Here is a 72,089-nt window from a genome sequence, read left to right on the forward strand (position 1 = left end):
TCAATTCAATTCCTCTTCCCTTCTCTTCTCAAGCCTATGCTAGTTGCAGCTCTTTTGTTAAGTTCTCTTTTAGTTTCTTCTCTAATTGTATTTGGTTTGACTAATATAAGGATTACAAGGTGACAAGCATGCATGAAAAAAACTTATGTGTTATCCATAGAACAAACATAGGTGGCACCATCCTTAGGTTAGCTAGTGACACATGTCCTCCATTTTTTTTAACTTAATTTGAATCTTTCATAAATCATATCTAATTTTTAAGATTTATATTTAGCTCTCTACGTTACAGACAAATCTTTATAAAATTTTTAAAAATTAAGGATGTTACATGTGGATAGCAAGAAGGGGCACCCCCTTCTTGATTGCTTAATACGTACTGTAATGAGGAGTATGCATTGATTTGAGGAGCGTATTTGTAACCTCTGTTATGTGGATTATCATTAGAAATGAGGACCGTTGACCTCTTTCATCCTCTACTATAGATCTGTAGGAATTCAAGGATATACGATCTCTCTAGGTAACACAATCTCCCTTGTACGCGTAGTTTTTTAGTTTTGTGGGTTTTAGCGCGATAATCTTTGCACGACGATGAAACCTTATTTTTTATGAGAAATTCTATGATTTTATTTTTTATTCTTCTGCTGCATATGTGATGTCACTCCAGATTTTTCAACAGTAGTATCAAAGCCAAGTTACTCGTGCAAAAGATTGGTTTTTAAACTACGTGTATTGTGTTCAATCACATAGAATTGTTTTGTGCAATTGCTACAATTTTTTTTGTCATAGTTTTCAAATCTGTGTTGCTCATTTTCTTGCTATTAAGAGATATTTTAGAGAGGACTTTTGATGTCAAATTTTTTGACACAAAAGGGAAAGAAAGGGTAGGAACTATTGCTACCCCTTTGGATTGGTCGGAGGCTACTTGCAGCCTTGGCTAAGAGCACAACTTGCTGCTCTTAGCCTAGCCAAAAGCAGCAGGGTCGAGAACAGCAATGGTGCTCTCAACTTGCTGCATGGTAGCCCTTGCAGCCAGGTTTCTTGGCTGCATGGTGCACCCCTGGCAACCAAGGTTTCCTAGCCGCAAGGGTTGCCCTAACAACCAGGACTCCTGGCCGCATGGGGCAAGCAGGCAGCCAGTTTTCTTGGCCACCCAAGGTTACCCTACGGTCAATGTTTCTTCGCTGCAAAGGACTCCTTGGTGGTTAGGGTTTCCTAGCCACACAAGGCAACCATAAGACCTAGGATTCCTAGCCATAAAGGAGTCCTTAGTGGTTAAGATTTCCCAACCGCATAAAGGACTACCTATCATATGGGGGCACCCTATGGTAGGGTTCCCAAAATACTATAGAATAATTAATTAAATCATTTAATTAATTATTATTATCTATTAGTCCTACATGGTGATACGTGATGTAGATGGATGAACATGCACCATATGATGTATGTACATGTGATGTAATTATTATTATTATTTGGGCCTAAGAGCCTCCATTTTTTTTTTCCGTTTACTGTTGGGCTTACATGCTTGTGATTAAGTTATACTTACTGCTAGTTATAGGTACCCTACAAGTCAATCACGTGAGTGATGACACATGTGACATGACATGCACTTTTTTTGTTTATTATATATTGACATTTTTGTTAGGAATGAGTCGACACTAAGGGGGGGGTGAATTAGTGCAGCGGGAAAATCACGGATTCAAATCGTTTCGTTTTGATTAAAATCGATTCCGACGAAAACCATTTCGTAAAGATCTTAACTTGAAACACGTTCGTAAATGTATTGAAAGCAATAAGCAAGTAAAGTGGTTTGCAGTTAAAGTAAATTGCTCAAGACAAAACGCAAAGCAGATTTTTATAGTGGTTCGATCGTCGTGACCTACATCAACTCCACTGATTCCTCTTCCGTCGAGGCCACTAACATCCACTATCGGTCTTCCTTCAATAAGCGAAGGCCAACCACCTTTTACAACTCGATTATCCTTTTATTGGGTTTAGGAGATAACCCTTACATCCCCACTAACTCCTCTCTCAAACTATTTTAACACTTAGAACTTTGAGAGGAGTTTCACACATAATTGCAATAGAGTTTTCTTTCTTTTTTTGCTCTCAGTTATGTGTTTTTTAACCAAGAATGAGAGAGGTATTTATAGGTTTAAGTTGATTCAAACTTGGAGCTTAAAAATATCTCATCCTGGGTCTCCTAGGTACGGGCAGTATCACCGCCTGTGTTGGGCGGTACTACTACTAGTGTCAGTCTAACACTAACACTGCACTGAGCGGTACCACCGCTTGACATTGAGCGGTATCACTGCCTGCAGCCTCTCAAAGATTATGTTTGGGTGGTACCACCGCTTGACACAGTCTCAGAGACTATGCCACGACGGTGTTACCTTTTGGGTCACTGTTTGGGCCTTTTTATTGGGCCAAACACAGTTCATACATGGGTCGAACTGGCCCCTAATTGGGTTGGCCCAATTCCAATCCCAATTATGTGCTAACTACGAATTATAAGACATTTACTAAGCTAAACAAGTTCATAGGTCTAGTTTCTTCCGGCGATCTTCCGGTAAACTTCTGACGAACTCTCGACAATATTCCAACGGACTCCCAGCAAGCTCCTGGACTTCACGACGATCTTCTTGGCGAGTTCCGATAAGCTTCTTCGGCAAACTCTTGGACTTCTCAATTGGTTCCGACAAAACATCCGACGAACGTCCGGACTTTCGACAAACTCTCGAACTTCCAACGAAATCTCATTCTCGACTTTGGGACTTCATTTTATTTATGCCTTGCTATTGTAGTTAATCCTGCATACTAAAACATACTTTGATCTAGACAATTATTACTAAGCATGAATCATGTTGTCCGACATGTCATTGGTCCATTGACGTTTCTTCCAATTCTTCGGCGCATCATCCTCTCTTGCGGCCTATTGCTCAATCAGCCAGTTGACCTCTATAACTCTAATATCCTTGGCGTAATCTCCGCTCTTCTTGGCTCGATGCTTGAACTCATGGCCCGAAGCTTTCTGTCGATACGTCGACCGATCCTTCGGCGTGACGTACAATCTTCTGACATGTTTCTCTGGCCCAACATGATTCTTCCTGCTTTAAATGTCTCTCCCTGATCGAAGCATCCTGTATTACTCAAAACACATATCAAATCATAAACACTTATCAATTGGTTTCATTATCAAAATTTCAACAATCTCTCCCTTTTTGATGATGACAACCAATTATTGACGAAGTTTAAATAAACTCCTAGAGTTTAAACAAACTCCCCCTATCAATATGTCATATGTGAGATGAACTTTTGGATTCAAAAACCCAAGCAACATATTATCATAAAACTGATGCATAACATCATCATACTTCTCCCCCTTTGTCATCAACAAAAAGGAGAAGTGCAACTATCAAGTGTTTAAGATATAATGTCAAGTTCAAATCATTGCATAAAAAATATAATATTAAGTTTTATCATCATGCAATTTATAAGTTAGAAATTTAGCAAGTTTTCCATCATGCAAGCTAGTATATTTTTCATCAATTTATAACATGCATAATCACCAAATCATCATTATTTTTAAAGATGTGCAAGATTGTAAATTATGCAAGTTTGCATTTTTACTTCTTAAGATAGGCAATCTATCAATTTTTTTTTGTGATGTTCAAGATAGCAAGCTCTTTCTTCTCCTTTGAGAAGTGTCATTTTTTTTTTCTTTGCAAAGTGCAAGCTAGTAAAATTTTATATTATTTTATATAAGCTAGCAATTTGACAAGTGTTACTTCTCTTTGAAGTATGAAGGCTAGCAAGTTTTTGAAAAATAATGCAAGATAATAAGCTAGCAAAATACAATGTTTTACATGAAGCAAGCTATATGAAGTACATTTGCATCTTCTCTTTAGAAGTGCTAGCAAGCAAGTAAGTTTTTCTCCTTACAATTTGTAAGCTAGCAAATTTTACACATATGAAAGTTGGTAAGATTTTTGCATCTTTTTTAAATGAGCAAGCTTTTTGCTTCTTCTCGAAGTATGCAAGCTAGCTATCTCCCTCTTTGTCATTGTCAAAAAGAAGGGAAGAATATAATTTTGTATCTCTTTTTCCCTTTATATCAATTTCTAAACCATGACAAAGGTAAATAATATAGATGAAAAATCAAGTCATGAATGTCAAAATAATTTTTTATCATGAATATTTTATCAATGCATGTATCATTATCATAAGTTGAAGTATTGCATGCATAATATCAAATCATCATTCATAATTACATCAATGTTTCAATCATTATTTCAATATGCTTGTGCATCATTATAGTTTTAATTTACAGTATGTACAATTTTAAAACTTTACATATCATCCTTACTCTATGCATGATACTAAAAATAAATCAATCATAATATCATACATGATACTCATAAGCTAGCAAATTTATATCATTTTAGAGCATTAAAATAATATCATGAGTATTTCATGCATTCATATCATCAATGTTTCGATCATTATTTCAATCATCAAAAATGAAAGATCAAGTCTAAAATTCAAGAAATCAAGATCATAATCCGAAAAATATATAAGAAGAATTTATGCATTTGGGGGATCTAACATGTTTAAGTTTATCATTCAAGTTAGCAAACTTGGTTCTCTTGAGATGTTAGCTATTTTCTTTCCCCCTTTTGTCATTGTAAACAAGAAAGAATAAGGAAAGAACATAATGGTGTAAAATATTTCAATCATTTTAAGGCATATAAGCCATAAATATAAAGAGATCATGTCATGAAAGATAAAACCACTTAAATACCAAAAGACATGATTCACATAGTAAATCTCTTCTTTAAATAAAATACCAAGAAAAAATCGTAGGAGTACAAAGAAGAAATATTGATTCAAAAAATCTCAAGTAATTCCAATAAACCAAGATCATGATTTTGATAAAACTTATTCAAATTCAAATCATCAAAATCTCAACATTTCTTTCAAGAGATTCAAAATAGCATAAATAATTTTATTGGTCTCTTCATGAAAAATCGATAAGATAGAGAAAAAGGAAAATTTCAAGAAAAATACTTTCCTCCTTTTATTTCATACATTCATGTTCTTTTCTTTCAAATCCATGCATCATTCATTAACACCAAAAAAGAACTTTCAAAAGATCGCTAAAATTATCATGCATAAGTTTGAAATATAAACTCGTTAAGCATGCTTTCAAATCATCATTATATTTTCATTAAGACTTCAAGCATGATTTTATAAAGTGTTTTCAATCAAAAGTAATATGAAAATCATTAAGATACACATTATCATTAAAACATCTAGCATGATTTAAGTCTAACATTTTGTTCCTTTATCATAACATATATAATTTTTATGATTATTTTCAAAATTACTAGATAAGCACGATTCCTAATTTTTTTTACATTTTTATTTATTAAACATATAATTTTTAAGAAAAATAATTATTTTAAACTAATTTAAGAATAACTCATGAAAAGCATTATGTAATTTTGAAATAAATTAAAGAGTTTTGTTTGAGTTGTTTACCTCATTGTCGAATGCCGTTAAGGCATAGTTTGCCACCTCGCCTTTGTTGATTTTTTCATCATTTTCAGAGGAGCTCGATTCATCCCAAAGTGCCTCCCTCTTCTTGCGTTCATAGCAAGTAGTTGCGTTCTTTTTGTTCTTTAATTTTTGTTTTATGAACTTTTTAAATTTCATAGTGATGAGTTCAAGTTCACCATCACTTGAGCTTATGCTCGAGTGGTCTTCGATTATTCTTAGTTTGAAATCCTTCCTATTCTTTGGAAGGTGATTCTCAAGTTCTTCACGTGCATTGCATGTCATTTTATAGGTTATTAGAGACCCGATAAGTTCTTCGATCAAAAAAGTATTCAAATTTTTTTATTCTTGAATAGCCATTATTTTTTAATCCCAATTTTTAGAAAGCGATCATAAAATCTTGTTAACGAGTTTAAAATTAGAAAAGTATTTGACAAGAGCTTTTAAACATTTACGACATCAGTAAAACGGGTGTACATGTCAACAACGGTTTCGCTTGATTTTATATGAAAACATTCAAAATCATGCATCAAAAAGTTGATTTTCAAATCTTTAACTTTGCTAGTGCCTTCCTGTGTGATTTCAAGAATATGCCAAATTTCGTGCGTAGTTTCGTAAATAGAAACACGATTAAATTTATTTTTGTTTAAGGCGCAAAACAAAGTATTCATAGCTTTCGCATTTAAAGAAAAAGTCTTCTTCTCTAAATCATTCCAATGGTTCATTGGAAGAGAAGACCTTTGAAATCCATTTTTGAGAATATTTCATAAATTTAAATCCAACAAAAGCAAGAAAACTCTTATTCGAGTTTTTCAATATGTGTAGTCTGTCCTATTGAACAAGGGAGGACGAATGAGAGAGTAACCCTCTTGAAAGCCGAAATGAGCTATTTCTCTTAGGTGTTAAACCAAATGAGAAATACGAGGCTTTGATATCAACTGTTAGGAACGAGTCGGCACTAAGAGCAGGGGTGAATTAGTGCAGTGGTAAAATCACGGATTTAAATCGTTTCATTTCGATTAAAACCGATTCCGACAAAAACTGTTTCATAAAGATCTTAACTTAAAATACATTCGTAAATGTATTGAAAGCAGTAAGCAAGTAAAACGGTTTGCAGTTAAAATAAATTGCTCAAGACAAAATGCAAACCAGATTTTTATAGTAGTTCGATCATCGTGACCTACATCCACTCTACCGATTCCTCTTCCGTCGAGGCCACCGGCATCCACTACCGGTCTTCATTTAATAAGCAAAGACCAACCACCTTTTACAACTTGATTCTCTTTTTACCGGGTTTAGGAGATAACCCTTACACCCCCACTCACTCCTCTTTTAAACTATTCTAACACTTAGAACTTTGAGAGGAGTTTTACACATAATTGCAATAGAGTTTTCTTTCTTTTTTTGCTCTCAGTTGTGTGTTTTTTAACTAGGAATGAAAGGGGTATTTATAAGCTTCAAATTGATTCAAACTTGGAGCTTAAAAACATCTCATCCCCGGTCTCCTAGGTACAGGTGGTACCATCGCTTAATCTAGCGGTACCACCACCTGACATTGGGTGGTACCATCGTCCAGACTAGCGGTACCACTACCTATAATCTCTCGGAGACTGTGTCTGAGTGATACCACCGCTTGACATAGTCTCGGAGACTGTGCCACGACGGTGTTACCTCTTGGGTCACTGTTTGGGCCTTTTCATTAGGCCCAATACAATTCATACATGGGCCTAATTGGCCCCTAATTGGGTTGGCCCAATTTCAATCCCAATTATGTGCTAACTATGAATTCTAAGACATTTACTAAGCTAAACAAGTCCGTAAGTCTAGTTTCTTCCGGCGACCTTCCGGTGATCTTCTAGTGAACTTCCAACGAACTCTCGGCAATGTTCCAGCGGACTCTCGGCAAGCTCCTGGACTTCACGACAATCTTCTTGGTGAGTTCTAATGAGCTTCTATAGCAAGCTCCTGGACTTCTTGATTAGTTTCGGCAGAACTTCCGATGAACGTCCAGACTTTTGACAAACTTTCGAACTCCCAACGAAATCTCGTTCTCGACTTCGGGACTTCATTTTACTTTATGCATTACTATTGTAGTTAATCCTGCATATGTAAAACACACTTCGATCTAGACAATTATTACTAAGTATGAATCATGTTGTCTGGCATGTCATTGGTCCATCGACGCTTTGTTTGATTCTTCGGCGCATCGTCCTCTCTTGCAGCTTATTGCCCAATTGGCTAGTTAACCTCTACAACTCCGATATCCGCTCTTCTTGGCCCGATGCTCAAACTCATAGCCCGAAGCCTTCTGTTGATACATCGACCGATCCTTCGGTGTGACATCCAATCTTCTGATATGTTTCTCTGGCTCAACATGATTCTTCCTACTTTATATATCTCTCCCTGACCGAAGCATCCTGCATCACTCAAAACTCATATCAAATCATAAACACTTATTAATTGGTTTCATCATCAAAATCGGAGATTCAATAATTTTATCACTTTATATTGCATGTTGTATGAATATATTGTGATGTCCATGGATCTATGCAATGGGAATCGGATCATGATGAGATCACGATAATGAGACCGATTCGCCTTTAAACACAGATCCTAAATAATCTCGATCTTAGGTTACTCGAGAGGAACATTGAGATAACCGGACAGACTGGTGTATTGTATACCTGTACATATGATGGAGACAACTGTGTTAGGATCAAGAACGATACGGTGGTTGCCACCTACTATTCTCCTCTCCCATTCTACTCATCGGATAGCAGGTGTGGAGATTTCGATAGCGATTCAAAGAGTGTCATCGTAACCCTATTGTGTGGATCACCGCTAGAGAGGATGCTTGGCCTCCTTCATCCTCTCCTATAGATCTGCAAGGATTAAGGGATATATAGCTGCCTCCATCATATGTACAAGTATATAATACACCAGTCTGTCCGGTTATCTCAATGTCCCTCTCGAGTAACTTATGACCGAGATTATTTAGGATTTGTGTTTAAAGGCAAATCGGTCTCATTATTATGATCTCATCATGATCCGATTCCCATTGCACAATTCCATAGACATTACAATATATTCATGCAATAGATAATATAAAGTGATAAAATATCAAATAATATAATAAGAAAAAAGAATACATATCATGTCACACGTGCTATCACTCAAATGATTGGCTTACAGGGCACATATGACCAGCACCACATCCTACTCTCCTCTTCTCCTCCTTAACCTATAGACCCTGTTGGGGGTGTGTGGACAACAAGAAGGGCCATCTATTCTTGATTGTGTGGTGCGCACGAAGAGGAGATTTGGACAATAATTTGAGGAACGCGTCTTCACAACCCTTATCATGTGGATCATCGCTAGAGAGGATGATGGTTGACCTCTTTCATAATCTCTTTCAAATATGTAGGAATTCAAGGATATACGATCTTCCTAGGTAACATAATATATCTTATACGTGTAGTTTTTTTTTTGTTTCGTGGGTTTTTGCGCATCAATTTTTGCATGACGTTGAAACCTTATTTTCTATGAGAAATTCTAAGATTTTTTTTTTTCTGTTTTTCCGCTATGCATGTGATATCGCCCCAGATTTTCCAACAGTATGAATATAAACTACATAGGTTTTCTACATGTGAATAATGTTTGAATGTTTTTTAGTGTTCTCAAATATTATTTTAGATCTCGGGTTTAGATTATGGATGGATTATAATATTATTGAATTAAGATAGGTTTGCACCTATTGAATGTGTAAATTTAAGAGTGTGACAGAGATAGCATTAGTGCATGATTTGAGAATCACTAAGATATTAGATATGCTAGATATGCAACAAATATTAAGGTTTAGTAACTTTTATAGAGTGATTAATGAATCAAGAAAGGCGAAGAGATTTGGAAGGGGACTAAAGCAAGCAATAAGAAGTTGGATATCAGCTTTAAAGCTCCAAGCATATGCTGATGTGCTAGAAAGAGTTCTAAAAATCGAAAAAGATATAAAGGAGATGCTAGTTACAATTGTATTGTAAGCCAATCACGTGAGTAATGACATATGTGATATATTATATAATCTTTTTAATTATTATTATTGTAGTATTTTCTCACTTTATATTATGTGATTAATATATATTGTAATGTCTTTGGATTAGTGCAATGAGAATTAGATCATGAAGAGATCATCATAGTTGTTAGGATCATAAAGGCACTAAGAGGGGGGGAGGGGGGTGGGTGAATTAGTACTTTTAGAATAAAGTTTTGATTTGAAAATTTTCAATCAAAAAGTATGTATCAAAAATGGGTTTAACTTAAAATGTGAGTAAGGGTAGTAAGCAACTAAATCAGTTAGTAATTGTAAGGAAAAACACAAAGAGAAATACAAATAAGATTTATAGTGATTCGGTCGTCCTAACCTATGTTCACTCCCGATTCCTCTTCCCTCGAGGCTATCGACTTTCACTACAAATCTTTTTTTCAATAAGCGAAGATCAACCACCTTTGTTACAACTCTATTTTTTTCATAGGCTTAGGATGAAACATTCACACATCTCGTTTATAAGAAAACCTTACGCCTCCCTTAGAATGACCTATAAACTTGAGGAGGAAGAGACTGTATACTTTTTAAGAGAGTTTACACACTTCAAATATCAAGTTATCATGCTTTTACCAAGCAAGCATGAGTGAGGTATTTATAGACCCAAGATGACTTAACAAATTAGGCCAAAAATTAATTCCCTGGGTTTTTGGGGTACTTACAATACTACCACCTACGCTAGGCGGTACTACTGCAATATAGAGCTTGGGAAAATAGGCTCTGATGGTTCCATTGCTTGCTTGGGTGATACTACCGCTTGACAGCCTAGGAACCTAAGCTCTAGTGATACCACCACCTGCTTGGGCAATACTACCGCTTGATAGCTTGGGAACCCGGGCTCTGGTAGTACCACCGCCCAGCACAACCCTAGGTCATTAAATTTTTCAATAGGTCAAATTCAGCTTTGGTTCAGGCCCAATAGACTCATAATCAAGTTGGCATGGTTACGCCTCAAAACAAACTCAATTATACTATAAATGATTTTTATCAAGACTTAACAACTCTAATTCAATTATGAAGCCTTCAACATGTTGTCTGGCTTCTCATTTATTTATCTGACACTTCGTTAGAACCTTCGACGCATCGTCCTTTCTTTCGACGTATTGCTTGATTCATTGGCATGTTAACCTCCTATAACATCTGATCTTGATATAATGCCCAATCCTTCTGGTCTGATATATGATCTCTGACTTTGGCCTAACGTATGATTCTCTTACTTTAATCAATTTATTTTTTCATAATCGAAGTTAATCCTCCATCACTTTTCTCAAACGTTGATTAAACTATAAACCCATCAATTGATTTTATTATCAAAATTTAAAATTCAACACAATAAAATCTCTCTTATGTTTAAGTTAGTTAGCAAATGAATTAGAAGAACGGTGTCGAAACTATTAAAAATCAATTGTAATTATAGACTAGTATACCTAGGATTATTATAGTAGATCATGAGAAATAAATATATAGTCAAATATTATAGATAACTGAGTATCCTAAATTCGAAAATCATAAGATTATGATTTGTCCAACCATGTTACCTCCATTGCGGACCAGTGGGCTCCTGATGTAACCCAACCTATCACTTGCAGGTGTCATCTTCTCGTTTCACGTGGGAATCCTTAAAAATTATTCATTGCAATGTCAAAAATATTTAGTAGGAACAATGTTAACAGCAAGGGTGATTTTGATAGTTGTGTGTCCGTGAAAGGGCAACTACGTTATTTCAGAAAGTTATAAAGATAAATATGAAAATAAGGGATAACTGTTTATATATTAGACACTATCGTCCCGCTGCCTCGTCGGCCGTCTTGATTCCAAACCCTAGTCAACCGAATACGCTTCGACGCCATGGGCGTCTCCGATCCCGGCTTCCTCAAGTCCGTCGAGCTCCGCCTCATCCGCTGCACTCTATACCGGGAACTCCCTTTCTTCCCTCCTGCTTCCCCGACTCCTCCTTCATCCTCCCTTTCCTCACGTCAATCATTCCGCCCCCTCGTCGAGGCCGTCGTCGACTCTATTGAGAGGGGGCGCTACATGGATGCACTCTCCTCCGACGCCTCCCGCCTTGTCTTCGGCTTCTCAGAGTCATGGGAGTTTCAAGATTCCGCCGCCTGCGCCGCCCGGTTCTACGAAGAGGTCGAGCTGAGCGTGGAGGCCTTCCTGCGGGACGTTGGCTCGGCGGCCTGGCTCCAAGTTCTTGATGCAGATTCTGACCCGGATGTGGATGTGGAGGGCAGGTGCGCCTTGCTGATGTGCCTCGGCGTCGCGGCGCTTCTTGCCTTCACGCAGCAGAACGTGACTGGGTGATCTCCCTTCGCTTTTTTAATCCCAAGTTTTATGCATTCAAGAAGCTGAAACCAAGTCCTAAGACTTATCCGTGGCTTCGTAAATTTTGTAGGCCTATTGGGAATTTCTCTCCTTTCCCTCTGGCATTTCCACTTCTGAAGGAGGGGATTAGTGATTGCGGAGGTGAGTGGGACGTGTGGGCACGTAATCAAGTGGCTTCAGTTGGATCAGATGTGCATGGGAAATTTGCGCTCTTGCAGGTATCGAACTTTGTGTTTTCTCAATGTACTGACGAAGTATAGCCTTTTCCCCGACAGAGTCTCTCCTCTTTTGTCCTCATTTCATTTAACGAATCTCCATCAGAGGGTCTCTGTTTTCTCAAACTATTGGCTTTGATGATTCTATAATATGAATACAACCTACTGATTCTTATGTGATATGATGGATTCAGATCACCAGATGCTAAAATTGTCATAAACTTTTAGGAGAGGTTCTAAACACTTTAACAGATTAACAAATTTGTATATATGAGATTTATCTGTAATTTGTAGATGTTAAATCAATTGCCCACAACAAAGTAAGGATGCTTTTTTTGTATTATTGTCTTCCTTGCATGTCTTCATTATGTTTTGATGGTATAAATTATCTCTACTGCAAAATTGTGAGACCTGGATGGGTCATTCACCTAATAAAGTCTTGGATCGCCGGTTGGACCATTGGGTCAACTGGTTGTGAAATGCCTCTTTGTTATCAAATGAATTCATAAAGTTTGATGATCAAAAGATAAACGTCCAAATTTCAGTGAGTTGGATGGCAGGAAAATAGGTCAACAGGTGACAAGAGAAGGATAAGAAAAATAACAACCGTGAAAGAGAATTACTACAAAAAGGAAGGGACAAAAAGAAAAGGAAAGAGGCAAATGAAGGATGAAGTGATTGAATAAGAGAGGGAGACAACAAAAGAGCGAGAAAGGACATTAGTGAAAGAATATAGAGAGGCTAGGGGAGGCTGATAAGAGGGGCTTTTTAGAGAGTCTTCAAAGTGCATACTGAAGCATCTGATATTTTCCTTTTCAAGAAAGACTACAATATTCTCAAAATTTAAATAAAAATTAACTATATTCAAGGGTATTTGGGTCAATATGAAAAAATAATTCAATTAAGGAACCGGACTGGCCAAGGATTAGGTTCCCAATTTCTTCGGTTGGACTGCCAGTTTGTTATGGGTTTAATAACTACGCTGTGATGTATTATGAACTATGCTGGTAGATCATGATATAATACACATTTTTATATACTTCTTGTTGGTGTCATGAATGTGTGCAGCTCTAGGTTGCAGTGGTCAAGAGTAAAAAGTTCTGAATCTTGATTTAAACATGCAATAATCATGTGAGAGTTGCAGTCTTGAGCTTGGCCTATTTAATCTGTGTGCGCCTGCACAACCATTATCACTTGTATACTAGACATGCAGTTTCTGTTTATTCAATTATGACACTGTTATTTTATGATTTGACCCTCTATATTATTGATTCTGACACCATGAATGCCACCAGCCAATTAATCTCATGATGTATCGGTTCCATTGTGAACAAGCAAAATATGGCAAGGCTAATATGACAAATCAATCATGGTATGTTTTGTTCAACACAATTGTTGATTTGGTTATGTCTGGTAACATATCCGAGATCGAACTATTTAAATTGATTTATCAGGTCAATTATGCCTAGTTGTTTATGATCTGATATGACCATATTGAAACTTGCCTTCTTGTCTGAAGTTCATGCCCCACTTCTTGGTTGCTTTTTTATCGTTTCTTTTCTCTTGTTTCTAATGCTAGAATCTGGACATCTTTATTTGCTAGTAACTCAATATTTATAGGTGATGCAAGCAAACAAATCATTTGCTAGATGCTTGTAACTTCCATTTAGAATTCTTTTATATTCAGAACTTGGTTGTGCCTGTTAGATTCAATTTTTTGTCAAAACCTTGCGAGCTTGGCCTTTCAATCTTGACCTGTCAGCTTGATGCATTTTATTATTGTTTTTTAAGCCAAAAAAGATAGATCACTGTCAACTGACAGTGATATGTGCTTCCAGGGGCAAACATTTCTTTTAGATCTCAAAATCATATTCAGTGCTGTTGAGGGCGAATGCTTAGAACCAACTGCTGTCTGCAGCTGATAGTTTATCCTACATGGGAACCTAGACTAAGGTTGGCCTAAAATATGAGATCAGAGCCATGGTATGTACTTTTGAGCAATGCTGGCTTTTGGAAAGGCATAGCTTGTGCTTCTATCAACCTGAAATTAGTTGATCTTGTCGGGCCTTTCTTTAGATCAAGAAAAAGTTATATGACAGAAATATGAAATTTCTTCTGATGAAAATATACATTCTTTGTGTATATTTTTAGGTGATAATTGGAACTCAAGTGTCTTCCTTAGTGATTCTCTTTGTGTGTCTTTTTGCTTTAAGTATGATAATGCTTCTAAGCATTTTGTTAATGTACAAACTGCAAAGTGTGTCTTTGCATTTGATAAAATTTTTGTGTTCTAGCTTTGGTACAAATTCTAATGTTATTTTCATTGTTGTTGGATGCGATATAGTCTGTTGTAGCATGTTCAGATTTATTCGTACTATATAAAGCTTGTAACGAGCTTTTGTTGAACCTACTTAATAATGCAACATACTTTTTGTTTCAGTACATTGTATACTCAAAGATTTTGTTGAGCAAGATAAAGGAGTTGGTCCTTGAGGTGGAAACATCTTATATAAATGGTTGCAGAAGTCTATATTGGTGGTTATGTAGGCTTTTCTGTCTCCAACAAAGGATTACAGAGGAGCTGTCATCTTCTCTATATGATCTACTGCAGTTATTCAAGACTAGCACTTTACATCAGTTTGGAGATTTTGAACATGTTGCTGGTTACTGGGGTACTATGTTAAATGAAGGGGAAGCTTTAGCAATTGTGTCATTGGCTCATTTAGAGGCAGGAATCATTGAACATAAATATGGCCAAATTGATTCCTTCAGGTAAGTACCTGGATGCTATTGGATGTATGTGGTACTTCTTTTAGATATATACACAAGCATCTTGTTGACCATCATACACTGCATGATCCTTGCACACTGGATGTACCATGATATGCCACATATTTTGCTGCTTTATCAATGATTTAAGGATAAATTGTTTTGACTTGCTTTGATTCAGGCATATGAGCAATTGCATCTTACATTGTGCAGTATTATAATTTATATCTGAGAATGGGTGTACAGACTTTTGTTGCATATTTCCTTTAGTTCCATTTTCTTTGGAATTACTTCTTTTTCAAGTGTGTTTCAGTTGTCAGAAAATCCTAGATACTGAGGTACTTATTGGTTTTTGCTATCTTGAGCAGAAATATTTAGTGTTTTGGTGAAGGTTTTTAATCTTGGATACTGTACCCATATCAGTCTTAGCCTGGACTGGTATAGGCCGGAATCATACTGGCATATTGTGTGTCGGTGTATGCCGGTACATATCAATATTTGAAAAATCCTGAAAAAAGGAAAAAATAATAGAAAAAGTTACTGTATCAGATGGTACAAGCCTTGTATCAAGTGGTACAAGTCTTATACTTGGTGTACTGCCCCGTTTACCCTGGTCCACTTGTCCGTAGTGTCACGGACAAACTTCGAAACAGGATGTTTGATGTAATGCTTATGTATGTCCGTGTCTTTCGGCATGTTCATGCCTTGTACAGCATGTAGAGGGGCAACCGAAGACTTAATAGTCCCATTTTAGTTGGGTTGGTGGCCTCTTTAGGCTTGTAAATAAAGGTTGTGTCATGTGGACACGTGTGAGAGATTTTCGGTCTGTAATGGACCATTTTACCCTTTGTTGTGCCACTGTTCAGAGCTTGTAAAGTCTGTTTGTAATTTGCATTGTCTATGAAGTGTTTTCGGAGATGTTTGCTTGTGGATCCCGATTGAGGCGTTCTCTCTAGCCCGTTCTCTCTTTTGTTGGTCCTAAGGGATAATGGGAGGCTTCGGGGAGGCTGACCTTTGCGGACGGATGCGCAAGGGTGCCGCACGACTTAGGCAAAACCAGCTAAGTCCGTGACAGATGGTATCAGAGCAGGACAAGCACTCATAGAAACACTTAGCATGCAAACGTGGGGGACATAGCGGGGCTGCGTTGAGGGTAGTCAGCACACGCACGACCGTTTGGGGGAAAACGGGCATGGAGATGTAGGGAAAATGAGTCGCTAAGAGGAGCGGGCATCTGAGATTGGCATTCAGAGGAATGGCCAACCCTTCGCGCAAGAGGCACAACGAGAACAAGCAAGCTTGGATGAATGTGGAGCGCACAAAGGTTGGGATGGCTGAGTTTGAGCTACGGCTCAACGTTGACAACTATACTTGATGGTGCTCAAGACAAGCGAGACGCTTGGTAAAGGATGAGACCATGCAAGGTGGAATGAGTTGCTCAGCGATCGAAAGAGTTGTGCAAAGCTCACAGAGGTGAGGGGAATTGCTAACTCAAAGAATTCGGTACTCATGCATAGGCTTGTATGCGGACAATGGAATGTTCGCGGCCATCCCAAGGCGATCGAAACTCGGCGCCATGGAGCATTGAAACTTTCTCTTCGGCATGTGAAGGATACGTCCGTAGGAGGCTGAAGTGTGCAACGAGTTCAGCATGTTGCTAGGCCTTGAGGGGTGCAGCGGGGGCTGTATTGACGGGGAGTCGCAATCTAACAAGTGCGTTTGCAGGAGGCAGAACAATGCACAGTTTGTTCAGCAGATCAGAGTAGTCCAAGGGGATGGTGGTCTCCGAAACGAAGAGAGATGTTGCTCCAATGGGACAGTTATCCAGGAGGGATAAGTCCCGGCTCTCCAGAGGGAGAATCATGTGAGACAGACCTCACATGTTGAGGAGGAGTACCTCAACAAACAACAACTCCACGAAGCTCGATGGATTGAGCAAGCGGCGAGGAGTCGTCGCATGATCTCGCTTGAGAGAATGCATTGGTGGATGCATTGCGAGATCAAATGGGGGAGCGACCCAAAGCAACTTAAATGAAGGCACACTTGGAGTCGATGTGGAGATCGGACTCAAGGGAGGGCTGACCCGTGGAATGGTGGGCGCGAGGGCCACCATCAACTCAATGTGGAAACGAGGAGCGGAGCAACTTGGGTGTAACTTGGCGAAGTACTCAAGCTGCATAAAGGGAGCCAGCATAGAAGTTGGAACGTGGAGCAGAGGCACAGTGCTTTCCTTAGACAGAGGTCAAGGACATGAACTCTTGCAGAGACAAGAGTAGGATCATGTTGTTCCATGGGTCCTTCATTCTGACGGAGCGGACTCATCTTGCATGGTGCTAAAGACGAAGGGAGCTTCGGGGCACATGCACCTTATCTCGGAGAAGCATTTGATGGAGGAACTAAGGCGACTCAATTTACGGAGGCGAAGTTGGGTACAGAAGGCCTTAGTACGGGGCAAGAGGACGCAGAGGCGGGTACTCTTGAAGAATATGCCACAGTGTTGCCATTCGAGTTGCTATGAAGGAAGCGGTGCGCAGCAGAGATTGTGCTGGTAGGGGCAGAGGCCCAGGATCCAGACAATGGTGTGCACAAATTACAGTGAAGTTGGTGGACTTCGGGAGCTACTAGGCGACGGACTGTCCTAGAGCGGTGCTTCATCTAGGTGTGACCCAAGAGTGGGTGGATGAAGGTCGATTGCCAAAGGAGCGAACAAAATCGATGGTGGAAGAGACCCTGCGATGTATTGGCAGAGGCCACACATTGAGGGTTCACAATTCGAGTTTATTCCACAAGGATCAGAATGCAATGGAGATGTCACCAGGAGGCGACATGGTGCAGCGGATCGTGGTGGAACAGTTCGTGGCAATGCGATACACACGATATAGTCCCGGGAGGGACTAGATCATATGGAGGTATGATCGGGAGCTACTAGAAGCTCCACTTCGGTGAACAACACGACGGCAAGAAGGGCTATGGATTCAAGGAGTGAAGGCCAAGGTACCGCAGAGGCGGGTCTTCCGGGTGTGCATCGAATTTTGCATCGGATGAAAACCTTGGTCATCAGCATATGGGGGCTGTGTTCCACTAAGGGAAAAGTTCGAATGCAAGTACCAGTGAGTCCCATGGGAGGGACTTGATCATGCAGAGGTATGATCGAAGCAGCTGGAGAGTTGGACTGCTCCAGAGCTCATATTCGCTTAAGGGAGCCCGGCAAGTCAGAGGACAAGGTCGAGTAAGCGAACGTTGCTACGAAGGAAGCTAAGGAGAACAGAATCGGTGCAAACCCTACAACGTGATGGCAGAGGCCATGCATAGGAGTTGCAGTCTGTCTTTCCATCGACCAAACGGACTGCTTGGAGAACACAGAGGTGTTGAAGCAGGGGGTCGAAAGGGGCGAGGAAGCGACGACGAGTCCAGAGGGACTTAGCTACCCAAAATCAAGCATCAGCTAGAATGTAGGTGGACTCAGAGGAGTGCCACGGAGACATATCGACTGATCGTGAAGAAAAGGGATGCAGATGCGAGGCGATGGATAGTAGGGCCATGGGCATGGCAGCGCCATGGTACCGCAGAGGCGGGACTTCCGTGAAAGTCATTGATCCCTTGCTCTCATGGAGGGAGAGCGCTTGGTCGTGAAAGGGGCCGAGGAGGTGGAGCATGCAGAGGCAATCTCCAAGTACCGAGACAAGGCTGAAGGGCAGAGGCCGAGGAACTTCGTAAGACCGGTGTCAATGAGCTTCTCATCATGATAGCCGAAAGTGAAGGACTTCGGGTCATGCAAGAGTGCATAACCAAGGAACGAAGCAGGCAGTACGCGGTGCTGTACCTTTGCTACTCAGTGGAGTAGGCGGCAGGGTTGATGGAGAAGACGGTACAATCCCAAAGGCGACCAAACCTATGAGAGAATTACTCCAAGTTGGGGTGAAAACTTCCTGCATTCCAGAAGTTCGATGGCATTGAGAAGGTGAATCACAGTAACTAACTCAACGCAAGGAGTGCAAACACTTCAAGTGCTTCAGAAGTGTGAGCAAAGAGCAGGCGAAGGCCAGTAACCATCTCGATGCATGAAGTACAACCTCGAGGAGGCGGGCGAAGTCAAGTAACCTTTGCCTTCTCAACTCTTAAGAGAATGTGCGAAACCGAGTACCCCAATTCTCTTATCTATCCAGCAGAGGAGCTCTGCACAAGTTCAAAGACCCTTCGAAGATAATAGAAGACAATAGTTGTCAAATTCTCACCAATGGTGATCAGTGCTACTGAGAGTAGATTGTCCGCTTCATTTCCCAACGAAATGCCAGTCGAAAGCGGAAGTGATGCGAACCTACTTGGATGTGACAACTAAGTGAAAGAAGAGTCAATGAGCAAATTTTGTGGAGGAAGGACCCAAAACTTCAGAAGTTTGCGAGACGATGCTCGTTAAAGCTCCAACAAGCATCCACCCAGTTCAAGCAGCATGAGGAATTTGAGAGACTGGCGCAGTAAGGATGGTCTTTTCCTTCATTTGGGGGATCCGCAGGAATCAACAAGGATCAACACAACTCAGCCAACCCCACACCAGAGTCAGAGTCATTGGTGAGTTGAAGTAGCATGGCGGATCAAAGGTTCGACTACTCAAAAACAGCAGCGGAGAGCAGCAAGGAGCCAAGAGGCGCATTGTAGCTGGAGCAGAAGATTGAAGACTCAGCAAAGGCGAGGAGTTGCAGTGTCGACAAAGGCTTTAACGAGGACGTCGAAGGAATAAGTGGGGGAGAATGTCACGGACAAACTTCGAAACAGGATGTTTGATGTAATGCTTATGTATGTCCGTGTCTTTCGGCATGTTCATGCCTTGTACAGCATGTAGAGGGGCAACCGAAGGCTTAATAGTCCCATTTTAGTTGGGTTAGTGGCCTCTTTAGGCTTGTAAATAAAGGTTGTGTCATGTGGACATGTGTGAGAGATTTTCGGTCTGTAATGGATCATTTTACCCTTTGTTGTGCCACTGTTCAGAGCTTGTAAAGTCTGTTTGTAATTTGCATTGTTTATGAAGTGTTTTCGGAGATGTTTGCTTGTGGATCCCGATTGAGGCGTTCTCTCTAGCTCGTTCTCTCTTTTGTTGGTCCTAAGGGACAATGGGAGGCTTCGGGGAGGCTGACCTTTGCGGACGGACACGCAAGGGTGCCGCACAACTTAGGCAAAACCAGCTAAGTCCGTGACAGTAGGCTGTGGACTGGTAGATACCACCCATCATCAGATGAATTGTGTTTAGGGTTGAAATGCCCCTTGAACCTGGAGCTAGCTGGTTCTCCCTAAAATGTGTTGAGGCGCAACAAGTTGCTTGGCTATTAATTGCAAGATTACAAATAGCAATCAAACTCATACATATTGACCTACATTTATTTATTTAATCCAGGACCTATATTGAGACCATGTAATTCGATGCTAGTTAGTACTTATAGTTTCTTAATTTTTACTGATATCTTGTGGTAGAGGTAGGTATACAACCTGTCCACTTGTTTCGTACTGATCTAAAAAGGCGTCAAAACCAGTATTGTACCAGGATTTAAACCTTGAGTGAAATTTTTTTGGTTCATGCATTATTTTGCTGCATTAGATCACTTTTAAAGATTATGTTAGCAGCACTAATGTACACATTATGTGTGTACATTGCCTCAATAAGTACCTGCAGTGGGAAAGGAAATTTCATATAAATAATCACAGAGAAATTTATGCCAAACTAGAAAGTTGGTGTATTACCATTAAACATGGAAAATTTAAATCTCAAAATTTTCAGGCAATTTGCATGTTAGTTATTTTTTATCATGCAATTTGAAGTGCACAGTGTTTAACGTGAGTTCTCGGAGGAGGTTCCAATTACAAATGTGACTCTAGAGCATTGTTGCCAAAGACTTTCTCAGTCGTTATCTTCTTCATATTGCACTTTCTTTAATAGTGTTGCACAAGGATTGAAATATCGTACCGTACCAGAGTTTCGACGTTCGCTCAGTACGGTACGATACTGTATACCGAGCGGTATACTGTTCGATATATATATATATATATATATATATATATATATATATATATATATATATATATATATATATATATATATTTCGATGACGTCGTCGAAGCAACGTTGACTCTCTCTTCTCCCAGGCGATGTCGCCTCGTTTATATATATATATATATAAATTAATAAATATATATTTATATATAAAAGATTATATATATAAAAGATTATATATATATATATATATATATATATATATATATATATATATATATATATATATATATAATAAAAGGCGACGTCGCATCGCCTCGGCGATGTTGCCTTTTCCTTCTCCCAGGCGGGGCGATGTCGTCGAGGTGATGCGACGTCGCCTCGCTTATATATATAATATTTTTATAAAAGGCGACGTCGCGTTGCCTTTTCCTTCTCCCATGCGGGGCGACATCGTCGAGGCGACGCGAAGTCGTCTTGTTTCTATATATATATATATATATAATATTATATATATTTATATATAAATATTCTTATAAAAGGCGTCGTTGCGTTGCCTCGACGACGTGACGTCGCCTTTTATAAAATTTTTTATATATAAAATATTTATATATATTAATATATATATATATATTCCGTTCCGTCCGGTAACGGGCAGTCCGAGTACCGGTCAACTGACGGACCAGTATGTACCACCTGTATCGGGCGGTATTATTCGAAATTGCATACCTTGGTATTGCATCTAGTAATCATTTTTGAATTCCAATTTGGCTAACGCTATTTCATGATGCTGTATAACCCCTTCATGGGACAAAGTATCGAGGTTGAGCATTAGATGTAATAAAGAGTTATTGGAACCATCACTGCTGGTTTAGCTCATCAAGTTGGTTTGACTATGGAACACCACTTTGAAAAAGTTTATTGTAAGATGCTGGAAGTTGTATGCGAGGGTGAGCCTTGGCACCACAATAAAGTTTCTTCGTTGCGTTTTAGGTAATGATCTTGCAGGTATAAGTTTGTGTACATCAAGCATTCGTAAACCCTGTTTTGGTGAAATCCTCATGTATTAGGCCACTCCTTTTTTTTGGCAATCTGGCTGGTCATCAATCTGTCACGAATAGGAAGTTGTCAGGCTTGAGGAGCATTGAGGCCTCTTGGAGCTTGCTTGACCCTTAATGTATATTTTAACGAAGGCACATTTATTGAGAGCTGGCAATGTATATTTTAATGAAGGCATATTTATTGAGAGTCTTTACGAACAAAACCTTTCAAATAAAGTGAAAAAAATTTAGTCGTTGGAGAGTGGTCTAGGACCAAAGGATCAAAGATGACCAACATTTCATGAAGAAAAAAAAAAAAGCTCAAGAGTGGTCATTGTTTTGTCATCATATTTGCATTTCATTTTTGTTCCTCCATATTCCTCATATTTACTCTTCTTAATTAATTTTAATTTTGCCCCATGGCTAAATGGAACTCCGATGAGTCATTATCATCTGTCACCATCTAACTTGAGCATATTGTACTAATGCTAAACTTTCCAGCACCACTAGCATTAATAATATTCCTTTGAGCTATATTTATAGAGACAAGTCATCCATAGTGCAGTTGGAGTAAGAAAAAAGGAAGAAAAATATGAAAGGTATAAAGAAAGAAAGAAAACAGTTCTCCACCAAGGTAGGGTGTGAAGACGATAGATAAAGAAAATATGATAACGAGATGTGTCTAGAAAGCACAGACAACAACAAGAAGAAAGCAAAGAAGAGCCAACATGTAGTCAAAATAAGAAATAGAACAAAAAGTAGAGACATTAGAATAAACAAAAGAAAAGAAGCAAAGGAGGGGTGCAACAAAATAGGGGGGAGTATGAAAAGTAAAACTTGTTTGTCTTTTTTCTTTTTAATAATCTCTTCCCCTGAGATGCAGAGTGAAATTCATGTAACAGGTCTCTTGTTCAATTATACACCCTGTTTCTGGCAAATGATTACAGAAGTTACCTTAACAATAAATGAACAGTGCTCAAGCCCTATGAAGTGCTCATTAAAGATGAGGCATAAAGATTGTGTTTGGATTGTGCCTCAGGGTTCATATAGCTCTTATCTTCTCTAGTACTTGTTTTCAAGATTATAAATATTGGTCCAATACCAGTTGCCATAGCCTGTCAGATCAATACAGTACCAAGATACCGAGCAGTGTACCAACTTATACCCCCTTGATAACACTAATTAAATAGTAATATAGACTGACCAGTATTCCAAGCTGTACCAAGGTGCATGGTTCACTATGGGGTCATGGCTGAATCAGTAAATACTGGTTGGTACATATCTCTCCAACTGGTATCTTAAGCCATGTTTGGTTTCATATACAACTAAGTGAACATGTGATAGACTGGTATCTTGTGGTAATATTTGTGAAATTCATTAATCAAAGAAACCCTTAGCTTGCTTAATTTTCATCTTTTACCTAGAATTCAGGATTCTGTGACCTGCTTAAAACTAATTCTGCAACATGCTTGGTTCTTAATTTGCAATCACATTTCTTGTATTGCAATTTTCTTGTAATTTATACAATTAATTTTTCAGGTCACATCTGGAATGTGCTGAAAAATCATGTGGACTGCACCTTATTGTTACTGGTGCTCTTGGATTCCGGACAGTACACCAGGTTCTTTTTTGCTGAATGATTTGTGGGAGCTAACCTTGTAGTGTATCAACCTCTTTTGAAGAAACTTTGTTTTATATGATTTAGGTAGAAGCAAAGCCTCAGTTGATACTTGCTGCAAACAATCATGAACAAAGCCATGTGCATCTCTCTCAAGTCCAGAGTGATAGTACTGTTTCTGAAAGTAAGGATGCAGTTGATCATAAACTTGATGATTGTTCTGATGTACTAATGACACCAAAATTAGTAAAAAATGGCAAGAATGATGATCTTAATGTGCATCTTACTCACATCAACAAGGATATTAATTTGACATTCATCCAGCAAGCTGTTATACTTGCACAATGCTTACATCTCCAGAGGAGAAGTCGTGATGATGAATTGTCTGGTAAGTTTTGCTTCATATGATGATGGCATTTGCATGAACTCTCTTGATCTTTTTCTTATAGTTCTCTTTTTTTTCACAATTATGTGGAACACTAAATTAGTGTCCTTTTTCATTGTATGTTTTATGTGCTTATAAATATTAATTACTGTATTGATATAATTATGTTTAGATGCCTAGTTGTCATGTTACTGCTATGAATAGTGGAACCTATAGTTAATATCTCCAAGACTTTCTTCTTTTCCTAACAAGTTTTTAAAGCAATTCAAAACTCCGAGCAACATGTTGGTGAAAATGCATATTGTATTTGCAAGTGTTGTGTCCTCTCCTTGTCCTTCTCCATTCTGTCTTCCTACCAAATTTTGTTAGTTGTTTTTGGATCTACATCATTGAAAGCATTAACGAGGGTGAGAATCGTCATAGTTGTTCAAATGAATTTAATTAAGGCGACTAACTTTAAATGGCTAAGGACTTGTTGGTTGTTTTTCATTTTATTTTACATCTGTTTTTTTGGGATTGATTATGACATTTAGGCTATGGGCTATAAGATAGTAACAATTTTCTAAGCTATAGATTGGACAACCATATCAGTAGTGCTGCTCTGTGCTGCATGGGACAATTGATCAATGACTGAGGTGCAGTACTTGCATCTGAGGCATTTAACTTATTCAGTGCCAATTAATTCAAACATTAAGCTATTCTGACTCTTATTTATATATACAGTTGTTATTTTTCTCTATCTCTGTGTTTTTGTATTTAAGTACATGTGCTAAGTTACATCCCAGTTACCTTTTTTGACCATGGCTGGTGCTCTAGTGGATTGCGGTTTGTAGTCACCGGTTGTTTACCTGTAGTAGCAGATGCAACACTAATATAGATAATTATGGTAGTGCTACTGCCCATGCAGTCTGACATTTCTCAACATCCTTATGAAAGTTTACTCTTTATTTTGTTTCATTATTATTGTAAAACTATCATATAATAGATGGTTTGATGCTGTTTTTTTTCTTTCTTTATCTTGCCAAGATTTTTTACTTCTATTTACATGACGTTGTTTCCTTCTGGTCATACTCTGTAGGGTGGGAAATGGCCCCATACATTGAGGCTATTCATTCTCAACATCAAACTTGCTACACTGTGAGTATTACAATTTTTTTATATCCTCTAGATTTTACTTATACTGATTATTATCTGAATTAATATATATTTTTCTATCTCCATTATCCTTGGTTCTTCCATGTTTTCTTGGCAGGCTTCATGAAAAGAAACATGATTCTATAACATTTTTATAACTTAATGCACCTGACTTGACATGTTCCCTTTTAGTTGGTATAAACTGAGTCAAGTAACTTTGACAAGATATGGACCCTTACTGGCCTATTAGACCAGTAAGCATTGAAAAGAGACCTATAGCATTGGACATGTGATTTGCAACATATGGATTGCTGTTATCTAAATACCATGAGTTCTATAAATAAGTTGCCAGCTCTACTTCCAATGCATCATTTGATGAATTTGGTGCTACAGTATGATCAGCATTGTTTTGAGCAATACCTACTTGATGCTCTGGGAATTTGCTGTTTATTTTATTAAATCCCACTGTTCAGTGTTTATGTATGCATTTGTTGAGTGTTCATTTCTGTTGTATTATTCTCAATAACTTCTCACGAGTTGTTCTGTTCAGTTGTGTGGCTATATCTGTTGTGTGTTTTGAGACTATATAGTGCGGCAGCTGTCTGTATTAGAGACTCGGCTAATAACCTTCTATGTGGTTGCTTCAAATGTCACTCAAATTATATCATCAAAGATGTGGGTGAAGTAGTTTCAGTTTCATGTATTGCTATCTCCTGCACTATGCAAATACCATTATCATTGAGGATAGGGCAATAGGTCGCCTGTTTGAGCTAGGTTGCCCTGATGCAGCATATTTATTGTTGGTGCAAAAGTCGAGTTGGTTTGTGTGTATGGTTATGATTTTGTGATATGTATGTTCAAAGAAAATGGATATGGAAGGGATGGAATGTCACTTCCCATCCTATCCTCAGATATTTGATATTAATCTATCATGTGGCTGGTACAATAAATAGGACTTGCTTGGAAAAAATTGTTTTTCAATCATAAATTTTTATTATTTTCATTATAATCCTTCAGATAATTATTGTTGCCGATGTATTATAACATTGAAGCCATAGTAATTGAACATATTAGCATAAAAGAAACAATGAAGTTCTGTTGAACTCTTCTTTAGAGAAGACATTACAACTTGCTATTTTAATTGGAAATTGCCATCATCTAATGAAAATATCTTTCTAGATTAGTAACTTCTGTGACATTCTGCGAATCCGATGGGAGTCTAAACGAAGTCGAACAAAGCAGCGGGCTTTGCTTATGATGGATAAGTTGGTAAGACAACTTCATCTTTTTAGGGCTTATGCCATTTTTCGGACACAGTGCACATGTTTTCCTTAGATGTTGACATGAGTTTATCTCTTGGAAATATGCTAGGGTATGTTTGTTTATGAGGAAGCCTGCATTCTTGCAGATTTATTTTATGGTCTTTTGCTTAAAGCTTTGCTATCTTTATGTTCTCCAGACATATGACATGTGCAAATAATTCATTGCAATATTTCTCATCCTTTTAAAATTCTGCTGGTGAGCATTTCTTAATAATTTTCTCTATGGACTACCATCTTTGTTGTGCTTCTTGCCTTCTGATCTTTGTTCATGTGCTATGCATTTGAAGTTTCTCAAGTATGTTAAGCATCATTGTGCTATGATTCAGCTCGGAGTTCAAGCAATGAAGATTAAGGATTAGATCATTTAAAAGAAACCATTTTGTTTTGCTATAATCATGATTCATTACTAGGTTCATTATATTCTAGATTTAATGTTGTAGTTGAATTTTTTGTTTGTGACACATTAAAATTTGTGCAAGGGTAAGTTGGCACTTTTCATCTGCTTGATTTTATTTGCTAATGTTGTTTTGTAGCTTATACCTCCTTGCATACCAAGAGTTAGGTCACCATTACTGTCACAAAGAATTGACACTAGATTCTCACCTCATATGGTTTCTTGTTCAATTCTTTCGAAGTAATTTCATCCTTTCTTTGTTCGAGCAATGATTTCAATAGGCGCTCGGGCGAGGCGAGGCCCGAGCGCCTTGCTTCATTTCCATGCGGCGCGCTTCAAAGAGGCGCTGCCTGGGCGCTCGCCCGAGCCCAGGCGCCAAGCGCTTCGAGCGAGCGCCTGGGTTAAACCAGGTGACCGAACCAGCGTTTTAGGTTTGGTTCGGTCTTCGGTGCTTTAGTTGGTTCAATCGAACCAACTAAAGCACAAATATCAGTGTGACTTCCCCAACCTTAGCCCTGCTCGCCATTCATGCTACTGTCGTCGCTGCTTGCTGTCGCTGCTGCTGTCACCACTCGCTGTCCTCGCTGCCGCTGCTCGCTACCGCTCCCACTGTTGCCGCTCCCGCTGCTGCTGCCGCTGCTCACTGCTACTGTTGCCACTATCTCCGCTCGCCGCTTCCGCTCCCGTTCTTGCTGCTCGCTGCTGCCGGTGCCACTGTCGCCGCTTGCCACTCTCGCTGTCGCTGCCCACTGCTGCCGGTGCCACTGTTGTCGCTCACAGCTGCCGCTCCCGCTCTTCTCAGTCAACACCCTCGGTCTTCCGACTCTTCCCTTACACTATTCTCGTCTTTCGATAGTATACTGTTAACAATATTACTGTATACCGTTAACTGTATACTAGTAATAGTATTTGTATTTATTAAATTAATTTAATAGCATATTTTTATTTTAAAATTTAAATAATTATATTTATTAATTATATTATATATTTTTATATTTTAGTGCCTCACTTCGCTCGGGCGAGCGCCTAGCGCCTCGGGCGTTTTTAGACCTTGGCGCCTTTTGGTTCCTAGCGCTTTTTAAATCATTGTGTTCGAGATTCTCCTTTCATATTCTACTCCATCCCAAAGAGTAACTACGATCGATTTAGTTATGCTTTCATGTTCCAATTGAATACTTTTCATTTATAATCAAAGATGAAAATTATTCTTTTTACCAATCAATATGTGGACTAGAACAAGAGAGCTTTCTGATCAATCCCCTTGCCCTTTGGTTTTTTTTTTTGGATAATGAGAAAGATTCTTTTCAAGCTTGAATTTGTTCATTTGGAATCTGGGCTAATTGAAGCACTAGACGGTACAGGCACAATCACCTGACCGTCATTGTACTATTGTTCTTTTTTGAATTGTTAGTATAATCTAATAATATGACCAGATCCTAATACTCTAGTACTCTCTTCTGCTTTTATATTATGATTCCATATAAATTTTGATTTGATGGTTCACGAATGAACCATCTGATACTATTTTATATAATGGAAGGATATCTTTCAGTCCTTCCGTATGTCAGTGCACTTCAGCTGTATTTCGTGCTGCTGCAGATTCCTTCTAAATACTTACAGCCATCATCCATTTGTCCTATCTAATAAGTCCTTGATCGGCCCATAACAAATCATCTTATAGTATAACCATTAACTTTAGCCAGAGTTAGCAAGACTGAGACCTTGGTCTGAATTTCAGACATAAATGACTTATCTGAAGTTGAACGTGATATTTCCCTCGGATGATTGGAAGCTGACCCAGTTTGATCCAGTCATGGGACCTCTGGTACTAGATCATCTAATGTGATGTATGCCACCCACCACTTTGTATATTGATTGAAACATTCTTCAAATGGAAAGGATCCATATAGAAAGGTTGGAGGAGGAGGTCAAAAGGAGAGGATCTTCTTTTAGCTCTTTTTCATTTTAAAACATATTCATTCGATTGTTTAATCTCCTAGACGCTCTTAACAACAATGAATTCGTAAATAAGAAGCATAAAAAAATTAATTTATAAGAGAATTAGTAGAAATTAGAAATCTAAAAGTCATACCTATGCCATTATTTTGGGCTTTTGGGCCTAAGATTATAAATGGTGGTTCATGGCTGATCTACTGTATGCACATCAAACCAACAGAAGCTAACACATTTCACCAATTGTAGGGTAATAAAGGATGAAGCAAGTGAAACAAGTTCGTCAATTGTCAAAATAGAAAGAATTAATTGCACGAGTGTATGTAGCATATATTCTGAAACTGTCATTGCATCCTAGATAGCATCTGAAACTTCTGTCAACAATTACCATTCTTATTCACGCTGACGTTTCCTGCTCTCCTGTCTTGCTGGATTACTAGGTTCAAGTTATTTTTGATGCTTCTCCTGTGACTGCCCAAAGGATTCAGCTATGTTATGGGCTTTATATCCCAACTGTTTCAGCACTGAGGAAGTATGTCTTATTGGTCGTCTTGCAATATTTTATATCTCTTTGTTGAAACTATCTTCAGTTATCAGAACTTTCTTGTTTTCTATTCTGTTAAAAATATGGACTATCTAATGACTAATTTGTTCTATGTCAATTTTGCACTTCCAGAGAATATGGTGAGCTGTTGGTGAGTTGTGGTTTAGTTGGAGAGGCATTAAAAATATTTGAGGATCTTGAATTATGGGATAATCTAATTTACTGCTATCAGTATGTAATTTTTTTCATTTATATTGTCATTTTTTTTGCATTTGTATATGTCATAGGTCTAATCAAGTTGTAAATATACTCACTCATTTTGACAGATTACTAGGGAAAAAAGCAGCAGCCGTTGATCTTATCAAGTCACGCCTACATGACATGCCTAGTGATCCAAGATTATGGTGAGTTGAAAATATGTTTTTTTGGCTGGTAACATGTTATTTGAAAGAGTGAAAGATTGTGTATTTGTTGATTGAATATAATTTGAGTATTCCCCTCTCACTACAGCAGAGGTGTATATGCTCTTTGGTCATTAGCTTATAAAAAACGTCTTGTTACAGAGTTAAGGAACTTATTATATTAAGAATTGTTCTTATTGGTCTTCATAAAGAATAATTTGCTCTTGATAGTATCTTCAATTAATGGCCAAATAATTGAATAATTCTTACAAAATCAGGAGGATTTTGATTAGGGATTTTCCCAACCATAAAATTGATAAGACCCTAGGGTTTTATCATAGAAGAAAAGGGAGAAAAGGGGATGATCACTTCGAGGGGATCGGCCTCCTTGATCATTTCTAGGGGATCTGCCTCCTAGGGTTTGTCAGAAGACTGAAATAATATTTTATTGATTGCCGAAAAGAAACAGATACATCCCTCTTTATAGAGTTCCATCCAAAGTTCATCAGGACTTGGATTCTTAATAAATAAATAAATATCAAATAAACCCCTATCCGATGAACTAGACCAACTCAATAAAACATTATTCAAAGCTTAGAAAATAAAAGGATCCTAACAATTCCTCCCTCTTCAAATTAGCCTTCTCCTCAAGGCTGAATAGTATCAAACTCGAGGAGTTTCGCTTTCAGCACTTCAGTCACAGGATATCTGTGGCACATCACAACTCGTTGATCAAGTAAGTATGGTCTCCACTTCTTGATAGTTTAAGCAATAGGTCGGCCTTTCGGTGTAGTAGTCGTTGCAGTCTTTCGAAGAACCTTCTCCATCTGATGGCTAGTGGCCGTTGTGACTTTACTTCCACATCTTCCCTTTAGGATCACCTGCTTTCCATTAATAAGAAACTTAATGATTAGTTTAGAAAAAATTTAAGAAACATCACCCATGGTTGATAATCATTCAATTCCAAGCACCACTTTGAAGTCTTTTAAGGGTAGCAAAAAGAAGTCAACGAGCTATTTCCACCTTTGATTCTTCTAGAGTTCTGTGAAAATGGAAAAAAATTTCTGCTCTAGAGATCCAACTGGTCGGATCTCCATCTTCCCGTTTTGGGAATTCCACCTTCATGCGTGGGTTGCTTTTGTCCTGTTCTTGGTTCCTTTTTCCTGTCTTCAGATCGGTTCAATGTAAGACTTGAACTTTCATCTTGTTGAAACTTGCTAAAGCTCTCTAATAGACTTTTTTTAAAATCGTTAAGGGTTTCTTGTAGCCGGTTCTTAATTCTAGTTTCCAAGGCTTCTAATTGGGCTTTCACTGTGTTGTCGATAGCCATTGCGTAAGATTGCAGATCTGTAATCTCCAACTGCTGTTTTTGGTGTTGGGTCAAGGGCATCAGTGCTGCACTATTCGACGCGACTACTATGAAGTTTGGCTCGGGGCAGCGTTAAGGGCGTAAGGGAACGCGAAGCTATCGAGGAAGCGGACACCGAGGGCAGCGTAAAGGCTTGCTGTGGTCGCTGCGAGGAGGAAAGGTTGCTGCCCTGTTTTTGTCGCTGCGTAGGGTGAGGCTGCGGGGGTTGGAAGGTGGCGGCGTCGGCGTGGGGAGCGGCTGAGGGCGGCTGCGCGTGTGGCTGCGGTTGTTGTGACCCAAGGGGAGCAATTGCCGAGCGGCCGGGGTTGAGGCTACGGGGGCTGGAAGGCGACGGCGTCGGCATGGGAGCGATTGAGGGCGGTTGCGTGTGTGGTTGCGACCCAAGGGGAGCGATCACCGAGTGGTCAGGGTTGAGGCTGCGGGGGTTGGAAGGTGATTGCGTTAGCATGGGGAGCGACTGAGGGGGTTGCAGATGCCGATCGCACACGGTCGCTGCGCACACGGTCGCTGCGTGCGTAGCGATCGCAGAACGAGGGTGGTGGTCGTTGGCCGGAAAGCAACGGTGGCGGTGGTTGCTGGCCGAGAAGCAAATAGCAAAAGGGGAGGAAACAATGGTGATTGATGGCTGCGGCAGATGCATAGTTGCCCTATTTCGGTCGTCGCAAGGAGGGGAGGTTGCTGTCGAGGTCGGGAGGCAACAGTGGTGGTGCGGTTGGGAAGCAGCGGCGGTGGTGGTCGCTGCCCGGGAAGCAGTAGCAAAAGGGGAGGAAACATCGGTGACCGGCGGTTGTGGTAGAAGATGCAGAGTTGCCCTGTTTCGGTCGCCACGAGGAGGGGAGGTTGCTGCCGCGGTCAAGAGGCAGCAGTGGTGGTGCAGCTAGGAAGTAGCAGTAGCAAAAGGGGAGGAAACAACGGTGACCGGCGGCTATGACAGAAGATGCAGAGTTGCCCTATTTTGGTCGTCGTAAGGAGGGGAGGTTGCTGTCGAGGTTGAGAGGCAATAGTGGTGGCGCGGCTGGGAAGCAACGTCACCGAGGACCGGGAGCAACCAAGGATCGTTGAGGCTAGGAGTGATGAGGGGGGTGGTTCGCTAGTCGGGAACAGTGGCGACTGCCCTTTCTTGCTTGAGTAGGATGGGGTGTGGCTGCGTACGCGGCTGGTGGGTGGCTGCGGCGCAACGAGGGATGTGGTCGTTGGCCTGGAAGCAGCGACGGTGGTGGTCGCTAGTCGGGAACCAGTAGCCCTTGTGAGGAGGATGGTCGTGGTTGTCGTTTTTTTTTTTAAGATGATGATAATTGTGGCGAAGTGTTGTGATAAATTGCAGCGAGAACGCTAAGGATCGCTTCTTTGATACCAAATGATAGTTTTATCATAGAAGAAGGGGGAGAAAAGAGGATGATCACTTCGAGGGGATTGACCTCCTAGAGTTTGTCAGAAGACTAGAATAATATTTCATTGATTGCCGAAAAGAAACAGATACATCTCTATTTATAGAGTTCCGCCCAGAGTTCAATAGGACTTGGACTCTTAATAAATAAATAAATATCAAATAAACCCCTATCCGACTCTTACTGAACTAGACCAACTAAATAAAACATTATTTACAACTCAGAAAATAAAGGGATCCTCACACAAACATCATCTTGATCTGTTGTGAACTGTCATCATGCAGTTGACCACTGAAATAGGCTTTTGCACATGTTGGATTAGGACTGCTCATGTTTGATCCTATTCCAACCGCAGAATTGTGGTGATCTCGTATTCTTGGTGACATGTATGACATCCATGATGTATAAACCTTTGGCTGTATAAAAGGGATTACACGAAAGTATTGCACACATAGTTATGTTTTCCTATATTTTGTTACTGTTTGAGAAGTACATGCATTAAGACAAATGTGCATAGGGATGGGTGTCATTTGCCATGCAGAATGTCAGCTTCAGGTTGCTTTGATATGTGCCATGAGCCATGCCACCCATGCCAATGCATGTGATTGGTTTTATGTTTTGAGTGCATCATGCAGCAAACTCCAACACATGCATTGTGTAAACCATACCAGCTTGTTATGGGATGTTGTATGGTACACCTTCTGCAGGTGTGTATTTATATCTTAGTCATGATGCATGTGGATGCCTGTATGCCTGTGACATACATGCATAATAGTTTGTGTTTTTTAATGTACAATGGTTGCTGTGATGACAGTTTTCATTTCATCGAGTTTATTAATAGAGCTTCATCTTACTGAGCTTCTCATTCGAGCTTTATTTTATCTGGAATTGGGTTCATTTTCATTTGAAAATTGGATCATATGAACCTATTTATGATTTAAGCTTGTTATATCTGTAACTTGAAGAATCAAAGCGGTTCCTTTCATATGTTTTTCTAAAATCTAGAGAGCAAAGCACTCTTTTTTATTGGTTTTGATTCTGTTATTAAAATTTGATTGAGATCTTGATTTGTTTACTCCATCATGTTCACTTGGTCTATCATGATGTTATCTTGTTTAAAGTCATTGCCTATTCCCATTCGTATCATTGTCTTTTTTTATTATGAGGCTTATTAACCTTTCCCATCTTGTTAACTGGGAAAAAGTGCAGGGTTTCCCTTTTGGCTTAACCCTCATGGTTTGTGCATTTTTTTCCTTTTGGGATAGATGGGCATTCTCATCTTTGTAGACAATTATGCTATGCATGATCATGTCCTATTCGCATAACTTAAAAGGATGATAGGATCAGAGGTTTTGGAAATAGACTTGGTATTAAGAGGAAAATGAGGGGCAAAACAGATGAGGATACTATACAACATGTCGATTTATAGAAATTTCAATTTAAACAATGAAAATAACAAGTATTGCAAATTTAAATGTTTGCCAGTTCTGAGGGCGAGGATTGGTCTTCTATCTAGTTTAACTTGGTAGAGAAGTTGATCCAAAGTCTTCAAAAAAGCAAAGTGTCTCCAAGAATGTTAAGACTATCAAAATTTGGGTTTGGAAAGTTTGGCAATGGTAGGAAGTTGATAGGCTATATGGGAAAAGGGTGATAAAGGGATAAATTAATCTTGGTTCTCTGAATTCACATCAGGGGAAGATTGTGGTCTCATACGACTCATACAACTTGTGAAAAAAACACTTCCATTCATTCACGAATTTATCATTCTATTGAAATCCCGTTGTCTTTTTCTATAGGTCCCAAGTATAAGAAAGAAAGAAAAAACACAAAAATAAGAAAATATTGCAATTACATCAAATCAAATAATTATCTGCTTTTTTCCTTTTTCAAAGAAAATAAATAATCTTCCTTTTAAATGATTTATCTACTTGATAGATTTGTATCTTTATGGAATGATGAATCTTCCTTGTAGAGTTGAAATTTTAATCAAGATTTGTGATATTCAAACAAAATTAAATTTTGATTCCTTCCTTTTCTTTGCATTTTCTTTCTTTTTCTTTTTATTAACATAGGAAATTAACTACAAATATTGGACATGTTGCCATGTGACAACTGTTTTGAAAAAGATCTTTCTAGCATACTAAATTTATTCGAAAGACAAAAATAATTAGACTAAGACTAAAAACATGTTAGTCGAACAACCTGATCATCACCAATCTAAAGGAACTGAGGCTGATCCTTGCTCTAGTATAGATCGAAAAGTATCTCGATTTCCATTACTATGGATTTCTTGTTGCTTGGAATGTTGATTCATCTTGGTTTTGCATGTTAAAATCATTATGTTTACACTGTATAAAGGTGTTCACTTGGTGATGCAACAACCACTGATGCTTATTATGAGAAGGCATTGGAGGTTTCAAATAATAGATCAGCCCGGGCTAAGGTAATGACATTGTTTGCAGAATATAGCTGTGTTCTATTTGATTAGACCTAATATTGTAAGATTGTTGATTGTTCTCTTTGGACAGCGATCATTGGCTCGAAATGCATACAACAGGAGTGACTATGAGACGTCAAAAACTCTTTGGTAAATGGCGAGGGTTGGATGAGCTTATGATTGTGGTCTCTTAATGACCCATGTTTAATCTCCATACTTGATTTTGATTTGGAATTGATTTGTACTCAATGTACTGCAGGGAATCTGCCTTGGCTCTTAATTCACTGTATCCTGATGGTTGGTTTGCGCTTGGTGCAGCTGCATTAAAGGTTTGCTTTCATAGCTAAATGTTTTATAGTAGTATCTGTCCAAATACATTGCATGGAGACTTGGAGTTCTTCAAATTCACATTAAATGCTGGCATTTAAATTTTAAAAAGTGAAATTGTATTTAATTTAAGTTTTTAACAATCTTAGCTTGTGTTTGTGATCAAATATCCTTCTCATCCTTAAAGGAAGTTCAAGCTGTAAAGTTGATAGTTATTCATTCTCCTGAAATAAGTTAATTTGATAACACCACCTTCATTGCCAAAACCACATATTTGATGTCTATTATATGTTTGTATATGCAGGCCCGAGATACTGATAAAGCATTAGATGCATTTACACGTGCTGTGCAGATAGATCCGGATAATGGAGAGGCTTGGAATAACGTTGCTTGTTTGTACGATTTCATTGCCTTTATTGTCATCTTCATACTGTGCTTATTGATTAGTATCATTGCCTTTATTGGCATCATCATACTGTGCTTATTGATTAGTATCATTCTTTCAGCTTATTGGGAAAACTGGTTATGCTTACATTTCTCTGCTCCTCTATGTTTAACTAGTTTCAAGAAGGGTTTTGTATTAATGCTTGATTAGTTTCTTTTCTGCTGGTTTTTATCATGTATTGCTACAGCATTGTTTTTTGTTTAAGTTTGTTGTGCTGTTTCTGGCTTATATACACAATGTCTAAAGCCATGCTATCTATTTGTATCATGTTAAAAAAATATTCTTGCAAATTGCTTTCAAGCTTATTATAACTTGGTTGGTAAATACTTTTGTGTTGCCTTTGTGTCCTCAAATGAGCTTTTACACTAAATTGAACTGTTCAGGCATATGATCAAGAAGAAAAGCAAGGCTGCATTTATTGCTTTCAAAGAAGCCTTAAAATTCAGGTTATTATATTTTTTCCTCGTTCTGATTGTGAGGCCTGATAAATACAAAATTTCAACCAACTAATATAAAATATTTAACAGGAGGAACAGTTGGCAACTATGGGAGAACTTCAGCCATGTTGCTCTTGATGTAGGAAACATTCGCCAGGTGAATTGTTTTTTTTTTAAATGTCATTTGTCTCTTTCATAAAATTATTCTAAATATAAGATGTAGTTTATATTGGTTAATCTTCATGTAATGTCTACTTTCTTTGCTATGCTCCCATGTTCAAGAGAATAATTTGAGGGTTTACAAAATCAATATTGGGAAGCTTGGGACTTCTAAATATCTTGAAAGTATGGCTTGGCTGGTTTAACCAAGCTACTTGGGCATGTTAAAGCATTGTAAAATGCCAAGAAAGGTACTTATATGCTATAACAAAATTAAAAATATTTGTTAGCGATGGTGATTCATCCATATTACTGATAATAACATTAAGCATGTAGTATCAATCATGATAGTCAATGAAGGGAGAAGCTTTTCATATTGTATCTAGCAACACATAAGCAGCAAATGAACATAATGTACCAACTCAACATACAAGAAGTTAATGATTGAAACTTTAGAAGTACAGCCACAGAAGTACTTTAGCTGTACAACATTCAAAAACAATAAGTTATGCAAGTTTGGAGTCTGAACCTGATAATTCTCGATGCAAAAGAAAAGTGGAAGACAAAAATGGGCTGCTTAATAGTCCCGCTATCACCAATCTTCAGAATGGTGTTATCTTCATCCAGAGTTACTCCTTGTTGCAGTTACAATCATCTCATGTCTTGATCATGTCAAGCTTGTCAAGATCAAGTTTGTCAAATAGTTGTGGTAGAGAGTGATAAATTTTGTCTTTGGCTAAAAGTTCTGCATGATAAAGTTAAGATGAAAGGCTTATTATATTTTTCTTATCTCTTTGTAACACTAAATCTTTAACCTCTTGAATCAAAGGTGTTCTCCAGTAATACATTTTGAAATGACACAATGTCCTGATGTGCTCTAAGCCTTGTGCAATAAATAACACCCCAAACCATTGAGCTCTTTTGTGCTAACCTAGTGTGTCAATCTTGTATAAATTTAATCAAACATGCTCTTAGCTATTATCCTATGTTAAATACTAGTTGGAAGTCAAGCACACATATAAACATTTAATGAGGAAATTAAACTATTTATTTGGTAATGCCACTAAATTGCCTTAACCACCAAAGTTTTTGTAAAATGTGATTATGTAGAATATATTAAACTTACACTCTTTAAAAATTTGTAGTTACATAGAACATAAAAGCCTACAATCTTTGGAATGATTCTAATCTCTTACTTTATTGCAGTCACTAGAAGCCACAAAAATGGTACTAGATCTGTCGTCAAATAAGCGAGTGGATGTTGAATTGCTGGATAAGATATTGAGAAAGTTTGAAGATCATGAAAAGAACGCTAACTCTGATCTCTCTTCAAGTGATATTTTTGATGCTGAATATTCTTTAGTTGAGCCTTATGACACACAAGCCATCCCTGCAGAACCACGGGAAACTGAGCTCTTGTTGGACATGCTTGGAAATATTATGCAGCAGGTCTCCAAAATCTAGTTTGCTTGTTCCTTTGCTTTGAATTGTTCTTGTGTTTGTGCTGTTAAAAGTAGTTATACCTTTTTGGCTTTATCCTTGTCAAAAGTAATTATTTTAATGCTCTTTTACAGTTACTTGGTGACATTTTAAAGTAAGCTTCTGATTTTTTTTTTGGTTCTATTTCTTGCAGGTTATCCGTAATGGTGTACCCGAAGATATATGGGGTTTATATGCAAGGTGGCACATAATCAAAGGCAACCTTATTATGTCTTGTGAAGCCCTTCTGAAGCAAGTTAGATCCTTCCAGGTAAACCTGTGATGGAATTATGCTTTATCTTGCAAGTTAGTGTCACTAAGAGGGTATTGGGATGAGTGTGTGGGTTATCAGAGAGGATAGAGTTATTCACAACTCATTAGGTGCTATATCTTAAGATAGAATAAGGCAAGCAATGCAAGGTCGTTTGGACATTTTCTAAGATGATATTGGGATGAGTTTGTGGGTTATCAGAGAGGATAGAGTTGGATAATTATGTTGGATATTTGATAACTTTTGCTACATTTACCTTCTGTTATTGCTTTGGCATAATAGGTATTGATATAAAGTTTGCAAACTCTGTACTCTATGAACTGTCTGCTCTCATATGCATTCTAATGATAGTGGTCAGCTTGGTTGTATCTGCATTTCTTTCTCATTTTTCATTTCCTGTATTTGATCACAGGGCTCTGAGCTTTGGCGTGATAGAAACCGATTTAAAAAATTTGTTCATGCTTCCTTGCAACTCTGCAAAGTTTATATGGATATTGCTTCCTCTACTGGAAGCTGTCGAGAACTCTTTACAGCTGAAATGCATTTGCGAAGTTCGGTTAAACAGGTAATGCACGTTAAGCTAAACATTGGAAGGAAGCCAACTTTTTGCTATTGTAAATTTTGTTTTATCTTACATGTCAAAGCACATTATATTAATCATTAATATGATAACTTCAAAATATTTGCCATTAAGCCTCCATAATCATTTTGGATAGTCCAAGAAAACATCAACTTGGTGGGACCATTAAAAAAGATGATCCACTGCATGAAGCTCCCGTTGATATGGGTTCTGTATGCAGATAGGCTGTTTCCATGAACTGAACCAAGGTTATCTGGTTTGCAAAGGTGCAAGCTTCTATGGAGCCCAGATTCATGATCTTGTTGGATGACTTGCAATCTATCCAATGTATTAGGAACTTGTGTGACATAAGCTCTTCCTTTTTTTTTTTTCTCTTTGCCTTTTTCATGATGAGACATGTTACCACCTCCAATGGAGTTAATTATTGATTGACATGATATCCGATAGTAACTTGAGAGCTGTAATTTAATGATGTATCCTTTTTGTTGATTGCTAACTCCAAATAGTTGCTAAGTACGGCTTGGTTGTTGTTGTATTATCTTTTTTATTGATTCTAGTCTACTATGTTGATTGAGGATATACTTTAGCAGGACTTTTTCTACAGCTGACTTTATCTGAGTTCTTATCGACCTAAAAGTCCAGAGAAAAACTTCAGCAGGATAGACAAGTTAGGCTCACTCTAGTAGGTTTTTTTTTCCCTTTTTTGAGATTAAGACCGATTTAGTTGTGGTCTAGTGAAATATGATTCAGTCTGTAACTCTCTTCCAGAATTAGACTCCTAAGATCTGTCAAATAAGTGGCCCTGTTTAATCTTGCAAAGTACTTCTGATTGGTTGTTCATTTCTTTGTTATGGGGGTGGGTTATAATCATGGAAGTCCAGTTTTCATTCCATTGTTGTGTTTGTAGAGAGAGCGTTAACAGCTGAGAGGAAGAATGTCCTGATGATTGGATCAATAATTCTTTTGATCAATAAGTAGAATGCGTGCCAGTATTTGATCATTGAGAAGACTTGCTAGAATAGTTGATTTGTTTCTAGCTTGTATGAACAGTCAGTTACAATATTCTTGCCAGTATTTGATCATTGTGAAAGTATAGGTGGTTGAGCATTTAGCATGCCATTTGCTCACTCACCCGATTCTGCTTTGTTAGAAGGGTTCTGGAATTCAGTCATAATCTCTTCTTTGTACTGAAACAGTTGGATTTTATTCCTATTATAGAGGGTATAGCACTGACTAGGGATGTGAGTATCTAAAGTTGCTGTTCCAATCCAAAGCCCCCTGGAGAAGTTTTCTGGTCATATGATGTTTGCACCCACTAAAAATTTGGCTGGCTTCAATCCGGACTTGGTGAGGATTTACTTGAAATTTAAGCCCTTATTTTTTGGGTACATATATAAGATTGTAGAATAAAATGTTAAGATCTAGTATATCCAATGCTGGAGGTTATTGTAGGTAAAATCTATCTTCTGGTTGCACTTGTTTTACCTAGACTTTTCTGATTAGAATCTGGATCTACTTTTATTTTTTAAAGGAAAAAACAATAATCTCTTCATGCCTCCCAATTCTGTTTTTCCAAACTTGTTTGATATGTTTAAATTTTACTTTTCTTAAGGGCATTCAATTTATAACTATGTTGTTCTTAATGAATATCATCTTATCATGTTTCATCAGACTTCATCTACTTGCATATTTTTTGAAGTAGTGAATCCCAGTGACTTGTACTTTGCAGGCTGTGGACTTCTCAGACACTGATGAGTTTAGGGATCTTAAAACATGTCTTGATGAAGTAAAGAAGCAGATTGCTGCAACTTCTGGTGAAGGTGCCTAGCTAGATATGTCGACTTTAAATAACTTTTACATGTTTGGAGTTTATCATTTTTCGAAGCTGCAACTCCGTAATTATCCTTATATGAAGCTAGATTCTGTATCGAGAGCCATGGTTCCTTCATGTCAAAGATGATGCCATGTCTTTCTAAATGAGCATTTGGGCATGTAATCTGAACTTGTTGATTTTCTTTGGATTCAGTCTCCTGTGGTACCTGATGGTTCAAAGTTTTCTATGACCATGCTGAAGGACAGTCTCGGGGAGTTTGTGGTGGGTGTTTTCACGGATGCTTCAGAAGGCTTTATTTATGTAGTTGAGGGTTGTGTTGTTATGAGGGATGTGTTATCACATACATGTAAAAGTTTTGATCTAAGAATTCCATCTGGCAGTCATTTTTGGCTTGAGCATATATTCTAATGGCAGAATTCATTGGTTCGTCATTTTTGGCTTGAGCATATATTCTAACGGCAGAATTCATTGGTTCTTTCATAGACCTTGTAGTCAACCTATCATCTTTTGAAGGCAGCCGAGCTTGTTTTGCCGATCAGTGTGACAATCTTTGGATTAAGATATTCACTGTTACAATTTAGTGATAAAGCATATAATTTAGTGTGACAACTTTTTTGAAGGAAAAGATGGCATTATTGATTAACTGAGCACCGATGCGGTGACCATGACCAGTACTCCCATGCAGACAAAGTTAGCTAGTTTGTCAGCTAATTGATAAGTGTTTCTCCAAATAAAATTGAATGTTATAGCAGTCCACACTTCTGAAAAGTTGAATGTTATAGCAAGTCAATCATGTGAGTATATATATATATATATATATATATATATATATATATATATATATATATATATATATATATATATATATATATATATATATATATATATACTAATTGATCTGTGCAATGGGAATCGGATCGTGATGAGATCACGATAATGAGATCGATTCGTCTTTAAACACAGATCCTAAATAATCTCGGTCATAGGTTACTCGAAAGAGATATCGAGATAATCGGACAGACAGATTGGTGTGTTATATACTCGTCCATATGATGGATGCAGTTGGTCTCATAACTGCTTGTGTGGGGACACTATGGATACAATATAGGTGCTCATTGGAGAGTGAGTTTACTAATTGATCTGCTTACGAAATGCTAGATGGTTGATGATACCTTGTCAGACAGCGATTTCGTAGTCCCAGTAGTGTATCTAGTTCTTAGACTTGAGATACTAAGGATGTCTTGTATGAGTGCTCTATTCTTTGATACCGGACTTATAAGTATATATGTCCTAGATCTAGTACAACCGGTCATCGAGAGTGACAGTCAATCTTACGAGAGCTATTAATTGTCGATAGAGGATCATCCACTCTTGGTGTCATGAGAGGAATATCCCATGTGTTCTTGCTCAGACAAATCCTTAGCCAGGGTCATTCAGATTGAGAGAAAGAGTTCTCCAAGAGAATTCGATTAGAGAAAGACTTGAGAAGAAAATGTATGAGTTTGACAGCACCATGCCCGGTATATGGTCATTGGGATATTAGATGGATGAGGGACTATAGGTATATGGTAACTGAGGATAGACAGGTCCAATGGATTGGATTTCCCTATATCGTCTGGGGACTATGACGTAGTGTCCTAGTACGTCCGTAGTCAATGAGTCGAGTAAATTATTATAGAGATAATAATTCACTGAGCTAGAAGGAGTTCTGATAGGTATGACTCACGGGCAACTCATATTAGGCATAGAGGGTCACACACATATGGTAGACGTTGCAATGAGTAGAGGTTCGGATATGAGATATCCGTCGGAGCCCATATCTTATTGGATATTCAATAAGCCGCTGAATTATTGGATCCTATGAATGAGATCCAATAAAAAAGCTCATGAGAGATTATTGGATAGAAATCCACTAATTTAAGAGGCTTGGGTAGTTGGATGAAGATCCAATACCCAATAAGAGAGGATCAATTAGGGTTAAATTGATAGAGAACCTATATAAATAGGAGGGATTCAGTGGTTCATAGGCTAGAGCCTTTGCTTGTCTCTCCTATTCTCCTCCCCCCCCCTCCTCAGAGCAGGCCTGGAGTTTTGAGGAGTGTCGTCGCAGCCCTGTTGTGTGGATCACCGCTAGAGAGGAGGGCGCTTGACCTCCTTCTCCCTCTCTTAGAAATCTATGAGGATTCAGGGATATACGATCTCCCTAGGTAATATAATCTTTACTATACACAATTTTTTGTTTTGCGGATTGTGTACCAATCTTCGCACGACGACGAACAAATCTTTGAAAAATTGAGGATTTTGTTTTCTTTTCTTCCGCTACGCATGTGATGTCTTCCCCAAGATTTTTCAATAGTGGTATCAAAGCCAGGTTGTTCGTGTGAAAGATTGGTTTTGAACTACGTGTGTTGTGTTTGTGCAATGCTTTTGATGTCATCAGCCCCCGCGGGGGCGACGACTACAGGAACAACCCAGCGGGCAGAACCGCCCATAGGGGCGGTGGTGCCCGCAGGGGCACTCGCCTGCGGGTGCACCTAACTGTAGCGGTGCCGCCGCACGCGGGCACACCTCCCGCAGGCAAGGGCAGTGCCCCGCGCCCCGCCGCACATGCCACCAGCAATAGGGTGGCGGCAACGGTAGCAACAAGGGAGAGGGAGAGGGGCTTAGGGTTTTGGGCAAAAAGATAGTTTTGCCCTTATGAATTTTTAAAATTCTAATTTTGTCTTTTTTGTCCAAATTATGAAAATACCCCTTAGAATTCATAAAATTTCCTATATGTCCGTGATTTCATAAATATTAATTAATCAAAAAGTTTAATTGATTATTATTTTTATTATTATCTAGTAGTCCTATATGATGATTATTTATACATGTGATGCATGATGTGTGGACGGATGATCATGGACCATGTTATGTGTGTACTTATGATCATTATTATTGGAGCCTACGAGCTTTCATTATATTTCTCGTTTATTGTTGGGCTTGTGTGCCTATGATTAAGTTATAATCATATGAGGAGGCGCAGTGGGAACGTGGATGCAATAGCGAGACCCACGAGATGGACGATCGCGATGCATGGAGATGCGTCGAGATGTCGACGGAACCAACAAGGATGAGATGGATGATCACAGGGCATGGAGATACACTGCTACACACATAGATCTTGATGTGAGTGATTAGGCCCATTATCTCAGGCTTGATCATATTAGGTTGTGGTCCATGATCATCTGGTGTGATTGCTTATACACATACTAGATATGTATATATATTTGCATGTGATGTAGAGATATATTAAATATATATATATGTGTGACATGTCATATTAGGAGACCAAATCATAAAAACCCCTCTTTCGATAATATTAAGTCGATAAACGTGAGGCAATTAGATTGACCCACGTGGCCTTTTATCGTTAGAGGTAGGGACCGATTCCCGGTATAGGTTGAATTTGTTAAGTCCCTTGAGGGTCTTGCCTATATCGCGATTCATTATTTTGCCTATGACATAGAGATGTCATCGGTAACTTGAGGACATGGTATGCTTGGTCGAGTCCCTCAAGGTTATATCATCGAATCAGCCTTATCTTATAACGATAGTGTTGACTTAACTGAACATCATGGTTGGTCGAGTCCCTCGAGACCATGGTGATTCGGAGGCCGAACAGGACGGGAATCACAAGGAGTTGTGATCGACAAGAGTTGGCTACCTTTCGGGCTTAGTGTGATTGGTCGAGCCTCTCGAGGTTACACTAAGACACTGATTGGATTTTGATCCCCACTAGAAGTCTATCAGAGACTTCCGTTTCATGTACTGAGGGTGTCACGTGACTCATCGGTAAAATAGTGGGAACATATTAAGATAGAAGTCTATATCTTGATTGTTTATTTTTGTAAAATCTGCATGTTATTTATTTCTGCTGCATCTTTATTTTCAGAAAATGTCACTTTCAAATCCCTTACGTGGCATACTTGATGTCAACCATCTCACAGGTCCAAATTATACGGATTAGCTTCATAACTTGAGAATTGTTCTCACGGTGGAGAAAATCATATACGTCCTTAATACATTGATGCCTATACTCGAGGAAGGGGCAAGCGAGGATGAGATCGCTCGCTGTGTGAAGTACATTGATGACTCCACTCTTGCTTAGTGTTATATGTTGGACTCTATGACTCTTGAGTTACAGAGATAACATGAAAGAATGGAAGCCAGATCCATACTACTACATGTCCGCAAACTGTTTGAGGAACAGGGAAGGACTCAGTGATATGAGATATCCAAGAGCCTCTTTCGAACTAGGATGACTGAGGGGACACCGGTTCAGAACCATGTCCTAAAAATGATTGAGTGGATAGAGAAACTTATACATCTAGAAATGGTCCTAGAGGATAGCATGTGTGTGGACATTGTGCTTCAGTCCCTACTAGATTCCTTTTCACAGTTCACAATGAATTTTAATATAAACAAGCTTGAGGTGACTCTCTTGGAGCTCCTCAATATCTTGAGGGAGGCATAGAGCACTATCAAGAAAGAGAAGCCAGTTCTCTACATTGGTGAGACCAGAAAGAATAGGAAAGCAGAAAAATCCCTTAAGAAGGACAAGGGCAGACTAGATAAATTAAAGGTTGCTAAGAAAGACCCGGCAAAGGACAAAGGCCAATGCTTCCACTGTGGCAAAGATGGGCACTGTAAGACAAACTGCAAAGAGTACCTTGCAGAGAGGGTGAAACAGAAGCTTGAAGAAGCTTCAGGTATATTCATGATCAGTCTCCATTTGTCAGACTCTTATGATAACACATGGGTATTGGATACTAGTGGTGCTTATCATATATGCAATTCGTTGCAGGTTCTAGCAAGGCCTAGGAGATTGGCGAGAGACGAGATGGACCTCAAGATGGGCAATGGAGCAAAAGTTGTTGTAGTAGCTATTAGCGAGGTTGCCTACATCTGCCTGGTGGAGTTATTATTGCATTAGATGCATGTTATTTTGTTCTTTCTATTATCACAAATATTATTTTTATTTCATGTTTTTGATAGTTAGTGGATATAAATTAGTTTTTAAGAACAATGATTGCTCAATATTATTAGATAATAAGACTATCACGAAAGGAATATTGCATAATGGTTTATTTATGCTAAACACTACTTCACATATCATGAATGTAAATGTGTCTAAGAGGAAACGAGATGAGGTGAACAGTGCATACTTGTGGTATTGTAGGCTAAGTTACATCCATGAGGGAAGGATTCAAAAATTGCTAAAGGATGAATATCTAGATCCATTCGACTATGAGTCATACAACTTGCAAGCCTTGCCTTCATGGAAAAATGACAAACTCTCCATTTAGTGGAACTGGAGAGAGAGAGCCACTGAGCTGTTGGAACTCATACATAGTGATGTATGTGGATCCATGTCAACTCATGCCATTGGTGGTTACTCCTACTTCATTACCTTCACTAATGATTTCTCAAGGTATGGATATATGTACTTAATGAAGTACAAGTCCGAGGCCTTTGAGAAATTCAGAGAATATAAGAATGAAGTAAAGAACCAGACTGGAAAGAGTATCAAGACTCTTTGATCAGATCGAGGAGGTGAGTACTTAAGTACAGAGTTTATCCAGTTCCTCAAGGACCATGGTATATTTTCCCAATGGACACCTCCTTAAACACCTCAGCTCAATGGTGTGTCTGAAAAGAGAATCGTATGCTTTTAGACATGGTACGACCCATGATGAGTTTGCTGATCTACCCATCTTATTCTGGGGATATGCCCTAGAGACCGCAGCTTACCTTCTGAACAGAGTTCCAACTAAGTTGGTAGTGTTTACACTATATGAGATATAGAAAGGGAAAAAGCCCGATCTTAAGGTTGTTAAGATTTGGGGCTACCCTGCCTACATTAAAAGACCCAACCCCGATAAGTTGGAATCAAGGACGAAGTGGTGCAAGTTCGTAGGATACCCCAAGGAAACTTGTGGGTATTATTTCTATTATCTTGAGGACCAAAAGATCTTTGTAGCTAAGAGAGCGATGTTCCTTGAGAAGGAACACATTCTTGGCGGTGATAGTGGGAGCATGATAGAGTTAAGTGAGGTTGGAGAACCTAGCTCAAGCACCACTCTACAGCCCGAGTCTATTCAGGTACCTAATACACAAGTTCTAACTTTACGTAGGTTTGGCAAAGTATCCCATCCTCCTGAGAGATATGTGGGACATATTAGAGGAGAGGATGTTGAGGACATTAATCCTCAAACCTACGAGGAGGCTATTATGAGTATAGATTCGAAAACCTACGAGGAGGCTATTATGAGTATAGATTCCGAAAAGTAGCAAGAAGCCATGAATTCTGAGATGGATTCTATGTACTCCAACAAGGTTTGAAACCTAGTTGATGCGCCCAAAGGTATTATACTCATCGGTTGCAAGTGGATCTTTAAGAAAAAGATCGGAGTAGATAGAAATTTAGAGACCTATACAGCAAGGCTAGTAGCTAAGGGGTATCGTCAAAGACAAGATGTTGACTATGATGAAATCTTCTCACTCATAGCAATACTAAAATTCATTCGAATTCTATTGGCTATTGTAGTACACTATGATTATGAAATCAGGCAGATGGATGTGAAAACCATATTCCTCAATGGGAACCTCAAGGAGGAGGTGTATATGATACAACCCAACGGATTCGTGTCCAAGGACTGCCCAGATAAGGTGTGCAGGTTGCTTAGATCTATTTATGGACTAAAGTAAGCTTCCCGAAGTTGGAACATAAGATTTGATGAGGCAATTAGATCTTATAACTTCGTTAAGAACAAAGATAAGCCTTGTGTGTACATGAAGGTAAGTGGGAGCGCTATCACCTTTTTGATGCTATATGTGGATGTCATTCTGATCATTGGGAATAATGTAGGAATGCTATCCATAGTAAAGGATTGGTTATCTAGACACTTCTCCATGAAGGACCTGGGGGAAGCATCCTATATCTTGGGGATTCGGATCTATAGAGATAGATCCAAGAGGATACTTGGCTTGTCCTAATCCAGGTATACAAAAATCATTGTCAAAAGGTTTGGCATGAAAAATTCCAAGAGAGGTCTCATACCGATGAAACATGGGATATCGCTTTCTAGGAGTATGTTCCTAAAGACTCCCGAAGAAAGGGCGAACATGGATAGGATACCTTATGCATTAGCAATAGGGTCTATCATGTATGTCATGCTATGTACTAGGTCTGATATAGCGCATGCTATGAGTGTCACAAGTAGATATCAAGCGGATCCAGGCTTGGAACACTGGAAAGCAGTAAAGTGTACCCTTAAGTACTTGAGAAGAACTAAGGATCTTTTACTAGTATATGAAGGTAGTAGCCTCAGGATTAAAGGCTACACAGACTCAAGTTTTCAGTCTGATATCGATGATAGCAAGTCGAATTTGGGGTATGTATATACCTTGAATGGAGGAGTAGTGTGTTGGAAAAGTTCCAAGCAAGATACTACTACTGACTCGACCACAGAGGTGGAGTACATTACTGCAGTAGAGGCAACAAAGGAGGGAGTCTGGATGAAGAAGTTCATCACAGATCTGAGAGTTGTGCCGGGTAGCGAGGAGCCAATTTCCTTATATTGCGATAATAACGGGGCGATTGCTCAAGCAAAGGAACCCAGGTCTCATCAGAAATCTAAGCATGTTTTGAGGAAGTTCCACCTGATCAGAGAGATCGTGACCAGAGGAGATGTAGTAGTGAAAAGAGTTACATCCGAAGAAAACATTGTAGATCCACTAACAAAACCATTATCTCAAATTGTCCTTGAACGTCACAAGGGTCTGATGGGGATCAAATACATAGGTAATTGACTTTAGGTTAAGTGGGAGATTGTTAGTCATAGGTGCCCAGCAAGCCAATCACATGAATGATGGCATGTGTGACTTGACACGCAATCATTTTGCTTATTATATTTTGGCATTTATCACTTTATATTGACTATTGAATATATGTATATATATATATTGTGATGTCTTTGGATCTGTGCAATGAGAATCGGATTGTGATGAGATCACGATAATGAGATCGATTCACCTTTAAACATAGATCCTAAATAATCCTAATCATAGGTTACTCGAGAGGGATATCAAGATAACTAGATTGACTGGTGTGCTATATATCTATCTATATGATGGATGTAGTTGGTCTCATAGCTGCTCATGTGGGGATACTAGGGATACAGTACAGGTGCTCATTAGATAATGAGTTCACTGATTGATCCGCTTATGGAATGCTGGATGGTTGATGATACCTTATTGTCAGACAGTGATTTCGTAGTCCCAGTGGTGTATCTGGGCCTTAGACTTGAGACACTAAGGATATTCTGTATGAGTGCTCATTCTTTGATACTGGACTTATGGGTTTGGATGTCCCAGATCTAATATAACCGGTCATCGGGAGTGGCAGTCAACCTTACGAGGGCTATTGAGTGTCGATAGAGGATCATCCACTCTCGGTGTTATGAGAGAAATATCCTATGTGTTCTTGTTTAGATAAATCCATAGCTTAGGTCATTCGGATTGAGAGAGAAAGAGTTCTCTGGGAGAATTTGATTAGAGCAAGACTCAAGAAGAAACTGTATGGGTTTGACAACACCAGGCTCGGTATACAATCTCTGAGATATTAGATGGATGAGGGACTATAGGTACATGGTAACTGAGGACAGACAAGTCCAATAGATTGGATTCCCCTATATCATTTAGAGACTGTGGCGTAGTGGTCTAATACGTCTGTAGTTGATGAGTTGAGTGAATTATTATGGAGATAATAATTCACTGAGCCAAAAGGAGTTCTAACAGGTATGACTCACAACCAGCTCGATATTGGGCCTAAAGGGTCATACACATATGGTAGGTGTTGCGATGAGTCGAGGTTCATATATGAGATATCCGCTGGAGCCCATATCTTATTGGATATCCAATAAGCCACTGAATTATTGGATCCTATGGATGAGATCCAATAAAAGCCCATAAGAGATTATTGGATAGAGATCTACTAATCTAAGAGGCTTAGGTAGTTGTATGAAGATCCAATACCCAATAAGAGAGGATCCATTAGGGTTAAGTTGATAGGAGACCTCTATAAATAGGAGGGATTCAGTGGTTCATAGGCTAGAGCCTTTGCTTGCCTCTTCTATTCTCCTCCCCCTCTCCACCTTAAAGCAGGCCTGGAGTTTTGAGGAGTGTCATCGCAGCAAGCGCCCTCCTGCACCCTCTCCTAGAGATCTACGAGGATCCATAGATATACAATCTCCTTGGATAACACAATATTTACTATACATAGTTTTTTGTTTTACGGATTTATGCACCAATCTTCGCACGATGACGAACAAATCTTTGAGAAATTAGGGATTTTATTTTCTATTCTTCCGTTGCGCATGTGATATCGCCCGCAAGATTTTCCAATAATACCTTAATTATATCTTTGATATGAAAGTACTGGCTAACTTAGTTGGTAAATATTTTAATAAATTATTACAAGGTCTTGGACTACGTCTCTCTTTTACCTCTTATTCTTTGTAACGAAAAAAGAAAAACCTTTTAATGATATTATAAGGAGAGAGCTTCTAAGCTCTATAGCCTTAGAATCTCCTTGCCTAATGACTCTACCACTCTTATACTAGTTAGAGTTACAATCATTAATATGGAAAGAGAATAATGGGGAAGAGACATATGTTAGGATCAAGAGAGGCACTAAGAGGGGGATGAATTAGTGCAGCAAAAAATTCTTCAATTTCGTAAATTAATTCATACGTTTGATGGAAATCGATTCGGAAAGATAGCAACTTGAAACGTAAGAGAGCGTAAGCATAGTGAAAGCAAGATAAGGAGGAGAAGCAGTTTGCTATGAAATGATTTGCAGTTTAAAGTAAATTGCTCAAAACGAAATGTAAACCATAATTTAGAGTGGTTCGGTCAATGTGACCTACATCCACTTTCGGATTCCTCTTCTGTCGAGGTCACCGACATCCACTAAAAGCCTTCCTTCAATAGGTGAAGACCAACCACCTTTTATAGCTCTTTCTCCTTTTGTCGGGTTTAGGAGAGAACCCTTACAAGCCTTATTCCTTTTTCATGAATGGTTACACAGCAAAGAGAGGAAGGAGAAAACCTCTAGCACTTTTACACCCCAAAGATTCAAGATTATAATCACACTTTCGATGCTCTTCTATATAGAAAAGGGTGGGGGTACTTATAGCCCCTAATGACTTCAAAAATAGAGCCAAAAAGTATCTTATCCTAGTTTTCTAGGGTACTGGTGGTACCACCGCCATTATTGGGCGATACTACCTCCTGTAGTTTGACATTGGGCAGTACTACCGCTCAATCTGGGTGGTACTACTGCTTGATAGAGCTTGGAGACCGAGCTCTAGTGGTACCACCACCTGATAGGGGCAGTACCACCTCTTGTTGGGTCCAGCCCATATGTGGGCTTGGACAAATTTGGGCCATGAGCCCAAATCAAAGAAATCAAGAGAGATAGGGTTTGGTGAGGTGTGTGCAGTGAGATTGCAGCGTGCAGCGTGCGGCGGCGTGCAGAGGAGAGAGAAATAGAGAGAGAAAGATTAGGTTTCTGAGTTTTCTGCTTGACGATCGATGGCCAAACGTTGTCAGTTTCGGCCCAAATTTTAAGTGGAGAATCCTTACAGTAAACTCTACAATCCTAACGGTGTTGATCTGCAGTTTACCCTCTCTAAGGTACTTTCCTACGATATCCATTTTATGAGACCTAGAATTCTCTTTTGAGGAGATCCATCCCGATGATGTGCTAAAGCCAAGATCTATATTCTTGATATTATACTGATCCTCTAGTTATTCTAGAGAAGACCTACTGTAAACCTGTTATCATTATTATTGATAGTGGATGTTTAAGGTGGACTACGGTCCCGTGGTTTTTCCCACATTGGGTTTTCCACGTTAAAAAGATTTGGTCTCACTGTGTGATTGATTTTTGCTCTATTGTTTATGCTGTGTTGGTTGATATTTTTATTTGGATATCAAGTTGGTATTTTGATGAGAAATCTATTTTAATACACAAAGAGAGAGAATTATTCCGCTTTAACAGGTTTTTCCCAACAAGTGGTATCAGAGCAACAGGTTGTTTGGTGCTAGTTTTTCTTGTGTGATTGAAATGGAGTCTGATGGTATGATTAAATTGAGCTCATCAAATTATTCAACTTGGAGGCATATGATGGAAGATTTGCTTTATTGCAAAGATTTGTATAAGCCTATCAAGGTTAAAGATAAACCTTCTACTATGGATGATGAAGAATGGGAAGTTCAACATAGAAAAGCTATTGCCTATATTAGAAGATGGATGGATATAAACTTGCATGAGCATATTTCTGATGAAACCAGAGCTGATGTTGTTTGGCAAAGGTTAGAAAACCTCTGTGTGAAAAAGACAGTGGGAAATAGAATTTCTCTCCTCAGAAGGCTTGTAAATTTGAAGTATAAAGATGGTGATAACATTGTTGAGCACATAAGCCTATTTCAGAGTCTTGCAAACAAGTTGGTTGCTATGAAAATGAATATAGATGATGAGATGCAGGGATTATTATTTCTCAGCTCTTTACCAGAAAGTTGGGAAACGTATGTGGTGACTATTTGTAACTCAACGCCAGAGGGGACTCTAACTATAGATATGGTTAAAGACAGTTTGCTAAATGAAGATGTCAGAAGGAAAGAACAGGGTGAATCTTCTTCTGGTGCATTTGTTACTGAAAAACAAGAAAGACGTGGAAGAAGTCATAGCAGAAATCCACATGGATATAGAGGAAGATCCAAGTCTAGAAGAGATATCAAATGTTTTCACTGTAACAGGCCAGATCACATGAAAAAAGAGTGTAGGTTTTGGAAGCGAGAACAGAATGAAATGAAGAAAAATAAAAAAGAGACCAATACAATTACTACTGAAGGTAATATCACTATTGTCTATGATGAAGGTTGTGTTAGCCTTGTAGCTCAGGACAGTAATTGGGTAATTAACTCTGGTGCTTCATTTCATGTTACTTCTCATGGAGATATTTGCTTGGAGACCAGTATTGGGAGCAAATTGATACTCAAAGATGTAAGGCATGTTCCAGATATTCAACTTAACTTGATATCTACAGGTAGACTTGATGATGAGGGTTTTGCACATTATTTTGGTGAAAGCAAATGGAAACTTACTAAAGGTTCTCTGATTGTGGCAAAAGGAAAGAAGATTAACTCTTTTTATGTCATGGAAGCTAAGCTACATAAAGGAGAGATTAATGCAATTCAAAAAGGTGAAAGTATAGATCTTTGGCATAAGAGGCTTGGACATATCAACGAGAAGAGACTTTAAACTCTTGCTAGAAAGCAGTTCTTACCAGAGTTGCAAGGTACATCTCTTAAATCTTGTGATCATTGCTTAGCTGGAAAAACACATAGAGTTGCATTTCAGACATATCCATCATCTAGAAGATTAGATGTTATTGATTTAGTTTATACTGATGTTTGTACCATGCAAACTAGAACTCTTGGAGGTGCTCTTTATTTTGTTACTTTTATTGATGACCATTCTAGAAAAGTATGGGCTTTTGCTTTGAAATCTAAAGACCAGGTACTTGGATGTTTTCAAGAAGTTTCATTTCAGTATTGAAAGAGAAACTGGCAGAAAACTAAAGTGTATTCGATCAGATAAAGGTGGCGAGTACAGGGGTCCTTTTTGAGAATTGTTGTAGGTTTCATGGAATCAGGCTTGAGAAAACAGTTCCTAAAACTCCTCAGCAGAACGGTGTGGCAGAAATGATGAATAGAACCATTAAAAAAAGGATTAGGTGTATGCTTTCCCATGCCAAGTTACCAAAGTCATTTTGGGGGGAGGCTATGAGAACTACAGTTGACCTGATAAATCTTTCTCCATCAGTTCCTCTGCAAGGTGATGTTCTAGAGAGAGTGTGGAGAGGAAAAGATATATCTTATAATCATTTGAGAGTCTTTGTGTGTAAAGCATTTGTTCATATTCCCAAAGATGAGAGGTCCAAGCTTGATAATAAGGCAAAAACATGTATCTTCTTGGGATATGGTCATGAAGAGTTTGAGTACAGATTATGGGATCCAGTGAACAAGAAGATTATTAGAAGCAAAGATGTTGTGTTTCTTGAAGACCAATTGTTTGATGATGGTGATAATATTGAGAAGCCAGAAACCTCTGTTTATATTCCTTGGAGTTTGGGTCCAATTCCTTCACCTGTAGTTCATGATGATCATGGGGGAGATGAACATGAAGATTGTGGTGAGAATACCAGTGATGATACACCTACAGTTGATGATGTTGAACCAACTGAACAGGCACCTCCACCACCAGTTGAGATTCCATTGAGAAGATCCACTAGAGAGCGACAACCATCTACCAGATATCCTCCACATGAGTATGTTATGCTTACTGACGGGGGAGAGCCAGAAACTTACCAAGAAGCTATTCTACATGAGAATAAGAATGAGTGGGTTAAAGCCATGCAAGAAGAGATGAGATCCCTGCTTGAGAACCACACCTATGACTTGGTAAAGTTGCCTAAAGAGAAGAAAGCTCTCAAGAATAAGTGGGTTTACAAATTGAAGACTGAAAGCAATAGCTCACAACAGAGATACAAGGCATGACTAGTTATGAAAGGATTCAGTCAGAAGAAAGGTATTGACTTTGAAGAAATACTTTCTCCGGTTGTAAAAATATCCTCTATCCAAGTTGTTCTTAGTTTGGCTGCCCGCTTGAATTTAGAAGTTGAACAACTTGATGTAAAAACAGCATTTCTTCATGGTGACTTAGAAGAAAAAATTTACATGGAGCAACCAGAAGGTTTCAAAGTCAAGGGAAAAGAAAATCTGGTATGTAAGCTTAAGAAAAGCTTATATAGATTCAAACAGGCACCTAGATAATGGTATAAGAAGTTTGATTCCTTTATGATGAGCCAAGGGTATGATAGAACCACATCTGATCATTGTGTGTTTATGAAAAAAATTTTCAGATGATGATTTTATTATTTTATTGCTATATGTTGATGATATGTTGATTGTTGGCCATGATGTTGGAAAAATTGAAAAGCTTAAAAGAGAGCTAAGTAAGTCTTTTGCCATGAAAGACTTGGGATCGGTGAAACAAATACTTGGCATAAAGATTCTTCGTGATAGGAAGAAAAGGAAGATTTGGCTATCTCAGGAGACTTACATTGAAAAGGTTCTTGAAAGATTCAATATGAGTAAAGCCAAAGCAGTTTGTTCTCCACTTGCAGGTCATTTCAAGCTGAGTTCGAAACAATGTCCTACAAGTGAGAAAGAAAAAGAAGAAATGTCCAGAGTGCCTTACTCATCTGCAGTAGGCAGTTTGATGTATGCTATGGTTTGTACTAGGCCAGATATAGCTCATGCAGTTGGAGTTATCAGCCGATTTCTCTCTAATCCTGAAAAGGAACATTGGGCAGTAGTGAAATGAATATTAAGATATCTAAGAGGTACTTACAGGTTGTGTTTATGTTTTGGCAGTGATGAACCCGTGTTAGAAGGCTGCACAGATACAGACATGGCAGGTGATATTGATTCCAGGAAGTCTACTTCGGGATTCTTGATGACATTTGCAGGAGGAGTAGTCTCTTGACAGTCTAAGTTACAGAAGCGTGTTGCTCTATCAACCATAGAAGCAGAATACATAGCAGTTACTAAAGCTTGTAAGGAAACTTTATGGATGAAAAAGTTTCTATAGGAATTGAGCTTGAAATAGGAAGTATATACTGTTTACTATGATAGTCAGAGCTCCATTCACCTCTCCAAGAATTCAACATATCATTCTAGATCCAAGCATATTGATGTGAGATATCACTGGATTCGTGATGTGCTTGAGATGAAAGAATTACAGTTGGAAAAAGTGCATACTAATGAGAATTGATCAGATATGTTGATAAAGTCTTTGCCTAAGGAGAAGCTTGAAGCATGTAGGCGAAGAGCGGGCTTGGTACAGCCCACCATATAAGCTGGAGGGGGAGAATTGTTGGGTCCAGCCCATATGTGGGCTTGGACAAATTTGGGCCATGAGCCCAAATCAAAGAAATCAAGAGAGATAGGGTTTGGTGAGGTGTGTGCAGTGAGATTGCAGCATGCGGCGTGCAGAGGAGAGAGAAATAGAGAGAGAAAGATTAGGTTTCTGAGTTTTCTGTTTGACGATCGGTGGCCAAACGTTGTCAGTTTCGGCCCAAATTTTAAGTGGAGAATCCTTGCAACAAACTCTACAGTACTAACGATGTTGATCTACAGTTTACCCTCTCTAAGGTACTTTCCTGCGATATCCACTTTGTGAGACCTAGAATTCTCTTTTGAGGAGATCCATCCTGATGATGTGCTAGAGCCAAGATCTATATTCTTGATGTTATACTGATCCTCTAGTTATTCTAGAGAAGACCTACTGTAAACCTGTTATCATTATTATTGATAGTGGAAGTTTGAGGCGGACTACGGTCCCGTGGTTTTTCCCACATTGGGTTTTCCACGTTAAAAAGATTTGGCTTCACTGTGTGATTGATTTTTGCTCTATTGTTTATGCTGTGTTGGTTGATATTTTCATTTAGATATCAAGTTGGTATTTTGATGAGAAACCTATTTTAATACACAAAGAGGGAAAGAATTATTCCGCTTTAACAGGTTTTTCCCAACACCTCTGTCAGCAATAATTGCTGCCGGTACCACCACCCAGACCACTTGGGAGAATAGGTCTTCCAAGTGGTGCCACCGTTGGTCAGAGTCCAGCAACCAGGTTGGGCATTGTATTTGACCTAATATATCCTAGCTCCGAGCCCAGTTTGTCATGGACTTAGTTGGTTTTGCCTAAGTCGTGCGGCACCCTTGCGTGTCTGTCCGCAAAGGTCAGCCTCCTCGAAGCCTCCCATGGTCCCTTAGGACTTACAAAAGAGAAAATGGGTTAGAGAAAATGCCTCACTCGGGATCCACAAGCAAACATTTTCGGAAACACTTTATAGACAATGTAAATTACAAACAAACTTTACAAGCTCTGAACAGTTACACAACAAAGGGTCAAAATGGTTCACTACAAACCGAAAATCTCTCACAAGTGTCCACATGACATAATCTTTATTTACAAGCCTAAAGTGGCCTCCAAACCCAACTAAAATGGGACTATGAAACATTCAGCCGTCCCTCTACATGCTGTGCAAAGCATGAATATACCAAAAGACACGGACATACATAAGCCTTACATCAAACATCCTGTTTAGAAGTTTGTCCGTGACATTCTCCCCCACTTATTCCTTTGACGTCCTCGTCGAAGCCTTTGCCGACACTGCAACTCCTCGCCTTTGTTGAGTCTTCAATCTTCTGCTTCAACTACGATGCGCCTCTTGGCTCCTAGCTACTCTCCGCTGCTATTTTTGAGTAGTTGAACCTTTGATTCGCCATGCTGCTTCAACTCGCCAATGACTCTGACTCTAGTGTGGGGTTGGCTGAGTTGTGTTGATCCCCGTTGGTTCCTGTGGATCCTCCATATGAAGGAAAAGACCATCCTTACTATGCGCTAGTCTCTCAAATGCCTCATGCTTCTTAAACTGTATGGATGCTTGTTGGAGCTTTAACAAGCATCGCCTCACAAACTTCTGAAGTTTCGGGTCTTTCTTCCACAAAATTTGCCCATTGACTCTTCTTTCACTTAGTTGTCACTTCCAAGTAGATTCGCATCACTTCCGCTTTTGATTGGCATTCGGTTGGGAAATGAAGCAGATAATCTACTCTTAGTAGCACTGATCACCATTGGTGAGGATTTGACAACTATTATCTTCCATTATCTTCAAAGGGTCTTTGAACCTATGTAGTGCTTCTCTACTAGATAGATAAGAGAATTGAGGTACTCGATTTCGCCCATTCTCTTAAGAATTGAGAAGGCAATGGTTACTTGACTTCACCCACCTCCTCAAGGGTTGTACTCCATGCATCGAGTTGGTTACTGGCCTTCGCCTGCTCTTTGCTCACACTTTTGAAACACTTGAAGTGTTTGCACTCCTTGCATTGAGTTGGTTACTGTGATTCATCTTCTCAATGCCAACAAACTTTTGGAATGCAAGAAGTTTTCACCCCAACTTGGAGTAAGTCTCTAGTAGTTTTGGTCGCCTCTGGGATTGTACCGTCTTCTCCATCAACCCGACCGCCTACTCCACTGAGCAGCAAAGGTACAGCACCGCATACTGCCTACTTTGTTCCTTGGTCATGCACTTTTGCATGACCCAAAGTTCTTTACTTTCAGCTATCTTGATGAGAAGCTCGTTGACACTGGTCTTACGAAGTTCCTTGGCCTCTGCCCTTCAGCCTTGTCTTGGTACTTGGAGTTTGCCTCTGCATGCTCTGCCTCCTCGGCCCCTTTCATGACAAAGTGCTCTCCCTCCATGAGAGCAAGGGATCAATGACTTTCGCAGAAGTCCCGCCTTTGTTGTACCATGGCACTGCCATGCCCATGACCCTACTATCCGTCATTTCGTATCTGTATCCCTTTTCTTCACGATCAGTAGATATGTCTCTGTAGCACTCCTCCGAGTCCACCTTCATTCTAACTGATGCTTGATTTTGGGTAGCTAAGTCCCTCTGGACTCGTCGTCGCTTCCTCGCCCCTTTTGACCCTTTGCTTCAACACCTCTGTGTTCTCCAAGCAGCTCCCTTTAGTTGATGGAAAGACAGACTACAACTCCTATGCATGGCCTCTACCATCACATTGTAGGATTTACACCGATTCTGTTCTCCTTAGCTTCCTTAGTAGCAACGTTCGCTTACTCGACCTTGTCCTCTGACTTGCCAGGCTCCCTTAAGCGAATATGGGCTTTGGAGTAGTCTAACTCTCCAACTACTTCGATCATACCTCTATATGATCAAGTCTCTCCCCTGGGACTCACTGGTACTTGCATTCGAACTTTTTCCCTTGGTGGAACACAAGTCCTATATCCTGATGACCAAGGCTTTCATCCGATGCAAAATTCGATGCACGCACAGAAGACCCGCCTCTGCGGTACCATGGCCTTCATTCCTTGAATCCATAGCCCTTCTTGCCATTATATTGTTCACCGAAGTGGAGCTTCCAGTAGCTTCCTATCATACCTCCATATGATCTAGTCCATCACGGGACTATGTTGTGTGTATCGCATTGCCACGAACTGTTCCACCACGATCCGCTGCACCATGTCGCCTCCTGGTGACATCTCCATTACATTTTGATCCTTGTGGGATGAACTCGGATTGTGATCTCTCCATGTGTGGCCTCTGCTAATACATCGCAGGGTCTCTTCCACCTTCGATTTTGTTTGTTTCTTTGGCAATCAACCTTCATCTACCCGCTCTTGGGTCACACCTAGATGAAGCACTGCTCTAGGACAATATGTCGCCTAGTAGCTCCCGAAGTCCACCGACTTCGCTGAAAATGGTGCACCATTGTCTGGATCCTGGGCCTTTGCCCCTACCAACACAATCTCCTCTACGCACCGCTTCCTTCATAGCAAATTGAATGGCAATATTATGGCATATTCTTTAAGAGTACCTGCCTCTACATCCTCTTGCCCCATGCTAAGGCCTTCTGAATCCAACTTCACCTTCGTAAGTTGAGTCGCCTTAGTTCCTCAATCAAATGCTTCTCCAAGATAAGATGCATGTGCCAAGAAGCTCCCTTCGTCTTTGGCACCATGCAAGATGAGCCCACTTTGTCAGAATTAAGGACCCATGAAACAACATGATCCTGTTCTTGCCTTTATAAGAGTTCATGTCCTTGACCTCTATCCAAGGAAAGCACTATGCCTCCACTTTATATTCTATCTTCTATACTGGCTCCCTTCATGCGGCTTGGGTACTTCGCCAAGTTACACCCAAGTTGCTCCACTCCTCGTTTTTGCATTGAGTTGACGGTGGCCCTCATGACCACCATTCCATGGGTCAGCCCTCCCTTGAGTCTGATCTCCATATCGACTCCAACCATGCCTTCATTTGTGTTGCATTGGGTCGCTCCCCCACTTGATCTCGTAATGCATTCTCTCAAGCGAGATCATGCGACGACTCCTCGCCGCTTGCTCAGTCCATTGAGCTTCGTGGAGTTGTTGTTTGTTGAGGTAGTCCTCCTGAACATGTGCAGTTTGTTGCACATGATTCTCCCTCTGGAGAAACCGGGATTCATCCCTCCTGTATATCTATCCCGCTAGAGCAACATCTCTCTTTGTTTCGGAGACCACCATCCTCTTGGACTACTCCGATTTGCTAAACAAACTGCGCATTGTTCTGCCTCCTATAAATGCACTTGCTAGATTACGACTCCATGTCAATACAGCCCCCACTGCACCACTCAAGGCCTAGCAATATACTAAACTCACTGCACACTTCAGCCTCCTACAAACGTATCCTTCACATGCCGAAGAGAAAGTTTCAATGCTCTATGGCATCGAGTTTCGGTCGCCTTGGGATAGCCGCGAACATTCCATCGTCTGCATACAAGCCCATGCATGAGTGCCAAATTCTTCGAGTTAGCAATTCCTCTCACCTCTGTGAGCTTTGCACAACTCTTTCGATCGTTGAGCAACTCATTCCACCTTGCATGGTCTCATCCTTTACCAAGCGCCTCGCCTGCTTTGAGCACCATCAAGTATGGTTGTCAACATTCAGCTATAGCTCAAACTCAGCCATCCCAACCTTTGTTCGCTCCGCATTCTTCCAAGCTTGTTTGTTCTTATGATGCCTTTTGTGCGAAGGATTGGCCATTCCTTTGAATGCCAATCTCAGATGCCCGCTCCTCAGAGCGACTCATTTTCCCCCAAACGGTTGCGCGTGTGCTGACTGCCCTCAACGCAGCCCCGCTAGGTCCCCCACGTTTGCATGCCAAGTGTTTCTATAAGTGCTTGTCCCGCTCTGATACCATGTGTCATGGACTTAGCTAGTTTTGCCTAAGTCGTGCGGCACCTTTGCGTGTCCGTCCGCAAAGGTCAACCTCCCCCAAGCCTCCCATAGTCCCTTAGGACTTACAAAAGAGAAAACAGGTTAGAGAAAACACCTCACTCAGGATCCATAAGCAAACATTTCCGAAAACACTTCATAGGCAATGCAAATTATAAACAGACTTTACAAGCTCTGAACAGTTACACAACAAAGGGTCAAAATGGTCCACTACAGATCGAAAATCTCTCACAAGTGTTCACATGACATAACCTTTATTTACAAGCCTAAAGCGGCCACCAAACCCAACTAAAATGAGACTATTAAACTTTCGACCATCCCTCTATATGCTGTGCAAAGCATGAACATACCAAAAGATACGGACATACATAAGCATTACATCAATCATTCTGTTTAGAAGTTTGTCCATGACAAGTTAGCCCCTAAAAGAGTTGATGGGATTACCTCCCAAATCAAACTCTAATTATCATTCTAACTACGATTAAGGCAAGCATGTTCCGGTATGTCGATTCTTTCACTTGGCGATCCTCCGGTGAACTTCTCGGCGAGTCTTCCCACGAGCTTCCGGTAAACTCCCGACCAACTCTCGGCTAGTCTTCCGGCATGCTTCCGGCGATCTTCTGACGAGCTTTCGGCGAGTCTTCCAGCGTGCTTCTGGTGATCTCACGATGAACTCTCGGCGAGCTCCCGGTATATCGTCCGAGTCTTCGACTCCAGCCCATCATCTACTTTACGCCTTACTGCTATCGTAGTTAATCCTGCACACTTATCTCAACACATGAATTAGATCAAATAATTTACCAATTGATTTCATCATCAAAATCCGAGATTTAACAATCTCCCCCTTTTGATGATGACAACCAATTGGTGATGGAGTTAATCTTAACTCCCCCCTATCTATATGCCATAATTGAGAAATGATACTCTTGAAGTCAACGCCTTTGAATTCAAGTATCAAATTGATAATTTTGACTTATTATCATCATGCACATCGAGATTTACCAAATCTAAAGATGATACCACGTATTCATTGATAGAAATGATGTCAAGGCATGACATCCATTTTCGAGTCAAAATCATAGAAATTTTCAGTATCAAAGTAAGCACTATGTTGCGTCATCATACTCATCATTTGAAGAGATAACATCAAAGCACAGAATTGCAGTCATTTGAAGAGATAACATTAAGGTAAATAACATAGGATTACAACATCAAAGTAAGCAAAATAAAAGAAAGGGAACCATTTCTCCCCCTTTATCATCAACAAAAAGTCATAATTAATTATTCAGGTGGTGGCCAGTCAAAATGTCTAAACAAGGTATTGAGTTGTTGATAAATCTACTACAACTCAATCAAAATTTGATCTTGGTGTTATTCAAGTCGATCTTGACGTTATTCAAATCGGTCCATCCGAGTCCCTATGTCGTCGATAGATGAGGGAGGTGCTTGCTCTACTAGAGGTGATTCCTCAAAGGGACTAATTGGAGGAGATTGATTACCCCTAAAAATTGGTGTTTCAGGTTCTGGTTCAGGTTGGAGGGGATCAATCCTTCTAGGCAGTCTAGTCCATATATCATTTCTGAACATACATCTCATCTATCGAAGTAGATTTCTATTTATGATACTAAATCTATCTAGTTTTATAACTTCTTCTTCGGGTGGAATGGTAATATCATAGGCATGAAGTAGTCTTATGATTAAGCCACCATATGGAAGCATCATATCCTTTTTTGACCAAAACAATTGTTATGTCCTTTCATAATCCAATACATGGTACCTAATTCCATTTGGCTTACTTCATCATGATGATATTGTTTTGGGAGAATGATACTTATTAGGATATGATGAAGTATTTTAGTGCTTAAAGGTAATAAATGTTCGTAGCTTTTTGGAAGAATCATTAAGTTAGGATTACCAAAAATTGTTCCTAAGGCATCAACATAAGTAGTCCCAACTGTTTCTTCATCCCATTGTCCTCTAAAATAACACCCTCTTTCTTTTACTGGAATTTCTATGATGTTGTAAATTATTCTATCTGTAATGGGTATATGATGTCCTAATAGATATGTAGATACCATTTCTTCTTCATCTACATGTAAATTATTGTAAAACAGCCTAACAAGTCTAGGGTAGATAGGTTCACTTATTTGAAGGATTGAAAGAATGTCTAGATTAGCAAACCATTGAATAGGTTCTAAATCACTTAATTCATCTAAATCAATATATTTACCCTTATGAACATGTCTAGACTCAATGGAAGAAAATTTTAGGGCATGTTGATTAGAATCGAAAAGTAGGGAGTCATAATTTTCATCTAATCTCCTCTTCCCTTTGTCCCTAGAGGATCTTCTAGAACCCATTGAGACTACAATAATGAAGGCAAATAAGGAGCAAGAACAAGTAATACAAAGGAGAATCAATTTGGTGTAGAGATTACCTTAGTAGTTCTCCTTTCTAGTGATCTTTAAAAGAATGTCGGAGTTTGATTCTTGATCTAGTGGGAAGTGGGGATTTTTGAGTTGCTAGAAGGAGAGCAATAGGTTTAGAGTTGTTTGGAGGAGTGCAAAATGAGCTGGGGTCGGTTCTACTGCTAGCCCTAACTTGGGGTTTATAAGGGGCAGGTTGCGGGTGGTGGCACTGCTAGTTGGGTGGTGCTATCGCTAGCTGGGCGGTACCACTGCCTACAGGCAGTGAGCATAGCTCACATAGTTGTGTGGGGGGAAGGGGGGTGATATCAACCTTATCATGTAGTGAGCATTGCTCGCATGTAACCACACAACCTTATCATGCAAGATTTTTATTGTTATGAACCACAACCTTATCATGTAAAATTCGCATCATAAGGAAAGAGAATTCGCATTGAACATTGTATGTTCATGATTTATCATATAAAATGCATATCATACTCAAATATTATATTGAACTCGTATTGTAAAATGCATACTATAAGTTCATGATTCATCATTTGTACGCAAACATTATAAAAACTCGTATAGAAAAATGCATATGGCTCATTGCGCACACTATAAGATCATGATTCAGGTGAGTGATCAAGAAAGCCCGAAAATAAAAATTTAATAGATTCATACATTCAGACAGTTTAACATCCCTAATTCCCTTATAATGAAATCAAATTGTTCTTCATTTAAGGCTTTTATAAAGATATCGACTAATTGATGTTTCGTATCAATAAACTCTAATATTATATCATGATTGTTAACAAGATCTCATATAAAGTGATGTCTAATGTCAATGTATTTCGTTTTAGAGTGTTGAATAGGATTGTTTGCTAAGCATAATGCATTAGTGTTATTTCACTTTATAGGTATTTTTTTTAGGTCAATTTCATAATCCTTTAAAGTGTTTTTCATCCATATAACTTGAGCATAGCATGCACCTATAGCTATGTACTCAGCTTCAATTTTAGATAATGCAACTGAGTTTTGTTTCTTGGAAGACCAAGAAACGAGTGCGTGTCATAAAAATTGACACGTTCCGGATGTGCTTTTTCTATTTAAACTACATCTAGCAAAATCCGCATCGGCATGACTAAGCAATTCAAAATTCTTAGATTTAGGATACCATAATCCTAGTTTAAGAGTTCCTTTTAGGTATCTAAATATCCTTTTAATAGCTTTTAAATGAGATTGCTTAGGGTTATATTGAAATCTAGCATAAAGTCCTACGCTAAACATGATGTCCGGTCTAGTTGCGGTGAGGTAAAGCAAACTACCTATCATACCCCTATAAGCTTTTTGATCAAAACTTTCTCCACTTTCGTCAATGTCTAACTTAGTGAAGGTACTCATAGGAGTGTTGATAGCCTTTGAACTATCCATTTTAAATCTTTTTAGCAAGTTTAAAGCATATTTTGTTTGATTAAGAAAAATACCATTGCTAAGTTATTTAATTTGTAAGCCTAAAAAGAATGTTAGTTTCCCCATTAGACTCATTTCAAATTCTAGACTCATGCTTTTGGCAAATGATTCATATAATGATTCATTTGTAGAACCAAAAATAACGTCATCAACATAAATTTAAATAATAAAAAAATTATTTTTAAAATTTTTAATAAACAATGTAGTATCGATCTTGTTTTTAGAGAAATTATTATGAATTAGAAATGAATTAAGTCTCTCATACCAAGCCCTTAGGGCTTGTTTCAATCCATAGAAAGCTTTAGTTAATTTAAACATATGATTAAAAAAATTATCACTCTCAAATATGGGAGGTTGTTCAACATAAACTTCTTTGGAGATAAAGCCATTAAGAAAAGTACTTTTAACATCCATTTGAAATAACTTAAAATTATTGCTACTAGCATAGGCAAGGAGCATCCTTATGGCTTCTAATCGTGCCATAGGAGCGAAGGTTTCTTCATAATCGATATCTTCTTCTTGGTTGAAACCCTTGGCCACTAATCTAGCCTTGTTTCTAACCACGATACCAAAGTCATCTTGCTTGTTTCTAAAGACCCATTTAGTACCAATAACTAAATGACCATTTGGCCTTGGAACAAGCTTCTACACTTCATTTCTCTCAAATTGATTCAATTCTTCTTATATTGCGATGACCCATGAATCATCTTTCATGGCTTTGTTAATGCATTTAGGTTCAATTTGAGAGAGAAAAGCAACGTTGGCATAAAAATTCTTAAGAGAAGAACGAGTTTGAACCCCTTTCGATGTGTCTCCTATAATTAGATCCTTAGGATGAGCATCTACATACTTCCATTCCTTCGATAAAGAAGGTTCGGAAGAAGATGTATCTATGTTGCTAGAGGGAGAAAGGAATTCATTTAAATTCAAAGTATCAAATTTAAGATCATCATCAAAATCATTTTTCTTAACTTCAGAAATTTCATTAAAAACAACATGAATAGATTCTTCTATAACTATAATTCTCTTATTAAAGATTCGAAAAGCCTTTGAAATAGCAGAATAACTAAGAAAAATTTTCTCATCGGATTTTACATCAAACTTTCCTAAGGTATCTTTTTTTATTAAAAATAAAACATTTACACCCAAAAACTTTCAAGTATGAAACGTTGGGCTTTTTGTTGTTCCATAACTCATAAGGAGTTTTGGAAAGTAATGGTCTTACTAGAACCCTATTCATAATATAGCATACCATATTTACGGCTTCGGCCCAAAAATATTTGGGTAGGCTATGTTCGTTTAATATGGTTCTAGCCATTTCTTGTAAGTTTCTATTCTTTCTTTCTACTACTCTATTTTGTTGAGGATTTCTTAGAGTAGAGAAGTTATGGTCATATCCATTAGACTCACAAAATTCTTAGAAATCACGGTTTTGAAATTCACCACAGTGATCACTTCGAATTGACAAAATCATAAAAACTTTTTCATTTTGAACAAGTTTACAAAACTTAGAAAAATACCTAAAGCAATCATTCTTGTGTGCTAAGAAGTAAGTAAAAGTATATCTACTATAATCGTCAATAATAACAAAGGCATATTTGCTACCTCATAGGCTTGATATAGCAATTGGTCCAAACAAGACCATATGGATCAATTACAATGGTCTAGAGGTGTTTATTTGATTCTTTAGTTTGAAACTACCTTTTATTTGTTTTCCTAGTTGACATGCATCACACACATTGTCTTTAAAGAATTTAATATAAGGAATTCCTCTCACAAGTTCTTTAGATGAGATTTGAGAGATTAGTTTCATGCTAGCATAACCTAATCTCCTATGCCAAAGCCAAGCATCGTCATTTAAAATCGAAAAATATATTTTATTACAAAGATCATCAATGTTGATAGTGTATACATTATTTTATTTTAGGGTAATCATAGATGTATTTTTGTGTGGTTTTTCTATAATACAAGCATTAGATTCAAATCTAACAATATATCCTTTTTCACATAATTGACTAATGCTCAAAAGGTTATGTTTTAAGCTATCAACCAACAACATATCTTCAATAAAAAGGTTGGATTTGTTACCTATGGTTCCTTTGCCAATGATTTTACCCTTGTTGTTGTCTCCGAAGGTGACACATCCTTCGTCTAGGCTAGTGAGCTTAGAGAATTGAGATGGATCTCCGGTCATATGTCTTGAGCATCCACTATTAAGGTACCATCTCTTGCTCCTAGCTTGTGATAGAATAAGTTTCTACAAAAAATGATGATTTTTAGGTACCCATTTGACCTTGGGTGCCTCAAAAATCGATCGGCTTAACTTATCATTTTGCATAGAGTTCTTTATGGTTCCTTTAGGAATCGAAATCAATTTGTGTGGACTACATTTCTTAAATAGACAATGATAAGCTATATGCCCAAATTTACAACAAAAGTTATATTTGTTTAGTGGTGAAACATGCAAAGTAGGGCCTTTAACAAAGGTGGTGTTAGGACTCTAGCTTGGAGAGTCCTAATTGAGAGGGACATTCATGTAAAACTGTTAGGACTCTAGCTAAGAGAGTCCTAATTGAGAGGGACATTCTATTAGGACTCTAGCTAGGAGAGTCCTAATTGAGAGGGGCATTCATGTAGGAGGTTTTTTCTTAGAGAAGAATTAGGAGTTGTAAGGGAATAGGAGTCTTGAGTAGGAGTCCTATTAGGAGTTGGTTAGAAGTAAGAGTCTTAAGTAGGAGTCCTATTAGGAGTTAGGGTTTAGAAGCCCTATAAATAGCCATGTATTCCTTCTCTTTTCATAAGCAATAGATGAATCTTTTCTGCAGCTATTGAGCAGCAACTCCAAGGGAGGAACCCCTATAGAGTTCTAAGGAGGCCGACCCCCTAAAGAGATCAACCCCAAGTTTAGAATCTGCAAGGGTTCTAACACCTGGTATCAAAGCAGCGTTCTTGGCGTCTCACTGCCCTTCCACAGCCATCCATCAACCCTCCACAACCGCCCAAAGCAATTCCCACAATTGCTTAAAAGATCGTCACCGAATTCCGCCATCATCTCCACCACCGCGGATCATCCTTTGATCTCCCCGTGAATTGCAACAGGTTCTGGTTTCCTACCTTACTGCTACTGCAATTTAGTTATCCTTATTCGAAAATCCAAAAAAAAAAAAATTTGTTCCTATATTGCTGCATAAACTTTTCGTCACAAAGTTTTCATCTCTACGACGAAAGATACATTGTAAAATTCCAACCGCATAGCACCATCTGTTTGATCTTGCTACTATGCTTTTTCTATCCAAATTTCTACGAAATTTTTATGACATCTTTGACACTTCCTAACAGTGGATTTCCCTTTGGTTTCATCAAAAAATTCTCAATATAAACTGCTGATCTTTTATGTCCAATATGCTGCACTTGAATTGCAGAATTCAAGCCGCATAGCACCATCTGTTTGATCTTGCTACTGTGCATTTTCTATCCAAATTTCTACGAAATTTTTATAACATCTTTGACACTTCCTAACAGTGGATTTCCCTTTGGTTTCATCGAAAAATTCTCAATATAAACTACTGATCTTTTATGTCCAATCTGTTGCACTTGAAAATCTATGCTGCAGAAAATTTCAGTCGCATATTGTTGCCTTAACCCATCTATTTGCAATCTTTTTTGAATGAAATTTCTTATACACTTTATAGATCATCTTGGCTTCCATCTAAGATTGATTTATTAAGAAATTCATCTCAAAAAACGATTTTGGGTTGCTGCAAATTTTCGTTGTTACCCGCTGAAATTTCTCGACGAGAATTCTGCAAGCGCAACTTGCACAAATTTCCTTGCTGTTATACTGCCGAAATTTTCTTGATTAAATTAGATATCCTTGCTGTCATATAAACTGTGATTTTTCTATCAATTTCCTCCTCAATTCTCTCAATTTTTTGTTGGAAATTACGTCGAGAAACCGTTGTTTCTTCGACGACAATTCTACTCTTACAAGATAGCACATACTTGCTGCAACTTCCACTTATTTCTATCAAACCTTTTCTACCATCTACCACATATCCAAAACTTTCATCTACAACCCTAAAACTCTACCAAACCACACCCTCAAACTGCACCCAAATTAGCCACAAAACAAGCCTAAACCGCAGCCTACATCCACCAATCCACCAACCCTTTCGACCATCACTTCTCTCAACCTATACATGCCTTTAACCCAACAATAAAAGAGAGATCTTAACATCATAGATTTGGGGGCATATACTATGGCATCTAAGGAGGCAATCAATGCTAAATTCGAAGCCTTGGAGGCACGAATGGAGGATAAGATTCGGACGCTCTTTATCGAACTCAGATTGGGCCGACCACTAAGCCCGAAGAAATCATATCAAGGAGAGAGCTTTGCCCAATCACAACAAGCCTGATGAGATGACTTCCAAGGGAGGAGAGGCTCTATGACTGACTCCAACTATCCATGCATGAGAGTGGACTTCCCTAGATGGGAAGAAGGAGACCCGATTGGTTGGATCTCACGCGCGGAGCGATATTTTCGATACCACAAAATCGCAGATGCATCTATGGTGAAAATTGCAGCTATACATCTTCAAGGGGATGCTATACAGTGGTTTAAACAGTTTGAACATACTTATGGAGTCCTTTCATGGCAACAATTCAAAGAAGGACTGCTGATCCGCTTTAGACCAATCGATTACGAGAATATTGACGAACAACTAGCAAAGATCCGACAAACCTCCACCATTCAGGAGTACCAAACCAGGTTTGAAAGGTTATCTAATCAAAATCATGATTGGTCTCAAAAACAGCTATTGAGGACCTTCATTGAGGGCTTGAAGCCGGAGATCCGAGGAGAAGTTAAAGCGCGACAACCGTACACGCTTATGGCAGCCATCTCTTTCGCACGACATCAAGAGGAGCAATTGAACCATGAAGCTCGGAGGACTAGGGTCGCTCCTCAACTAGTAATATTGAAGCCCTCAGCCCCCCCTACTATCGACCAAGTCCCTGCACCAAAGAGGTTAACAGGAGAAGAGCTTCGGGAGCGATATGCGAAGGGGTTATGTTGGCATTGTGACGAGCCGTGGAGCCGTGAGCATCGCTGTAGTAAAGGAGGACTTCTTATGATTGAACCGATAGAAGAAGAGGTCATTGAACATCCAAAAGAGAGCCTTGAACATGAAGAAGAAGATGCAGAAGAAGAGCCACAACCGACCGAAGTTACGATACATACACTAGCTGGCTACTCAAACCCGCAAATAATGAAAGTTGGAGGCCTTCTCAAACAACAACTGATCACTGTTCTCATCGACACGGGCAGCACTAATAACTTTCTAAATAGTAAGGTTGCTGTCCATATGAACTTACCTATTGAGAATTGCAGCAGGTTTGTCATTAAGGTCGCCAACGGACGGATTTTGAAGTGTGATCATAGGTGCCCGCAAGTGAAACTATTACTGTAGGACCAAGGGATAATTGCAGATTTCTTCCTCCTCCCTCTTGATGATCATGAGGCCATACTCAGAATTAAATAGTTGATGACATTAGGTGATATTTCTTGGAATTTTATGCAACTAATTATAAAATTTTATAGTAAGGAGAAACAGGTGATACTGCACGGGAAACGTGAGGGCCACATAACGATGATTTGCACACAACAAATGGAAAAGGTTTTGCATGAAGCATGCAGGGGCTTTTTGGTATAACTTGAGCAGCAAATTAAAGGAGAGCCAGTAGAATTTGAAGATTCAAACCTATTTCCTTTGCTTGCAGAATTTTCAGATATATTTGATGAGCCGCACAACATACCTCTTACTCATCGGCATGATCATTGTATAATGATTTTTTCAGTCAAATCTCTAGTAAATACTCAGCCATATCAGTATCCACATCTCCAGAATGATGAAATAGAAAGGATTTTAAAAGAGATGCTTGAAATAGGAGTTATTCGGCCAAGTTGCAACCTCTACTTTTCACCGGTACTACTTGTACACAAGAAGGACGGAACATGGCGAATATGCGTTGATTACCGAGCTCTCAATGGCATAACCATCAAGAACAAATACCTTATTCCAATAGCAGATGAATTGCTAGATGAAAGGGAGCACAAATCTTCACAAAGCTGGACCTTCGATCCGGGTATTATCAAATACGAGTGTATAAAGAAGTCATACCGAAAACCGCATTTCGAACACACAACGACCACTACGAATTTTTACTTTCTTCAACAAAAGGTGAAATATCTTGGGCATATCATATCAGAGGAAGGTGTGACAGTGGACCCCTTCAAAATTGAAGCAATGCAAAATTGGCCTACCCCGAGGAACATAAAATTGCTACATAGCTTTTTGGGTTTAACAGGCTACTACCGTAAGTTCGTGAAAAACTATGGAAAGATCAGTGCACCACTTACTTCCTTACTGGAAAAAGATGTCTTCCAATGGTCGGACAGAGCCTCCACTGCCTTCGACAAACTTAAGGCAGCCATAACGACGACGCCGGTGCTAACACTACCAGATTTCAACCGACCCTTCATTATTGAGGCCGACACATCTGGAGTTGGAATTGGAGCCATTCTCATGCAAGATGGTCGATCACTTGCATACACTAGCAAGGCATTATCTCCCTCCCATCAAAATAAGTCAACATATGATAAGGAGATGTTTGCCATTGTGCGCGCAACAACGAGGTGGAGACCCTACTTGATTGGTCGACGATTTCAAATTAAAACTGACCATAAAAGCCTCAAGTACTTTTTAGAGTGAAAGATATCTTCCCCCGAGCAGCAAAAATGGGTAACAAAACTTCTTGGATTTGATTATGAAATAACTTACAAAAAGGGGAAAGAGAATGTTCTTGCAGATGCGCTTTCGCAGCTACCCGAGCAAGCTGAAGTTTCGACCGTTTCACTTCTGACCAGCAACTTCCTTGAGGATATTAAGATGGAATGGCAGGAAGATTCGGAGACTAGTAAGAAAAAAAAAAAATTTGGAGGAAGCACCAAGCTCCGTGGCTCATTACAATCGGGACTCAAAAGAATTATGCTATAAGGGACACATTGTGCTTGTGACAAATTCTACTTGCATCTTCAAGAGCAGATTTTGGACAAAGTTATTCCATATGCAGGGTACTAAATTGAAAAGGAGTACGATATATCACCCACAAACCAACAGCCAGACAGAAGTTTTAAATAGGTGCTTGGAGACAACCCAAAGCCATCCACCAAATATGACTACCCAAAGAGAACTCCAGACCCAGCCAAGTGTCATTATTGATCGACGGATCGTGACTCGACGACGACGACCCACTAATAAAGTGCTAATATAGTGAGCGAACCTACCAATAGAAGATGCCACTTGGGAGAACTATGACGACATGAAGATCAAATTTTCAGAATTCATGAATCATCAGCCTCGAGGACAAGGCTGATTTGAAGAGGGCGGGTCTGTTAGGACTCTAGTTTGGAGAGTCCTAATTGAGAGGGACATTCATGTAAAACTGTTAGGACTCTAGCTAAGAGAGTCCTAATTGAGAGGGACATTCTATTAGGACTCTAGCTAGGAGAGTCCTAATTGAGAGGGGCATTCATGTAGGAGGTTTTTTCTTAGAGAAGAATTAGGAGTTGTAAGGGAATAGGAGTCTTGAGTAGGAGTCCTATTAGGAGTTGGTTAGAAGTAAGAGTCTTAAGTAGGAGTCCTATTAGGAGTTAGGGTTTAGAAGCCCTATAAATAGCCATGTATTCCTTCTCTTTTCATA

General features: G+C 39.0%; 1 protein-coding gene across 3 annotated transcripts; it reads left to right on the top strand.

Moving 5' to 3' along the window:
• The first annotated feature begins 11,443 nt into the window (after positions 1–11,443).
• On the top strand, positions 11,444–40,898 carry LOC135581816 (uncharacterized). 3 transcript variants are annotated; one of them, XM_065094905.1, is made up of 21 exons: positions 11,444–11,958; positions 12,054–12,201; positions 14,639–14,970; positions 23,530–23,611; positions 23,696–23,996; positions 25,072–25,130; positions 26,307–26,396; positions 29,237–29,328; positions 29,473–29,571; positions 29,667–29,744; positions 34,857–34,941; positions 35,027–35,085; positions 35,195–35,264; positions 35,567–35,658; positions 36,091–36,153; positions 36,235–36,301; positions 37,510–37,752; positions 37,937–38,053; positions 38,466–38,618; positions 40,363–40,453; positions 40,660–40,898. In XM_065094905.1, exons 1-21 carry the CDS (start codon positions 11,504–11,506, stop codon positions 40,674–40,676), a joined length of 2,793 nt encoding a protein of 930 aa, XP_064950977.1. In that variant the 5' UTR covers positions 11,444–11,503; the 3' UTR covers positions 40,677–40,898. The 3 variants fall into 3 exon arrangements, with proteins under 3 accessions (XP_064950977.1, XP_064950979.1, XP_064950978.1); XM_065094907.1 differs by lacking the exon at positions 37,510–37,752; XM_065094906.1 differs by lacking the exon at positions 26,307–26,396.
• Positions 40,899–72,089: the final 31,191 nt, after the last annotated feature.

The sequence above is a fragment of the Musa acuminata genome, chromosome BXJ2-2 (genome assembly GCF_036884655.1).
Source record: "Musa acuminata AAA Group cultivar baxijiao chromosome BXJ2-2, Cavendish_Baxijiao_AAA, whole genome shotgun sequence".
NCBI classification, from domain to species: domain Eukaryota; kingdom Viridiplantae; phylum Streptophyta; class Magnoliopsida; order Zingiberales; family Musaceae; genus Musa; species Musa acuminata.

Bases quoted from the DNA above. Each gene is read 5' to 3' on its own strand.
- LOC135581816 (XM_065094905.1), top strand. From the start codon at position 11,504: ATGGGCGTCTCCGATCCCGGCTTCCTCAAGTCCGTCGAGCTCCGCCTC. The intron at 23,997-25,071 runs GTAAGTTTTGCT...CATACTCTGTAG, and splicing joins TCGTGATGATGAATTGTCTG to GGTGGGAAATGGCCCCATAC. The intron at 29,329-29,472 runs GTATGTCTTATT...TTGCACTTCCAG, and splicing joins ACTGTTTCAGCACTGAGGAA to AGAATATGGTGAGCTGTTGG.